Here is a 71,049-nt window from a genome sequence, read left to right on the forward strand (position 1 = left end):
ACTCTCTCTCTATCCCTGTAAAAATAAATAAATAAAATAAAAACAAAAAAAACAAAAAACGGACGTCGGTCCATGCATGCCCCCTTCCCACAAAGGTCCCAGCATCCAAACACGAAATGGATGGCTTGCCATGGGTTGCATACTGCATATGGTTGTAAGGCACATTACACAAATTACAACATGACATATCATACAATTTCAACAATTACAAAGGTATCATTTCACCAGTCTCTGAGCACTTTGCCAAAAGCACAAAATGTCCTCAGCCTTCTTTCTAGCCATGGGAAAAGCTTCCCTGGGCAGGGGAAGGGCTTCCAACAAAGCCGTTCCCCACCCCCATCAGGGTATTTCACATTGTCCAAAATCCGTTAGTCCATCAACAAAGGAGCCAGTGCCCACTCCAGTCGTAGTCCAGGAAATCACTCCACGCACATGGGGTGTCAGCCACCCCCCTCATCCCTGCCGTCCTGGCAAGTCTTACACTGTCCCAAAAAGGAGCACATGGCAGTGGCAGTCAGCATTTACATCTCTGCTCTGGAGAGCATGATGGCATCCACCCCTATATCCCAAAATGTCAGCAAACCCATCAGTGGCTTAGCAGGCACTCCCTGACGTTCTAGCAGCCACTCGGTGATGCAAGCCTGGCTTCCGCCGTTTACCTTCTGGAGTCTGCGAATCACAACTCCGGCCCAATTCTTCGCATCCTCCAAAGATGAACTTAAAACACCAGCTTGTGCCACCAGGCTTGAGCCCAGGGCTGCTGCCACCTGCGTCTGCGAGTCAGCGGTTACTATAGCACACACAGGCAAGAACAGAGCACCAGGGCCTGGGGGCTCATCAGGGGCAATTTTCTGGGCCCGCCCCACCAAAGTCTTCATATCCCCCCAGGTGATGGGGCGTGCATGCCAGCTGTGAGGTCTCTCCTGGAGCACTGAGGACCTCCTCCCCTCAGGCTAGTTGGTGTGGAGAAGGCCAGGGCTGTGGCTTTGGATGAGTGAAGACTGAACCACTTAGTGGGTGCCCAAGAAACCCTGTCAAGCAGGTTGGGGGGTTCTTGGGATCCAAATTGGCTGAAAAACACAAGCATAACCTCTCCCTTATGTTAGAAGAGGGTGCGATCCCCGCCACTGTACCGTGGCTGGGTCCTTCCAGCGTCATTTCAGAGAGACGGGCGGGAGAGAGAGCGAGAGATACAGAAAAATAGACAAGACAGACAGACAGAAAGAAAAAAGTCACATGGGGGCGTATAGGCTGGCCCATGGGTCTGCAGCAGGAACATGTGTTGGAGTTAAACTGGGGTAGGGCATTGAACCTCATCAGGGAATGCGGAAGTAGCGACTTCCGGGTTTTTGTTTTTTTTTCTGAAGCTGGAAATGGGGAGAGACAGTCAGACAGACTCCTGCATGCGCCCGACAGGGATCTACCCGGCACGCCCACCAGGGAGCGATGCTCTGCCCCTCCAGGGCATCGCTCTGTTGCGACCAGAGCCACTTCTAGCACCTGGGGCAGAGGCCAAGAAGCCATCCCCAGCACCTGGGCCATCTTTGCTCCAATGGAGCCTCGCTGAGGGAGGGGAAGAGAGAGACAGAGAGGAAGGAGAGGGGGAGGGGTGGAGAAGCAAATGGGCGCTTCTCCTGTGTGCCCTGGCCGGGAATCAACCTGGGACTTCTGCACGCCAGGTCGATGCTCTACCACTGAGCCAACCGGCCAGGGCCAACTTCCGCTTTTTCCAGCGGCAGAGCTGATGGCGTGGATAGCAATTCGGTTGGTTTCGTTTCTGTGTGCTCAGCCACGATTTTTTTTTTTTTTTTTTTACAGAGCCAGAGAGCCAGAGAGAGGGATAGACAGGGACAGACAGACAGGAACGGAGAGAGATGAGAAGCATCAATCATTACTTTTTCGTTGCGCGTTGCGACGCCTTAGTTGTTCATTGATTGCTTTCTCATATGTGCCTTGACCGCGGGCCTTCAGCAGACCGAGTAACCCCTTGCTCAAGCCAGCAACCTTGGGTCCAAGCTGGTGAGCTTTTGCTCAAACCAGATGAGCCCACTTTCAAGCTGGCGACCTCGGGGTATTGAACCTGGGTCCTCTGCATCCCAGTCTGATGCTCTATCCTCTGCGCCACCACCTGGTTAGGCTCAGCCACGATTTTGTCAAACTCGGAGGCTAAACTATTTTCCTCCTCAGTGGAGGGGGGCGAATAGGGAGTTAGGGGCTCCTCACAGAGAGGGGCAGCCTGCAATATTTTGGCACTGGCGGAGGGTCCCCAGCAGGAGCACTAGTCAGGAAGGCATGTATCGCTAACAGGGCAGGAATGAGGCCGAGAGGGAAGGTTTGTTCTTCATATACTTTGGCCGAACGGACGCTCCAGAAAGCTGGGGCCCAAATATCGGGGTCCCAAAGAGGCGCATCCCAGAGCCAGGTATTGAAACCTGAGAGGATTTCCCAGTAAGTACAAAGATTCTTTCCACAAACTTCAACTCGCCTACTCTGCAATAGGGTGTGCAGGGCTCAAGCCTGTGGGGCTCAAGAGTGGGGAAGAAGGTTTCCCCATTGCAGTGGGTCACTCACCCGTCCCTTTGATGCTGGTTAGGTCCCTGCCCAACGTTGGGCACCAGTTGTGGACAAGACCTGCCTGGGGTGAGGAAGACGGAGACACAAAGACCCGACTTCAGGGACCAGGTTCAGTGATGCAGATCCACTACATTCAAGAAGTAGGCTAGCTTATATACATGGGTTCAGCCTATAGGGTGTTACAGCGTGTTCCTCAAAACCAATGGCTGAAAAGATCAGGGAGCTGCGTGATTGGCGCTAAGCCACTTCCTTATAGTGGGCGAACTTACTTCCTGGGTATGTCTAGGAGGCTTCTGGGAGCTGGAGTATTCTCACAGCTTTGCATCAGCAGCAGCTGCTAGGAGTGTACTCTGTGCTCCACCCACAGGAGGGGAAGTGAGAGAGAGAAAGGAGAGGGGAAAGGGTGGAGAAGCAGATGGGCGCTTCTCCTGTGTGCCCTGACCGGGAATCGAGTTTAGGACTGGCCGACACTCTACCACTGTGCCAACTGGGCAGGGCCTGTACCTTATCTTTTATTCTCATCTGGCTCTGAAGAAATGGAACCAGCTGGAGTCCTTCATGTGGCATGGGCTGACCACTGTGTATTTCTCAAACAAAGGGCATGTCCTGGATCAACCTAGATTCCCTTACTGCCCTGTGGTCTTCTGTTGGGCAGATAAAATGTATTATGCTCACTTTGTTAAAGATTACGCTGCCCACGTGGAGGCCGTTGCCCAGGTGATATTAATGTGTGTTGGGGGGCAGGCAGGATCGTTGTAGCCTGGGGCTTGGTTTTGGGATTAAGCCTTTCCCACCCTTTTTTGATGTGGGGCGGTACAATCCAATCATGCCTCAGAAGAAGTGACTTTGTATTAGAGACTTCCCTATTTTGTAAATTGGATTAAAGGTTTGGATTTCTACACTATAAAATGGGGACAAAACGGGAGCTTGGGCTCTTGGTTCCTGAGATGATCAGCATGAGAGAGCAGAGGGAGCACGTGGAGGAGGCCAGGAGAAGCAGCCAAGATGGCGGAGTGTTGAGTGAGAAGCCAGTTTGTACAGAGTTTGTATCTGGGATAAGGAAGGAGATGGGGAACTGAGGAGAATAAGGCTGGTGAGCTAGAAACCTTTGATTCTAGGAAACTCGGATAAGTCAGTGGCGTTGTGAGCACTGAATGTGATTGGGTTTTGGAGCCCAGTGTGTGTTTTTACTTGACCGCTGGGTGCAAGCTAGAATTAAAGACTATGGCTCATCAGTTTTTGGCTCCATTGTTTCTTTACCGACTGTCCGAATCCAATGCGAACCTGCATGGGCCGGGCTGCTTTGATAGTGGCTCCGGCCCTGGCTTCTGGCTTTACATCTTCTCACTGAGAAATCTCAGTGGCAGCTCCGATACAGCTCAGACCCCTAATCGACGTATCCAAGATGGCAATGCAGCCCAGCCTTTGCCACCGCATAGCACAGAGAATGGTACCCTGCTCCACTGGGATAACTCAAAGGAGAGGGCTTGGGTCAGAGGGAAGATGTATCTGCACATACCTGTAACACATTTCCCGCCCAACAAGGACCTAGGTGAACAGCTCCAAGTTGAGAGGCCTCCATTGTGCCCTGCCTTGTTCTGGGTGCTACAGGCTGAACTGCAGCCTGTGATGCAAAACCGTGAACATTAATTACCTCTTGTCTCTACCTTTAGAGTACTAACATGTCTCCTATCTGACCACTAATCACCACCACGCTGATCCAGGCTGCTGTCTTCCTCTCTCATCACCGTACTGGTTTCTTGAGTCTTTAGTCCTTCCCTTTCCCTCTGTCTGTTCTCCCCACAGAGGCAAGATCAGTCCTTAGAGGAGGCCAGACCTCCTCACTGCTCTGCTCAGAACCATGCTCTGGCTTTCTGTTTCACTCAAAGTTAGAGCCATCACAAAGCCCCTGAGGCTCTCTGCTTTCTATCCTCACTGCCTCTCTGACTGCCAGGCTGTTGAAAAGAAAGGGCAAAGGAGTAGGCCAGGTGAATACGGAGCAAGAAGGGTCTGTGGACCAGGAATTTCTGCAAGAGCAGGGGTCCTCAATCTTTTTATACAGAGGGCCAGTTCACTGTCCCTCAGACCGTTGGAGGGCCAGACTATAAAAAAAAACTATTAACAAATCCCTATGCACAGTGCACATATCTTATTTTAAAGTAAAAAAAAAAAAACCACCAAAACGGGAACAAATACAATATTTAAAATAAAGAACAGCCTGACCTGTGGTGGCGCAGTGGATAAAGCGTCAACCTAGAAATGCTGAGGTTGCCGGTTCAAAACCCTGGGCTTGCCTGGTCAAGGCACATATGGGAGTTGATGCTTCCTGCTCCCCCCCTCCCCTCTCTGTAATGAATAAATAAAATCTTAAAAAAAAAAATGAAGAACAAGTAAATTTAAATCAACAAACTGACCAGTATTTCAATGGAAACTATGGGCCTGCTTTTGGCTGAGATGGTCAATGTACTCCTCTCACTGACCACCAGTGAAAGAGGTGCCCCTTCCGGAAGTGCGGCGGGGCCGAATAAATGGCTTCAGGGGGCCGCATGCGGCCCGCCGGGCTGTAGTTTGGGGACCCCTGTGCAAGAGGGTAACCTCCACCACAGGTGGGAAGGAGGCTGTCAGTGGGCTTTTCCACTGGGATCCCAGGGTCAGCTAGGGCTGGAGGCTAAGGGTCATCACCCAGGGGTCCTCCCTGCACTGGGTGAGGAGCCTTTTCTTCCTCCCTGCCAAGTGCTTTTGAATTGTGGCTTTGATTGGCAGCTACCAAGACAGGTTTTGTTGGCATTGTTCCCTGCTCTGTGCCTCCGCACCACTCAGTCAATGTTGACTCAAGGGGGAAAATGTCACAAAGTAAGTCAAGAATGATAACTTATGCTCCCTTAAAGATTTGCTATCTGGAGAGTGTTTTGGAAACAGTCCCTGATGTTTTTGGCAGTAGGGTTTCATATTTGAGGGAAAGCTCAAGATGGGGTTCCTCAGGTGAAAGAGGGTCATGTCATCAGAGCCTTTCTTCCTCACAATCTTCTGTCAGCGTCTGCCATCCAAAAACCTGGAAAGGATTTTTATAAGTTTACATGAGCCAAAACTGACGACATTGCTGGGAAGCAAGCTCTCAAGTGCTTCAGAGAAGGACTTTTGCGGTTCCTCTTGTGCATTTAAAATTAAGGAGGGAATGCAATGAAGATCACGTAAAGGTGGGAGAAAGTACCATAGGTGGGGAGTGAATTACAGGACAATGAAGGAGATTATCTGCTCTCTTAAGGATGGCCATGGCTTATTTCTTTTTTTGGGTTTTTTTTTGTTTGTTTTTCTCCAGTAGTTCTGGAGGTGAACTTACCAGAAAGTAGAAGGCAGAAAATTTGGTGGCCAAAGACACTAGTTGTTGTTTTTTTTACAGAGACAGAGAGGAGTCAGAGAGAGGGACAGACAGGAACAGAGAAAGATGAGAAGCATCAATCATTAGGTTTTAGTTGCGACACCTTAGTTGTTCACTGATTGCCTTCTCATATGTGCCTTGACCGCAGGCCTTCAGCAGACTGAGTAACCCGTTGCTGGAGCCAGTGACCTTGGGTCCAAGCTGGTGAGCTTTGCTCAAACCAGATGAGCCCGCCCTCAAGCTGGGGGCCTCGGGGGTCTCAAACCTGGGTCCTCCACATCCCAGTCCAACGCTCTATCCACTGCCCCACCACCTGGTCAGGTGGCCATGGCTTATTTCAAAATGTGTTCACCTAGATGCCCAAGAACAAGGGACAAGGTTTTCTTTTTCTTTTTTTAAGATTTTATTTATTTATTTTAGAGAGGAGAGAGAGAAAGAGAGAGAGAGAGAGAGAGAAGGAAGAGCAGGAAGCATCGACTCCCACATGTGCCTTGACCAGGGAAGCCAGGGTTTCAGACCAGTTACCTCAGCGTTCCAGGTCGGCACTTGATCCACTGCCCCACCGCAGGTCAGGCCCAAGGGGCAGGGTTTTCTTCAGGCTAAGCCTTTTACTAAAGAAGTTAACATGTCTGGGAGGGCATGACTACCCACCACACCTGCCCAGTTGGGAATTTATGATCAGATCGCCCCCATGAGGTTACTTTTCATAGAACCACTTTTTCACCCACACGTATCATGATTAAACTAAGGGATTCCCTGAAAGCGCTCATATTTCCAAGTTCCTCTTGCTCTATGTGGCTATCCTGAGCTGCCATTACACAGGCGGGCAAATTGAGGGGTCATGGGGTCCCAACTTAGAGAGAGGGGGGGGAGGCACCAACCCTCCCTCTGTCCCCCCTCCTCCCCCAACCACCACATTGGGCAGCACCGGTGGAGGGCGGGCTGGGGCGGGGGATGGTACCGCCCACTTGGGACCAGAGCAACCTACCCACGGGGTTAAATCCCCCACCTTGAGGAGGCGGGACCCCAGACGGAAGAGCCTTGGGCACCTGCCATAGCGGTGCTTCAGAAGGCGGGACTCCAGGCGGAAGAGCCCTGGGCACCTGCCATAGCGGCTCTTGAGGAAGCGGGACTCTAGGCGGAAGTGCCTTGAGCACCTACCATAGTGGCGCTTGAGGAGGCGGGACTCCAGGCAGAAGTGCCCTCGGCACCTGCCATAGCGGCGCTGCTGCCCAAGCCGGAAGACCTCCGGCTGGAACTCCAACTCCCAGCAGCCCGCGCGGTGCGTCCCGGTCGACGCCGGGGGAGCGGTCGCCATTGTCCGCGGCCGGCCGAGGTGAAGCGGTCGCCGGCTCGTTGGGGTCGGGTGGGTCGGCCGAACGGGAGTGGTGGTAGGAGACGAGGCAGCGCCGGGGCCGGTTCTACGCTTTCTCGCCCGCTCGGCCCGCCGACCCTCCGCCTCCGGCCTCCAGGCTGCGACCGCCGGGCAGGACGGGCTGCCTCCCTCTGGCTGCGGGTCGCGGCCCCGGTTCCGTCCCCCTGGTCGGCGCGTCTTTTGTCTCCCGGGCCACTCGCAGCCGGCCGGACCCGTAGCGGAACAAAAGGCGCGCGGGCGCCCCGCGAAGTCGTCTCAGGTGAGGGAGGACCGTTCGCCGGACAGGGTGGCCTCGCGTCCGGGTGGAATCTGAGGCGAGGGGGCGCCTCCGCGGCCGCTCGTGGAAAAACACCCCCTTTTCACCCCCACGCGAGCGCGCGGTGCGGCTCGACGGGGCGTTTCGCTTTAAAGCGCTGACGGACGTCAGACGTGGGCAGGGCGCCCCCCGCCCCCCGGGGGTCCCTTTCAAAGCCTTTGAGCAGCACGAACGTTCATGCCTGGGTAAGGCTACGTTTAAAAAAAAAAAAAGCAAATGTATGTATATTCTTCTTTCCATGCGTTGGTTATCCAACAAGCATGATTTTAAGTTCATAACACAGGAACTGGAACTAATTCCATTTTTTTAAAAAAGGATTTTATTTATTGACTTTAAAGAGAGAGAGGAGAGAGAGAGAACTGGTGGGGTGCGGAAGCATCAACTCATATAATAGTTGTTTCTCGTATGGGCCTCGACCCGGGCAAGCCCAGGGTTTCGAACCGGCGACCTCAGCGCTCCAGATCGAGGTCCTTCCTATCCACTGCGCCGCCATAGGTCAGGCCTAATTTCATTATTTTTCTTTTAAATCAGTCTTTTTAAGATTTTTATTCATTTTAGAAAGGAGAGAGGGAGAGAGAGGACAGAGAAGGGGGGAGGAGCAGAAAGCATCAACTCCCATATGTGCCTTGACCAGACAAGCCCAGGATTTTGAACCAGTGACCTCAGCGTTCCAGGTTGACACTCTATCCACTGCGCCACCACAGGCCAGGCTGATTTCATTTTTTGAAAAACAAAAAAAACTCACTCCCGCGGGGGAGGGGGGGAAGGTGTCAGCGAGCATGAAAAAATAAAAAAACTCCTGAAAGGGTTTTAAACGCGCACTGGCCGCGTACTTGGTCCAGGTTGCAGACAGCGGTGCCCCAGGCAGGCGGTTCGCCTTCCCTAGGTCCAGGTGTTTGATTCACAGACACTGGAGTGTGTGTGTGGGGGCGTTGGCACTGGTACCCTCAGAGGTCGCGGGAGGGGCACAAAGACCTGGAATCTGAGAAGAATAACTGGGGAGGGGGGAGAGGTCTGGGTCCCACAATAGGAGACAGGTTTGGGGCCTGGGTAAATCTTGCAGGTGGATTAAAACTTTTTTTTTTTTAAATCGATTGATTTTTATAGAGAGAGTCTTTGTATGTTCCCTGTCTGGGGATCGACACCGTGCGACCTTGAATGCGGATGATGCTCTATAACCAAACTGTGCTACCCGGCCAGGGTTGTTTTATTTTTAATTATTTTAAGAGAAAATTTTCATAAGTTAAATTAACCCATTTTCTCTATGGTTCAGTGCTTTAATTGTATATGCAGAAATTTGGGCAGTTATCACTACTGTTTCCAGAACTTTGTCATCAAGGCCCACCTCAAAAGAAACTTCTTCACAGTTACACACACAAATACACACCCCATTCTTCCCTCCCCTCAGCTCTAGGTTAACCACTTATGTGTGGGGTTGCATGTAGATTTTGCAATCATTTTTGTCAAATCCACTGGAAAAGTTACTTTGAAGTTTTGATTGGCTGTCTCCTGGGAACCATGGACAAATTTCCACCCTCATTCTGGATGGTGTTCTTTTTTTTTTTCCAGCTCATTCAAATCACAGTGTGTCTACAAAAATTCTCTTTCTGTGTTTGACATGTAAACTCTGTTTTCTTACTCTGCTTTCTAGGACTCTTATTGCTTTTCTGGCTGAGTTCTCTTCTTTGTTCCCATTTCATCTTTCTAGCTTGGTGTGGCAGTTTGCTCTTGGTCTGCCACCCGAATCCAGTGCGGGCACCTGGACAATTCATCTTGCAGGATGGCTGCCATCAACCCGTGGGCCTCCTGGGGTGAGTCCAAGCCCTGTTAATTCTGGGCCTTTCATGCAGTGACTTGCTGTAGTGGGTGCTTAGGGGTGGGGGTTGGGTGCTGAGGGCTTCTTGAGATGGAGGGAATCTGTTTTGGTACAGAATTAGAACTGAGTGGGATTTTTAAAACCTTGATTTTTGGTGAAAGGGGAAAACTTGGTGTAAAAGATGATGTAATTTATATATATTTTATCATCATTTCCTGAGATGTTTCATTAGTTTAAAGAGATTTTTCTGATTACTAGTGGGATTTAAAAATATTTTAGAAGACAGTCATACAATCAAAATTTCTTTACCACTTATATATTTTAATTTTGTTATTTTTCACTTCCATAGCGTTGGCCTGTAATAATAAGAGCAGTGTTAAATAGTAGTGTGTTGTTAGTGGTGTGTTTTACCTTTATCTGTCACTAAAGACATCAAGGAAATATCTTTTTATTGTATTATTATTATTTTTTTTTACCTGAAGCTGGAAATGGGGAGGCAGTTAGACTCCCGCATGTGCCCGACCGGGATCCACCCGGCACGCCCACCAGGGGGCAATGCTCTGCCCATTTGGGGCGTTGCTCTGTTGCAACCAGAGCCAGCCTAGCGCCTGAGGCAGAGGCCATGGAGCCATCCCCAGCGCCTGGGCCAGCTTTGCTCCAATGGAGCCTTGGCTGCGGGAGGGGAAGGGAGAGATAGAGAGGAAAGAGAGGGGGAGAGGTGGAGAAGCAGATGGGTGCTTCACCTGTGTGCCCTGGCCGGGAATCGAACCCAGGACTTCCACACGCCAGGCTGACGCTCTACCACTGAGCCAACTGGCCAGGGCCTGTATTTTTAATATATTTTTAAAAATTGTGTAATGTTAAACATTTTTATCAGGTAGCCTCTTCAGCCATTTAAGGGGTTTTGTTCTTAATTGTCCTGTGGCTATAAATTTCCTGACAGTGACCCACCTGTGCGTTCCTGGTATAAATCTAGTTTATTGTGGTAGAGCTTTTCACATGTGTCTAGCTCTGTCTATGGAATTTTGTTATGCCCATTAGTGAGATGGGTAACCTTTTTCATTCTGTGGCCCCTAGTCACTAAGATTGATGTCATAATGCCTCTCCTTCCCTTGTTCTCATCTGGTCTTCTGGTACAGGTGTCTTTACAGACCAGTCCTGGGGGATGGCAGCTGTTGACCCATGGGACTCCTGGGGTGAGTAAGAGCTTGTGTTCCCATCAACCATGTTGGCTGCCATGGTATGGCCTCTCCCAGCAGTGACCTGCCATGGCTGGGGCTCAGATGTGGGGAACTAGGTGGGGCTTTAGGGTCAGGTGGTGCTGTCCGCATATGTCTTTGTGCTGATCTGGAACAGGGTGGGCTCAGAATACTTTGCTGTGGGATAGAGTGGTGATGACATCTCCAGGACAGGGTGCATGGGAATGAATGGGTGGTGATTTAGGCCCAGACGGCTATAAATAGACACTGCTTCTGAGATAGCCCCTCAGTGAAGAGGGAGTCAGTGTGGGTTCATATGTACAGGCACATCCCTTATCTTCTGAAAGCCTCCTCTCCTTCATCTATAAAATAAGGAGATCCGTCTCTTCTCTTGCCCAGTGGCGAGATCTGGGGCTGGCTCTCCCTAGCCCACCCCTGGAGCATGGACACAAGTGGGCATGCTTCTGGCAGGTAGAGCTGCTTCTTTGACTTTGCTTCCCTCCTCCCCAGCTCTGTGTCCTCAGGCCTCTGCCTGGCGTGCGGAGGAGATGCCTCAGGAGGTCAGGAGTGCCGTGGGGCTCTCAGCAGCCTCGGTTCAGGTGAGATGGGGCTTCTGCTTTTTCCTGAAGGGCTGCCTTGTTTCCTAAGGTGTTGAGGTTGTCCCCAGCCATCCCAGCTAGTTTGGGTAGAGAAGGAATCAGTCAGAAGTTTATCACTTCTTTTTCTTTTTTTTTTTTCTCCTCATGGTGGAGAGGGACCGACAGACAGGAAGGGAGAGAGATGAGAAGCATAAATTCTTCGTTATAGCACCTTAGTTGTTCATGATTGCTTTCTCATGTGTGTCTTGACCAGGGGGCTACAGCAGAGCGAGTGACACCTTGCTCAAGCCAGCAACCTCTAGGCTTAAGCCAGTGACTACAGGGTCATATCTATGATCCTACACTTAAGCTAGCGGCCCTGTGCTCAAGCCAGCGACCTTAGGGTTTCCGAACCGGGGTCCTCAGCATTCTAGGCTGATGCTCTGTCCACTGTCCCACTTCCTGGCTAGAAGTTTATCACTTCCTAAGCACAGATAGCATTCACTATCAACCAGCTTGTTCACAGTCCTGAGCCCCTAGTATGCTATGGGTTCTTTTTAAGTTTTGTTTTGTTTTTCTTTTTTTTTTTTTTTTTTTAGTTTTTTTTTTTTTTTCATTTTTCTGAAGCTGGAAACAGGGAGAGACAGTCAGACAGACTCCTGCATGCGCCTGACCGGGATCCACCCGGCACGCCCACCAGGGGCGACGCTCTGCCCACCAGGGGGCGATGCTCTGCCCATCCTGGGCGTCGCCATGTTGCGACCAGAGCCACTCTAGCGCCTGAGGCAGAGGCCACAGAGCCATCCCCAGCGCCCGGGCCATCTTTGCTCCAATGGAGCCTTGGCTGCGGGAGGGGAAGAGAGAGACAGAGAGGAAAGCGCAGCAGAGGGGTGGAGAAGCAAATGGGCGCTTCTCCTGTGTGCCCTGGCCGGGAATCGAACCCGGGTCCTCCGCACGCTAGGCCGACGCTCTACCGCTGAGCCAACCAGCCAGGGCTGTTTTGTTTTTCTTTACAGAATCAGAGAGAGAGATAGACAGGGACAGAGAGACAGGAATGGAGAGATGAAGAAGTATCAGTCATTAGTTTTTCGTTGCGCGTTGCAACACCTTGGTTGTTCAATGATTGCTTTCTCATATGTGCCTTGACCATGGGCCTTCAGCAGACTGAGTAACCCCTTGCTTGAGCCAGTGACCTTGGGTCCAAGCTGGTGAGCTTTTGCTCAAACCAGATGAGCCCGCGCTCAAGCTGGCAACCTCGGGGTCTCGAACCTGAGTCCTTTGCATTCCAGTTCGACGCTCTATCCACTGCGCCACTGCCTGGTCAGGCCTGTGGGTTCTTTTGTTGGATGAGGAACAACCCTCTTGATTGGCAGGCCCCTCCACTTTCCTCTTCCCACCTTCCCTTGTATATTCAGTGCCAGATTCAGGCTGATGTTGTCTGGTGAGTATTGTGCTTGGCTGGGAGGAGAACAAGGACAGGTTTGAGCCTTTGTCCCAAAGAGCTCCCAGAGTGCTTCATTCAGCTAATGAGTCCTCGTGACCTGCCCTGTGCTCCACGTGTGGTTTAGGACAGAAACCTGAGACCCTTGGGAGGTGGGACAGAGTCTACACAGAGGTCATGGGACACAGAGCAGCTGAGGTCCTTTGCTGTGGTCAGGGAGGCTGCCCAGGACAGGGCATGCCTGAGCCAAGGAGATCAGCCGGGGGGGGGAGAGGGGAATGACCTCCTGTAGCACCACCACCTTTGTGGGTGAGGGTGGGGGACTGCATGGGCAGTGTCTGAGCAAAGACTGACCCCAGTTAGACTTTGGGCTGGAGAGGACAGGTCCTGCATGCCTGCGGCCGCACCAGGGGCCCCATCCTGAGGAATAGGAGCCTCAGAAGTGTTGGGAACAGGAGGTACCAGGTTTCACAGTGTGACTGGGAAGGTGTCCCTGGCAGGGGTGTGGGGAGGAGGCCGTCGGAAGCAGGCTGGCATTTCAGGCTTCAGTCTTACCCGGGCCTAGGAGCAATGTCTGAGAGGTGTTACGGAGTTGAAGCAGGGAGACTTTGTGACTCAAGGTCATGGTTGGTAGTTCCTGAGAGAAAAAGTATAGAGTTGATGATGTTGGAAAGGTGATGTCTTCCTCCCCTCCTGCCCAGCCTCCTCACTAGAAGCAGCCACTTAAGAAAAAAAAATTTTTTTATAACAGCTTTATTAAAATATTATTCATAAATCCTAAAGTTTAACCTTTTAAAATGCACAGATCAGTGGTTTTTAATATGTTCACAGAGTTGTAAAACCATTACCCGTAGAATCTAAGTCTAGAATATTTTCATCACCCCCCACCCCAAAGAAATTCTAATACCCGTTAGTAGTCGCTCCCCATTCTCCCCATCTCAGCCCCTGGGAACCAATAAACTTCTCTATTTGCCTATTCTGGGCATTTTATTTTATTTTATTTTATTTATTTTTAATTTTTTTACAGAGACAGAGTCGGAGAGAAGAATAGGTAGGGACAGACAGACAGGAACGGAGAGAAATGAGAAGCATCAATCATCAGTTTTTCGTTGCGAGACCTTAGTTGTTCATTGATTGCTTTCTCATATGTGCCTTGACCGCGGGCCTTCAGCAGACCGAGTAACCCCTTGCTCGAGCCAGCGACCTTAGGTCCAAGCTTGTGAGCTTTTGCTCAAACCAGATGAGCCCGCGGTCTCGAACCTGGGTCCTCCGCATCCCAGTCTGACTCTCTGTCCACTGTGCCACCACCTGGTTAAGCTCTGGGCATTTTATATAGAGGCAATCATCATACAATATATAGCTTTTTGTGTCTGGCTTCTGTTGCATAGCATGTTTCCAAGGGTCATCTATGTTACAGCACATATCAGTATTTTCTTTTCATGACTCAGACAGCCACTTTTAACTGACTGTTTTCAGTTTTTTTGGGTTTTCTCGATATTTGTAAATGAGTATTTTCATCCTAATACATCAAATTTATGTTTTATTCTATTGACTCCCTGCTATGAAAGATGAAGAAAAAGTTTCTTTACTATGTTTAGGTCTTTTCATTTCTAAATTAAAAATAAAGAATCAAGCAAATGTGTGAGATCCTGTGATGCAAAGATAATTAGAAGTATCTCAACTTCATGTCTTCCCAAAATTAAAAAAATAAAAAGTTAATGAAACCTCCCACAGTTTCCAAAGTGACTGGTGAAGTGCATTGTAGGTTGCTGTCCCACATACCTGGCATTGCTGTACTGGGAGGCAGGGGCTTGATACATGCAGAGCAGTGTGATGTTTGTCTGGCGACAGGACCTGGGTGGCTGTGTGAATGCCCAATCATTTTTAGACCCTATAACAATGAAGCCAGGCTAGGCTGAAAGATGGGCCCCGAGTTAGTTTCATGGAAACAAAAGTTAGTTTTTAATAAAATGCTGTGAGGAGCCCTAATAACCCTTGTGCCACACTCTTGTTAATTCAGGTGAGGGTTTCTGAGAATGATGAGTGTTAATGCTGAGAAAATGCGATGGAGAATTAAAATAACAACACCCTTCAGTGTCTGAAGAGTTGTAATTTCTGAGAACAGACTCCTGGCCACCTCCCTACACTCACTTTGGATTTTTCCTGTGGGAAACTGAAGACTCGAATCTTGGGAGTTTTGTATTAAGCAAGGTCTTCAGGAACACAAACGAGAGTCCCGCCTGACCTCTGGTGGCGCAATGGATAAAGCGTCGACCTGGGAACACTGAGGTCAGCGGTTCAAAACCCTGCACTTGTCTGGTCAAGGCATATATGGGAGTTGATGCTTCCTGCTCCTCCCTCCTCTCTCTCTCTCTCTCCTCTCTAAGAATGAATAAATAAAAAAATAAAAACCAAAAACCGAAAGTCCCATATCCCTCTATTGTTCCCTCCCAATTAAATATTTTCCTGAAATAAAGCATTCCTTTGGTAAAAACATCAAATGCTGTTCTCCCTTGTTATCTGAATAGTCTGTTCTGGAAACGTTGAATAGTGAGACTTCAACCAGTGGGAGTGTAGATCCTATAACTTTGCAGAATAGAGAAAGTAATCATCTTTGGCCTATGTAAAAACCCCAGCTATAGCCTCTCCAAATACGGAAACACTCACACCCCTCTGTACCAGTCCACCAACAATTTCTGCATGATTAATATGCACATATAAGGCCAATAATCTGAATCTCTACATTCAACCTCAGTTGTCTCAAGAACGTGCATGATCTAGTTACATTCTCCTATTCTGCAAAGGGCTTGTTCTGAAACATTAATACTGAAATTCTGAAGATTCCAAAGAGGCCGTCTGCATTTTCCCAGGTTCCATGAAGGGGCCACTGTCAGAAAATTCAGGTCATGCATTTGGAGCAGTCCCATGAGACCATTAGGAAAATGGCCGAGGCCCAACCCAGCTGCCTCTTTAGCCTCCCCCATACCCTCCTGTGGTTTAAACCTATAGCTGGAGTGTTAGCAGCTTCCATAAAGTTCTAGAATGCGTAGAAGATAAACACTTGTGTACAGAGAGCAACATGAACAGGAGGTGTGTGTGCAAGACGGGGTGAGATGTCTTTGCAGGTCATCCCAGCAGATGATGTTTGGAAGGTGCGAGGTGTCAGGTAAGGTTTGCCTGGGGACGGGAAGGGCCCAGAGTGTCAGGTAGCAGTGAAACCTGCAGTTTTCCTCCTAGACCAGGGGGTCACCGTAGTCCTTGGTGTCACACTACCTTCCTTGTCTTCTCCGGCCTCAGGTTTGCATTTTTTCCTTTCCATCCCAGAGGCCTCTGTGAACTGTGGACCCAGACAAGAGGGCATATTCAGCTGGGAGTCTGGTTTTTTCCTGCTCTTCCACGGCCCTTCCTGTTGTTTGTTGACATCTTCAATTATGGACATCTTTTAAAGTACTATTTTGACAAATTTCATAATTGGCATAAAATTTTTTTTTATTTCATAATTACAGAAAAATAAAAAGTAAAGCATCATCCTCATTGTTCCGAATTGATGGTTAATATTTTGTTATACTTGCTTTGTTTTCCTTTTTTTATATTATCCCCAATTTTCCCCTTCCCACCCTTCCTCAGAACAACTTGCGGTATGTGTGCGACTAGTTCGTTTTCGTACTCGTGCAGATAAACTAGACAAAACAGGCAGTAAGGCTGTTCTGGTTTTTTTTTTTTTTTTAATTTTTTGTTTAGATTTATTTATTCATTTTTATTGGAGAGAGAGAAGAGGGGAGGAGCAGGAAGCATCAACTCCCATATGTGCCTTGATCAGGCAAGCCCAGGGTTTCGAACTGGCGACCTCAGCATTCCACTTTGACACTTTATCCACTGCGCCACCACCCTTCAGGCCTGGGTTTTTTTTTTAATGCTTTTCATACATGTAACTTTTTTAATTTTAAAAGATTTTATTTAATTGTACAGGGGGTGGGGGAGAGAAGTTTCAACTCTTATTTACTTCACTTTAGTTGTTCCTTGATTGCTTGTCGTATGTGCCTTGACCAGGCAAGTGTCCTTGAACCAGTGACCTCAGCACTGCAGGTCAGTGCTCTACCCACTGTACCACCACAGGCTGGGCACATGTAATTTTTCTACAGCTTTCTTTGCACACTCAGAATCAACATTGAGGTCCATGCACGTGCTAGGTAGAGGTCAGGTTCATTCCTTTTGCCCCATTAGATGACTCTTAATTCATCCCTTCTGTGGATGGAGTCATACAAGCCTGCCTCCCCCTCATTTGCTATTCCACCCCAGCCCTGCGGATGTTCTATGTTTCATTTTTTGCACATATACTGATGTTTACCAAGGAATTCCCTGAATTTTTAGGCTGTGTTTTTCATATGACTAATGTTGCCACATGACTCTGAAGGACTGAAGCCAATTCTCACAGCTCTGCAAGTGAATTCTCACTTCCCTGTGATCTCACAGCCACTTGACAACACTTAATTTTTGCTTACCTCGCCACCAGGATGGTGTATGATTTTTGCGTTTCCTTGATCATCAGGTTGACTGTCCTTTCATGTCGTTATGGGCTATCGTATTCCCTCTTTTGATGTCTGTCCCATCCCTAGATTTCTGCAGGCTGTGACTTATAGAGATGTAGGCATTTTACATGCATTCTGGTCTTGATCCAAATATAAACTGTCCTCTCCCAATCTGTAGCTTGTCTTAAAGATTGTGGTGTCTTAACACTCAAATGCTTTTTAGTATATTTCTGTCAAACATACCTATGTGGCTAGTGCTTTGGTGTGTTCTTTAAAGAAATTCTATATTTAAAAAATCCTCTCTGTCCTTTATATTCTCTTTCTGGGGTTGTCTGTTGGAGGGGCATTTGGAATGAACTGCTTTGTCTCTGATCTCTTTATATTTGGTGTTCTTTCTTGGTGGGAGTGGGTGGGGATCCTGGCCATCATTCTTGGCACCGTGAAACTCGGGGGCCTCCGGAAGCAACTGCTGTGTCTTCTATCTCTTCTTCATATTCTATAGATTCTTTCCTGCTCTCAGAGCCCTCTCTTCTGTCATCCTGTCCTGTATTATACCAAAGTCTCTCCAGTAGAAGGCTCGGAGTTACAGCTTGTTGACAGCTGGATGCAGCTGCTGGCTGGGTTCTGTGTCCTGTCAGCCATGGAGTTCGATCATGTCTCTAGAGTTCGTCTGGTCAGTTTGTGTTTACCAGGGAAGAGCTGTGAGGCTGTGTTTCAGAGTCAGTTCTGGTCCCTGACCACCCTCCCTCCCTGTCTCTGTCTCCTGACAAATCTCATTCTAAGCTCGGTGGACCTGGGAGGGCCAGGATCACCGGGCTGTTTCTGCTTTTACTTTCTGGATGCAACCAGCTGTCAGGCCCTGGACCCCTTCTCTTCACCTTGTGTCAGGCTGAAGTCTCTTTTCTGGTGTCGCTGCCCACACTCCAGTCTGAGAAGCCAGGGCTACTGGTGGTGCTGCCCACAGATGGAGTGGTTGGGTGGGGTAGGGGCACAACTGGCAAGGCTGTCCTGAATGCACACCTTTACCTCATTGGTTTGCAGCCTGACCTTTAGGGTGTCCTTCAAGCTCAGAGCCCAGAACCACTTCCATCTGCTCTCAGTCTTCCAGGAGTGTGTGGACCACCAGGTGCCATGGCCTCTTCTCTTTACTGGCTGTGATGTTTCTTTTACTTTAAAAACAAAAACAAGCCCTGGCCGGTTGGCTCAGCGGTAGAGTGTCGGCCTAGCGTGCGGAGGACCCGGGTTCGATTCCCGGCCAGGGCACACAGGAGAAGCACCCATTTGCTTCTCCACCCCTCTGCCGCGCTTTCCTCTCTGTCTCTCTCTTCCCCTCCCGCAGCCAAGGCTCCATTGGAGCAGAGATGGCCCGGGCGCTGGGGATGGCTCTGTGGCCTCTGCCTCAGGCGCTAGAGTGGCTCTGGTCGCAATATGGCGACGCCCAGGATGGGCAGAGCATCGCCCCCTGGTGGGCAGAGCGTCGCCCCTGGTGGGCGTGCCGGGTGGATCCCGGTCGGGCGCATGCGGGAGTCTGTCTGACTGTCTCTCCCCGTTTCTAGCTTCAGAAAAATGAAAAAATGAAAAAACAAAAACAAAAACAAAAACAAAAAACATTTTGCCTTACTGGTGGTGGTGCAGTGGTGATATAGTGTCATCCTGGGATGCTCAGGTCCCAGGTTTGAAACCCCGAGGTCGCCAGCTTGAGCCAGGGCTCACCACCCTGAGCACAGGATCATCAGCACGATCCCACGGTCGCTGGCTTTAGTAAGGGATTGCTGGCTTGGCTGGAGCCCTCCCTTCGCCCCCATCAAGACACGTATGAAAAGCAAAGAACAACTAAAGAGATGCATCTAGGAGTTCATGCTTCTCACCTTCCTCTCTCTCAAACACACACAAAAACAAAACTCTTAAATTTAGGAAATTTTTTTTAAAACCCAGAGGCGGATCACAAAGTATGAGTTTCCTGTTGCCACTGTAACAGGTCACTCCAAACTTAACAGCTTGGAACAACATGAATTGACTCTTTCTCTGAAGATCAGAAGTCTTTCTGGGTTATCAGGCTGCATTCCTTCTGGGGCTTCTTCACTTTTACCACATTCAAGAGGGACTGCCTGCGTTTCCTGGCTCATGGCTCCTTCATGGTCAGAGTGCATTGCTCCAACCTCACATCTCTGCCTCTGACCCGCCTGTCTGCCTCTTTCACTTACAGGGTTCCTTGTAATATTGAGCCCACCTATTGATCTCCCCATTTCAGTCTCCTTAATCACATCTCTGCAAAGTCCCCTTTGTCATATTAAGGTAGCAGTTGCAGGTTCTGGGGATTAGGGCGTGGAGGACATTGAGGGGACCATTCTTCAGCTGACCACAAACACCCATGTTCAACAGCATCAGCTACTGGCAGCTTTCTGCTTTCTTCCTTTCCGTTGATTTTGACACACAACCTTTAAAAACAAACAAAATTATAGTCCTAACCGGTTAGCTCAGTTGGCTAGAGTTGTCCCAAAACACCAAGGTTGCTGGTTTGATCCCTGGTCAGGGCACATACGGGAAGCAACCAGTGAATGCATAACTAAGTGGAACAATGAATGCTTTCCTCTCTCTTTCACTCTCTCTCCCTCTCCCTCTATCTAAAAGCAATAAAAAAACTAGAGTATTTTTAAGAATATCTCATGTGTGTTGCTTTACTTGTAAATACTTCTGTATATTTTTCCTAAGAGGTCTATACCTATCTTTTATAACCATGGTACCCAACAAAATTAACAGTGATTTCTTAGTATTGCCTAATAATACCCAGTCCACATTCAGTTTTCCCTGTGTGTCCCAAAAGTGTCTTTTTACAGTTGGTTTGTTCAAACCCAGGTCTAAACAAGGGTCATGCATTACATGTGCCTCATCTGCTGAAGACAGTAGGTCATGTGGTATGCTGGGTTTTGTCCTCATGGGGTCATTGATGAGTTTGCTATAAGCTGGTGGCTGGGCTGGATGGAGGCTGGAGTAGATCCTTGTGTCGTATTTTGGCAAGAGTACTTACTTTGTAGGTGGTGCTGGGCCCTCCTGCTGGGAGGAGTTAGTGGGCACAGGGAACCTGGTGGTTCCATTTTCAGATGATGGATAGGTTAGTGGGTGCTGCTGTCAGCCTGACCCTTTCCCTGTCTGCCTTTTCCTGTGATGGAGCAGTCACTGATGGTCATTGTCAGTATCCACTTTTGGTTCAGGAAATAGTTTCCTTCCTCTATTAGAGGGGGTTCTTCTATTCCTTTGAAAGTGTGTGTGTGTGGAGATTCCATTGAGGTCTCAGGAGCAGGGGAGGTGGACTTGTGGTTCAATTACCAGCTTCCCAGCTGCCAGGGTGTGTGGCTTTGGGCCTTGTGTGTAGGTGGACTTTGAAGCCATCTAAAGAGATGAGGTAGCGTAAGAGGAGCACAGCTTCCCTCCCCATCGCGTCCCACAGGTGTGATCACTCTGTGAATGTGCACTGAGGTTGTGCTTTTTCTGCACTTCTCTGCCTGGTGTCATACCCAAGTAAAAAGTTGACATTAACCTGACCAGGTGGTGGCGCAGTGGATAGAGCATTGACCTGGGATACTGAGGTCCCAGGTTTGAAACCCTGAGGTCTCAGGCTTGAGTGCAGGCTCACAAGCTTGGGTGCAAGGTTACTGGCTTGAGCAAGGGGTCACTGGCTCAGCTGGAGCCTGTCAGCTCCTCATAAGGCACTTATGAGAAGCAATCAATGAACAACTAAAAGTGCTACAACTACAAGTTGATGCTTATCATCTCTCTCCTCTCCTGTCTCGCAAAAAAGAACAACAACAAAAAACTGACATTACTCAAAATGTAGAAACAGCAACTGTTAAGGAAACTGAGGCTGGGGCAGATCTGTAAGGTAAACCCGAGAAGCCGGCATTGATGGGTCCAGGGTTGGGGTGGGTTTCGCCAAGGGAGATTATGGTCAGCAGTTTTAACATGCTTTTGGGAGTAAGGGTATCCATAGGCGCAGAACAGTTCTGTGCTCTGAGCCAATTGTGAAGGTGAAGGGTGGTCAGTGCAGGACCAGGAAAGACCAGCATGGAGGGCGAGCCCTGATCAGAGATGACACTGTCAGTGTATAAACCATGACTCGCAGGGACAGAAAGGCTCGCTGATGGGTAAAGAGAAGTGACAACATTAAAGGGTGGGTGGAGGGGTCATGGCAGGAAGATCAGAAAGCCAGTTCACAGGTGGCGGGGAGGTCCTGTATATGAGTGGGGACTGCAGGGTGTGTGACACGCCCAACCGTACAGCTTATTCATTGCCATCGTCATAAGGGGAGGCTGCCTTGTCTCACCCGGAAACGCCCACACACTCAAGGCTCACACTGATTGCTTAAAAGAACTATAAGAGATGCTTCCACTGTAAAAATCAGACGTGGATTATAATTCCTCTTTCCTACTCATTTTCTAGTGAGTGTTCCTGGTTCTCTTTTTTTCTAAAACCATCAGTTTGTACTTTTTAATATTCAGAGAGCTTTTGACATTAAACGTGACTGATTTCCTCTTGGCTGAATCCTGTCCCACCCTACCTCTGATTCTTGGGACAGAGATGACGTGGGAAAGCAGACTTCCCTACCATGGCCAGGAGGACAGTTGGCAAGTGTTCAGATCACTCTTCCAGGTCCTTGTCTCAGGTCTCTGATCTGACCACTGCTCATAATCTCTGTCCACTGGTCCTGGCCTCATTCAGTATCTAAGAAGAGGACATTGCCCTAGTGGAATCCTGTACACACTAGCCAGGTAGGATTGAGAAGGAGTCTTAGGTAAGACCGGTATCTTTGTTCTGGTTACTGTGGCCCAGATGCCTAATTCCCTAGAGCCCTGGGTGGCTCACAGTGTGACCCCGACCCTCATTGGAATATTGATGATATCCAGATTATTTTTGTACATCCTGTCTTCTCCCAGAGCTGTCAGCCTCACTCCATTCTCAGAAAACACTGGAGGGATGGCCCCAGACTGAAGAAGAACATGTATATTCTTATAGGAACCAGTGACCTTCAAGGACGTGGCCGTGGACTTCACCCAGGAGGAGTGGGGGCAGCTAGACCCAGTTCAGAGGACCCTGTACCGTGATGTGATGCTGGAGACCTATGGGCACCTGCTCTCTGTGGGTAAGGCAGGGGCTGCCCACATAAATGAAGGGGTTTCCATTGCAATACCTTCTGTACTCTGTGGTTTAAGGCTCAGAGGGGTCTCAGAAGGGCTGAGATGATTTTGAGATCTGAGGTTCGAGGTATTTCAACCTCGAACCTCAGTGCTTAAAAACATGAAGCAGGGTCCTGGCAGGTTGGCTCAGTGGTAGAGCATCGCCCGGTGTGTGGAAGTCCTGGGTTCAATTCCCGGCCAGGGAACACAGGAGAAGTGCCCATCTGCTTCTCCACCCTTCTTTCGCTCCTTCTCTCCTTCTCTCTTTCTTTCTCGCTTTCTCTCCTCCTCTCTTGCAGCTGCCAAGGCTCCATGAGAGTAAAGTTGGCCCAGGTACTGAGGACGGCTCCATGGCCTCTGCCTCAGGTGCTAGAATGGCTCCAGTTGCAATGGAGCAATGGCACAGATGGGCAGAACATTGTCCCCTGGTGGGCATGCTGGGTGGATCCTGGTCGGGCACATGCGGGAGTCCGTCTGTCTGTCTCCTCACTTCTCACTGCAGAAAAATACAAAAAAAAAAAAAAAGCATAGAGCGGGAGGGACTGTGCTTATTCTGCCCAAGTGAAAGATCAGGGAGAAAGAGGCCAGGGGAATTTCACAGGCAACACATGTCTGTGTTTTTCTTCATGTGTAGGGAATCAGATCGCCAAGCCTGATGTTATCTCCCTGCTGGAGCAAGGAGGAGAGCCCTGGTGGGTGGAGCAAGCACTTCCTCAGAGCACCTGTCCAGGTGAGAGCCGGCCCTGTGTGGGAGAGCTGGCCCCATGCGTGCGGGAGCAAGGAATCTTCCCCCAGCCCGCCTCCCTTGTTTCAGAAGGAGGCTGAGCCCACAGGGAGTCACCTTCCTCCAGTACCCTCACAATTCCCTCCCAGGAGCTTTATCCCTTGTATTGACTTTTTGCTGTTCTTGAACCCGAGCAAATATGCCAACTTTTTTTGTGTGTGTGACATTGACAAAGAGAGGGACAGATAGGGACAGACAGACAGGAAGGGAGAGAGATGAGAAGCATCAATTCTTTGTGCAGTGACTTAGTTGTTCATTGATTGCTTTCTCATATGTGCCTTGACCAAGGGGCTACAGCAGACTGAGTAGCCCCTTGGCTAGTGACCCCTGACCTTGGCTTTAAGCTAGTGAGCCTTGTTCAAACCAGATGAGCCTGTGCTTAAGCTGGCAACCACCGGGTTTTGAACCTGGGTCCTCTGCGTCCCAGACCGATGCTCTATCCACTGTGCCACCCCTTGGTCAAGCTGTGTCAACCTTTTTAACAGGGTAAAATTCTTATAAACTGCCCTTTCCTCACCTTGTCGTCCACGCTCCTGATGTCTTCCATTTCTCCGCTGTGCATTTCTCTAAGACAACTTCTAATTCTCTAACCCACTGCTTAATTCTTTATTTACTGCCAGATTGCAGCCTGTAGCCACAGACTCTTTAAAAATTAAATAAGAAAATAGTTTTTTTTTCTGTAGGTAATATAGTCACATGGATAGAAAACTCAGAGCTATATAAAATATGTAAACTGAAAAAATCTTATTTATATGCCCTACTCTTCTATACGTTATTCTTACCCCCAAACACAGATACACAGGTAACCACTTTTTTTTAACTATAAAGTTTTGAGTTATTTTATTAGTGGTTGTCCTGAAGATTTTTTTTTTTTTTTTTTGGTAAGTACAGGCAGGGAAGGGAGAGAAGTGAGAAGCATCAACTTGTCGTTGCTTCACTTTAGTTGTTTATTGATCGCTTCTCATATGTGCCTTGACAAGAGGATGGGGGACATCTCCACCCAAGCTAGTGACTTTAGGTTCTGGTCGCTTGGCTCAGTGGTAGGATGTCGGCCTGGCATGTGGATGTCCTGGGTTCGATTTCTAGTCAGAGCACACAGTAGAAACAACCATCTGTTTCTCCACCCCTCCCCTGCGTCTTTCTCTCTCTCTGTCTCTGTGTCTCTTTTCCTATCTTTTCCTCTCTTCCTCTCCTGCAGCTGGCTTGATTGGTTTGAGCGCATTGGCCCCTGGTGCTAAGAACGGCTCCCTGGAGCCTCCATCTCAGGCCTTAAAAATAGCTCAGTTGCGAGCATGGCCCCAGATGGAGGTTGCTATTTGGATCCTAGTTGGTGTGCATGCAGGAGTCTCTCTCTCTATCTCCCCTCCTCTCACTTGGAAAAGAAGAAAAAAAAAAAGCCAGTGACTTTGGGCTTCTAACCAGTGAGCTTTGGGCTCAAGCCAACACTCATGGGATCGTGTCAGTGATCCCATGCTCAAGCTGGGGAGCCTGCACTCAAGCCAGCAATGTTGGGGTTTTCAAACTGGGCCGCAGTGTCCCAGTTAGACACTCAATCCACTGCACCACCACCTGGTCAGGCATAATTAACATCTTAATTTATAATAATCTGGTTTGGATTAACACCAATTTAACTTTGACATTATATGAAAACTTTGTTTTCGTATAGCTCTTTCGCTCTCTCTTTCCCCTTTTATATTGTTATTGTCACAGCTTACATCTATACACTGTGAGCCCCTCACCATAATTTATAATTACTGCTTTATGTAGTGTCTGTTAAATCAGGTAGATAAGAAGGAGGTACCAGAAATGCATTGTCAACCATGCTGTGTCAACCTATACAGTTACCTCTATTGATTTTTTTTTAAAGATTTTATTTATTCATTTTAGAGAGGAGAGAGAGAGAGAGAGAGAGATGGAGGGGGGGAGGCGGGGAACAGGAAGCATCAGCTCCCATATATGCCTTGACCAGGCAAACCCAGAGTTTTGAACCAGCGACCTTAGCGTTCCAGGTCAATGCTTTAGCCACTGTGCCACCACAGGTCAGGCAAGCTATGTATTGATGTTTATTTCAAGTTACAGTCTGGTGTCCTTTCATTTCAACCTGGAGAACTCCCTTTAGTGTTTCTTGTAGGGCAGGTTTGCTAACAGCAAACTCTCCCAGGTTTTTTTTTTGTATTTTTGTATTTTTCTGAAGCTGGAAACGGGGAGAGACAGTCAGACAGACTCCCGCATGCGCCCGACCGGGATCCACCCAGCACGCCCACCAGGGGGCGATGCTCTGCCCCTCCGGGGCGTCGCTCTGCCGCGACCAGAGCCACTCTAGCGCCTGGGGCAGAGGCCAAGGAGCCATCCCCAGCGCCTGGGCCATCTTTGCTCCAATGGAGCTTTGGCTGCGGGAGGGGAAGAGAGAGACAGAGAGGAAGGAGGGGGAGGGGGTAGAGAAGCAAATGGGCGCTTCTCCTATGTGCCCTGGCCGGGAATCGAACCCGGGTCCCCCGCACGCCAGGCTGACACTCTACCGCTGAGCCAAATGGCCAGGGCCAAACTCTCCCAGGTTTTGTTTATTTTTGGGTATGTCTTTTATTTTATACTAAGTATTTTATTTTTATGCTGCTGCCAGTGTATATAAAAATAATTACTCTTGTGAAACAAATTCATGAAAATTCAGAGAGGTAGGTATTAAGGACCAAGAAAAGGAGAAATTTATATAGTGTGGCACATGTTACAGGGATAAGCTTTTTTTTTTTTTTTAAGCTTTTATTTATTGAGCCTGGCCAGGAGGTGGTACAGTAGATGGAGTGTCTACCTGGATCCTGAGGACCCAGGTTCAAAACCCAAGGGTTGCCTGACCTGTAGTGGCGCAGTGGATAAGTCCTCAACCTGGAATGCTGTGGTTGCCGGTTTGAAACCCTGGGCTTGCCTGGTCAAGGCACATATGGGAGTTGATGCTTCCTGCTCCCCCCCCCCCCCCCCCCCGTCTCTCATCTCTGAAATGAATAAATAATAAAAAATAAAAAAAACCCCAAGGGTCACTAGCTTGAGCACAGGGTTCTGGCTTGAGCATGGGATCATAGACATGACCCCATGGTCGCTGGCTTGAGCAAGCGGTCAGTGGCTCAGCTGGAGCCCCCACAGTCAAGGCACATATGAGAAGGCAAAAAACGAACAACTAAAGTGCTACAATGCAAGTTGATACTTCTGTTTTCTCCCCTGCCTGCCTGTCTGTCCCTGTCTGTATGTATGTATGTCTCTTTCACTCTCACTGAAAAAAAACAAAAAAAAAGGATTTTATTTATTGATTTTAGAGAGAGAAATAGAGAGAGAGAAAGGGGGTGGTAGGATGGGGTGTATCAACTCAAAGTAGCTGCCTCTCGTATGTGCCTCAACCAGGCAAGCCCGGGGTTTTAAACTGGCAGCCTCAGCATTCCAGGTGGATGCTCCATCCACTGCGTCACCAAAGTCAGGCAGGATAAGCTTTTTGTATAGGTTTTCCATTCAGGTCTGTGAATATTCACCAGTTCAAGAAAAAGTGGCTTAGAACACCTTCAAAGATTCATTTCACTACAAAGAGGGGCAGACTTTCTGGGGTCTGAGAATATCGTACTTGAAGATACTCCAGTCAGCAGGGTGTTATGTTGCGCATTCTGTAGTCAGAATTGTTTCAGATCTGCAGCTGCCTGGGAAAGCCTTGCAATTAAGCCTAGTCTGCAGCCAGAGCTGGTGAACTGCTTTCTTCATAGCAGTGATGCTGGAGGTACATGAGGTAGCCGGGCAGATTTGTTGGTAGTGGGTCTGTCAGTCATGGGTCCACCTGGGAATCTCTTGATTTCTCCATTTTTGAAGGATGGTTATGCTAGATACATAATTTGTAATTGACAGTTTTTCTTTCTGGCCTTCTTGGTTTCTGATGAGAACTGAACTGTTCGTTTTAGGGGATTCCCTTGTCCCTTTTGAGCTGGTGTAACTCGTGATTGTGCAGGTCTCGAGTGGGAACGCTGGAGGGTTAGAAAATAAACACAGAGAGAAGGATGCTATCGAGAGGTCTTCTGGTGGCTGATGACCTACCAAAAGTGCCCACACTCCCAAAAGCTTTATTTTTATAGTGTGAAGCAAAGTCATTTGCAAAACAGAGAGCTCAGGCCCTGGCCAGTTGGCTCAGTGGTAGAGCGTCGGCCTGGCGTGTAGGAGTCCCGGGTTTGATTCCGGGCCAGGGCACACAGGAGAAGCGCCCATCTGCTTCTCCGCCCCTCCCCCTCTCTTTCCTGTCTGTCTCTCTCTTCCCCTCCTGCAGCCAAGGCTCTACTGGAGCAAAGTTTGCCCAGACGCTGAGGATGGCTCTATGGCCTCTGCCTCAGGCGCTAGAATGGCTCTGGTTGCAACAGAGCAACGCCCCAGATGGGCAGAGCATCGCCCCCTGGTGGATCCCGGTCGGGCGCATGTGGGAGTCTGTCTGACTGCCTCCCCGTTTCCAATTTAAAAAAACAAAAAAACCCAGAGAGCTCAGATACAAAGTCACATCTCTGAGGCAAACCAAGAATTTTCCCAAGTGCAGGAAACCCCCCACATGCATAACATCTTAACTTCACAAAACAAAGGGTAAGAAGAAAACTGCCTCCAGCCTCTTCGAGGGACATGGGGATGGGAGTAAAAGAAACCATCAGCATCACAGCTAGCACAGAGGTGTGGGGAAGGGCATGTAAATTGCCTTCACCAACTTAGTTGAACAATCAGAGGTTGTGGGGAAGAGCTTAGCCCTTTGGCTTAAGTCTTAAACTGTGAGGACTTTTGTCAGCTTGCAGTCTCCCACAACTTGTCTCTGATGAATTGCTTCTGTCTTGCTGCTTTAAGGATTCTCACTTTGGCTTTGGTTTTTGGCAGTTTAACTAATTATAATATGTATGCATGTGGTCTTGTAGACTCTTAGGAGTAAACTTTTGAAAGCCACTATGGACACCTCACTCCTTGGCTTTCCCTCTCATCTTTTTGCCCTGTGTATTGTCTGCCCCAACAATCTCAGACAGTTGCAACTTCCAAACATGGCTTGTCAAAGATTGACAGCTCGCTGCTTCCTGGGAACTTCAGCACTGTGTAAGTTACCAACAAGCCTTTCACGTCAGGTCTCCCATGGAGCCACCAAACAGGTCAGATAATGGCTGTTCTTTGGGAATGGGCTTTGAAAAAGCTCCAGCCTTATTCTGGTCCATCTACCGTTGTTTCCCCCAAAATAAGACAGTGTCTTATATTAATTTTTGCTCCTAAAGACGCATTAGTCCTTATTTTCAGGGGATGTCTTATTTTTCCATGAACAAGAATTCACATTTATTGTTGAACAAATAATCAACATTTATTTATATACTATAGTCATATCATCACAAACATCAGCATAACCGGCCAAACTCTGAATTCCATCAAGAATTTCTTGTGAGTCTATTTCCGTGTACAACAATCAACCCTGTTTCTCCGAAAATAAGACAGTGTCTTATATTAATTTTTGCTCAAGATACTCTAGGTCTTATTTTCAGGGGAGGCCTTATATTTCTAAGTTTGAAAAGAATTGCACTAGGTCTTATTTTGGGGGGATGTCTTATTTTCGGGGAAACAGGGTAGTACCAGAAATACAGGCTGTTTGTTTCCAAGGCTCCTGCTGAGTGAGGGAGCCAGAACTGGTGCAAAGGTAAAATTATAGTGTCCCAAAGCCCACTGTTATTATCAAAATACAGCCGTCTTTCCTGAATCAACTCTCCCTGGGTTGCTGCAAGGCTTTGTTGAATTTATAGAATCATGAAGAAATTGATTTAAATAGTTTCTGCCTGTTTATTTGGGTGCTTTAATGTAGGGGCAAGATTTCAGAGGTCCTCAGTTTGCCATTTTTCACTTATTTCTTGCCCTAGGCAATCTCTTTCAGGATTTGTTTTCAATTTCTTTATGCAACTACAAGCATGTAGGAATAGGTAGTTACTTTTTACCTTTCCAAAGGTAGGATATGACACATGCTGTTCTGTATGGTACTGTTTTTAATCTAACGATGTACCATGGCCTCTTCCTGAGTCCTGAAGGTAATGTGTTCCATCAAGTGGGGTTTTTTTTGTTTTGTTTTTTTGTATTTTTCTGAAGCTGGAAACAGGGAGGCAGTCAGACAGACTCCTGCATGCGCCCGACCTGGATCCACCTGGCATGCCCACCAGGGGTGATGCTCCGCCCATCTGGGGCCTTGCTCTGCTGCAACCAGAGCCATTCTAGCGCTGGAGGCAGAGGTCACAGAGCCATCCTCAGCGCCCAGGCCAACTTTGCTCCAATGGAGCCTTGGCTGCGGGAGAGGAAGAAAGAGACAGACAGAGAGGAAGAAGAGGGGGAGGGGTGGAGAAGCAGATGGGCGCTTCTCCTGTGTGCCCTGGCCAGGAATCGAACCCGGGACTCCTACACGCCAGGCTGACGCTCTACCACTGAGCCAACTGGCCAGGGTCAAGTGGGTTTTTATCCAATCTCACCATTTGCCCCCTATTCAGATTGGAAACCTTAGGCTGATGAATTCTGGTAGATTTAACTCTGTCACCCTCAGTGCTGACCATTCTGTTACCATCTCAACCGTCTCCTTAATCACGATAGGACCAAGAATCACATCGCTTCTGTTTCCTCATCTTCCTGATGTTTGTCCCTGGTACCAGCCTTGAGTGAGTCCCCTAAGCTGGAAATTGAGAAGTCGTCCTGACTTTCTGCTTTTCCCTCTCCGAGAAGTAGTCTTTCTTCTAACTCCTGAAATTCTCTTCCTTTGACATGTCTGTGGTGTCATTTCAGTTTCTACCACCATCACGTGTGGATCCCTTCTCATAATTACAGCTCAAGTTAGTGAGTAAATTCTTACTTGTTATTAATCACCTTGGTAGAAAATTAATGCAGAGCCCTACAGTTTTAGGAGGACCGATACCTTAGCACTGACAACAGTAGCCTCATATATTGAATTTTCCAGACATTTTGCTGGATTCACCATCTCATTTAATCATCAGAAAGTCCTCTAAGGATTGTGGCAGATCCGATATTTAAATACAGATTATCAGACTATATGTGTATCTGTCTTTTCATAATATGCTGCCTTTCAAGTCCATGTCTGTGTCATTGTTCCACAAATGATTCTGTAGTTATTAGAAGAGTTGTAACTAGGAGTATCCTTAAACCATATGATTTTTTCCCTTTGGGCTGATGAATTTTATGTTAATTGACTGAACTATATGGAGTAGGCAGTAATGTGATAGCATATTATCACAGATAACGTCCTGGCTTGAAGCCTCTGTTGATATTTTCTTTTAATGCAGGTGTCAAAATAGGGGAGTAGTAAGGACATTATAACACATAAATGAATTAGGACACCTTAATAATTTAAACGTTAATTGCTAAGGGCTTGGTTTCTCTTATATCTTATTTTTTCACATTAATGATATTCACTGTATCCTTATATCAGGGATTCCTGAGAGCACCCCCAGGTTCAGTGAATCACTTTGAAGGACTCAAAAGTCATTCTACTCAGGATACTGCTTTATGACATTAGCATCTGTAGAGGAAAAAGGTTTTGAGCTAAGTCTGAAGGAGGAAACCAAGTATAAGCTTTGGATAGTCATTTCCCAGTGGAGTTGCAGAGGACCCACTTAATTCCTTCAGCAACAAGTTGTGGCATGCGTGAAATGTCATCTGTTAGGGGAAGCTTGCCTGAGTCTAGGAGCCCAGGGTGTTAGTCAGGCACATGTGACTGGCTACAACCACAGAAGCTCCAGACCCCAGAAGGAAAGGGATGTTCACTGTAAATGACACTGTACAAACTATCTGGAGAAATTGGTATGTGTTCTTCAAGGCCTCAAGCATCTAAAACACTCTTCTCAGAACATTCCGAGACCTCAATTCCTGGGTGGTGGCCAAGGGCCAGTCATGAAACAGGCCTTCTTGGGAATGTGTGGTTTGAGCAATTCAAGTGTGTAGAGTTACCTATTTTCTGCACATCCTTAGCTGGTCCTTTTTTTTATGGGAAAATACTCCCGAATGGATTTTCTTAGTATTCAGTACATACTTTATATTGTGGTTAACTACTTTCGTTCATGTCACTGTTTTCTTTTCCTCTGTCATGATCTTCCCCTGAGTTTCAAGTCTATTTGAAAACAAGTTCACACTTGCCTTTTCAATACTATGGACCAAAAAATTGCATATTTTCCTATCTAAGAAGTTCTTTCCTTGTGTTCTCATGGTTATTTTCTGTTTATTTCAGAAATGGTGAGAAATCCTGAAAGCAAAGCATTGATTCCAACACATAGCCCTTGTGAAAAAGAAAGGTCTCACAGCATGAAGTTGGAACGATACATATGGGATGATCCCTGGTTCTCCAGGTTAGAAATTTTGGGATGTAAAGACCAATTACAAATGTACCACATGAACCAGAGTATAGCTATGAGGCAGATGGTCTTCATGCAGAAGCAAATATTGTCTCAAAGAGGCTCTGAGTTCTGTGAACTTGGGGCAGAGTGTAACCAGAGCTTAAACTGGATTCCATCTCAGAGAGTTTCTCAAATAGAACATTTCTATAAGCCTGATATAAACGCTGAAAGTTGGAGGTGTAACTCAGCCATAATGTATGCAGATAAGATGACCTGTGAAAATAATGAGTATGACACAGCTTTCTACCAGTCCATGCAACCTGTTTACCCTGCAAGGATGCAAACTGGAGATAATCTTTTCAAGTGTTCTGATGCTGTTAAATCTTTCAATCATGTACTACATTTTGGTGATCATAAGGGAATGCATGCAGGAGGAAAACTGTATGAATATAAGGAATGCCATCAATTCTTCAACCAGAGCCCATCATTTATTGACTATCCAAGACCTCACATTGGACAAAACCAGTATGGTTACAAAGAATACGAGAATATTTTTTACTTCTCTTCTTTTATGGAGCATCAAAAAATTGGCGCTATAGAGAAAGCATATAAATACAATGAATGGGAGAAAGTCTTTGGGTATGACTCATTCCTCACTCAACATACAAGCACTTACACTGCAGACAAACCCTACGAATACAATGAATGTGGGACATCTTTCATCTGGAGCTCTTACCTTATCCAACATAAGAAAACTCATACTGGAGAAAAGCCCTATGAATGTGAAAAATGTGGAAAGGCTTTTAGGAATCGTTCAGCCCTTACTAAACATGAACGGACTCACACTGGAATAAAACCCTACGAATGTAATAAATGTGGAAAAGCCTTCAGCTGGAATTCTCATCTTATAGTGCATGCGAGAATTCATACAGGAGAGAAACCATATGTATGTAATGAATGTGGGAAGTCTTTCAACTGGAACTCTCATCTTATTGGACATCAGAGAACTCATACTGGAGAGAAACCTTTTGAATGTACTGAGTGTGGGAAATCTTTCAGCTGGAGCTCCCATCTTATTGCCCACATGAGAATGCATACTGGAGAGAAACCCTTTAAATGTGATGAATGTGAAAAGGCTTTTAGGGATTACTCAGCTCTTAGTAAACATGAAAGAACTCACTCTGGAGCAAAACCATATAAATGTACTGAGTGTGGAAAATCCTTCAGCTGGAGCTCCCACCTTATTGCCCATCAGAGAACTCACACTGGAGAGAAACCCTATAACTGTCAGGAATGTGGCAAAGCATTCAGAGAACGCTCAGCCCTCACTAAGCATGAAATAATTCATTCTGGAATTAAGCCCTATGAATGTAATAAATGTGGAAAATCCTGTAGTCAGATGGCTCATCTCGTTAGACATCAAAGAACTCACACAGGAGAAAAGCCCTATGAGTGCAATAAATGTGGGAAATCCTTCAGCCAGAGTTGTCACCTTGTTGCTCATCGCAGGATTCACACAGGTGAGAAACCATATAAATGTAATCAATGTGAAAGATCCTTCAACTGTAGCTCTCACCTGATTGCACACCGGAGAACTCACACGGGAGAGAAACCATACAGATGTAATGAATGTGGGAAAGCATTTAATGAGAGTTCTTCCCTCATTGTACATCTGAGAAACCATACTGGAGAAAAACCCTACAAATGTAATCACTGTGAGAAGGCTTTCTGTAAGAATTCTTCTCTTATTATTCATCAGAGAATGCACAGTGGAGAGAAGCGCTTTATATGTAATGACTGTGGAAAAGCCTATAGTGGTCACTCAGCCTTGCTTCAACACCAGAGGAGTCATAGTGAAGAGAAAGTCTGTGAATTGAACTGAAGAGATTTTCTTTCATTGTGCATTTGATAACACATTGAAAAAAAACCTATAAGTATAATCAAGAGGTCATTTTTTAGTAGTTCAGTAAGACTCTTCCCCTTACTACTCACGAGGAAATATCTTCTTAGAAGAAACTTGTGAATGAAAAGAGTAGAGGAAACTTTAGCAGTTATGTAGCCCTTATTTAACTTCAGATAATTACAATGAGGAAAACTCCAAACTCCCACGGTCCACCAGGAATCCCATTTGAGGAATTTGAATGTAGGAAATGGACATCTTTTTAAAAAGAGATTTCAACTATTTGTGGATCAGATTACATCGTTAAGGGAGAAACCTTATGCAAGGAAAAGTGTTATAGCTGAAAGTACACTGTTTTGTATCGAGCTGGAATATAGAATGGGAATATCTACAATAATGTTTTGTGCGTTAGTATGGAAATACAAATTTTGCTATCCAAAGGGGGGGTGTCTGGATACCCTTTAAGAAATAGAATATGGAGTACTAAGTCTGAATTTAGGGAAAAAGTCTCCAATGGGATCTTTACTGTGGATAAAGATTAACCTTAGAAAAGATTAGTAAATGAGATTACTAAAATGATGGAAGGTTATTCCTTAGAAGTATGAAACTGATGTTTTTGGGACAAAGAGTGATAGTTAATAAGCCAGTATGTTGGTGTCCATGGTTTACTCATTACTGCACTGTTGTTGGACATGAATTAATTTGTAATTTGTTTTAGGCAATCACTATAAGTTAAAATTATGGAACACTGCATCAAAATACATAACCTGAAAGAATAAAAAGGTTACAGAGTTGTATATTCATATCTGTCGTAACATCTAAAAGATGTATATGAACAAGGACTGGAAAGACTCATGAAGAAATTAACACAGTTAATTAAATTTTTTTTTTAGTTTTACAATCACATTCAGCACTTACCTACCATGCTCTTAAACTTGGTTCTAAATGCTTTTCAATTATTAACTCATTCAATCCCCTTAGTTCTATGAGGTCGGTACGATTATTATCCCAGTTTTACAAATGGAGAAACTGAGGCAATGATGTTGAGAAACCTACCTTAGTACACAGCTAGTTAGAAGTGGCACAGATGGTTTGGCTCTAGAGTTCATATGCTGACTCTTTAGTGATTCTTTTCCCTCAATGGTTTTTTGTTGTTATTGTTATTGTTGTTCAGTGTTTCTATAGAAGATATTTGATAATAAAAATCAAGAAATTTATAAATGATGAGAAATAAAATTACTTGGCTCTCTGTTCTAAAGGATTTTTGCTAACATTAGTGCTAAGCTCCCTTCGGAATATGTCTGAATTGGACATTCAGAATTGCTCCATTTTATTTTTTTGTATTTTTCTGATGTTAGAAGCAGGGAGGCAGTCAGGCTCCCCACATGTGCCCATCCTAGATCCATTCAGCATGCCCACCAGGGGGTGATGCTCTGCTCATCTGGGGCATTGTTCTGTTGCAGCCAGAGCCATTCTTGAGCCTGAGGTAGGGGCCATGGAGCTGTCCTCAGTGCCCAGGCCAACTTTGCTCCAATGGAGCCTTGGCTGCGGGAGGGGAAGAGAGAGAAACAGAGGAAGGAGGGGGGAAGAGTGGAGAAGCAGATGGGCACTTATGTGTGCCCTGGCCGGGAATCGAACCCAGGACTTCCACAGGCTGGGCTGATGCTCTGCCACTGAGCCAACCAGCCAGCGCTCACTGCATTTTCTGGAACACTTATTTTGCTTATTTTACCACAAAAATAATTAAAATAATAATTATTTTAATTATTATAAAATATATAATATAAAATATATAAAAATACCTATATACTGCAAAATCCCTTGGTATAGCGAAAAACTCACAAAATTAGATGGATACAATTGAAAAATCTGTGATACAGTAAGACCATGAAAAGTGAACTGCAATATGGCGAGGGACGACTACTGCGCAGCTAATTCATCATCATCTTCATCGTTCAAGTTGTATTAATGTCACCGGTGAGTACCCATATAGAATTTTATATGTTAAAATTATGTAGGTTTAAGAGTGTGGAAAGGGTTTAAGAGCATGGGACATGTTTATAAGAGTATGGGAAAGGTTTATAAGAGTGTGGGTGTTTATAAAGTCTTAAAAATATATAAAAAATAAATATAAGATTGCTACTTTGCAGATTTTCACCTGTCACAGGGGGTTCTGGAACTAAATCCCATGATAGATGTGGGACCACTGTATTCCCAATGCACCAAACTCGGACTCTAAACACCCTCTCCTAGCGTTATGACCTTGGAAGGATTCTAATAAGATTTCAAGGAGGGCAACCCAGGCCAAACGGAAGAACTAGCATGTAGATGAAGCAAAGGTGAGGGTGATGCGGGGTTCGTTTTCAGTCATGTGCTGCTTAATGACAGGGATATGTTTTAAGACACATGGTTAGGTGATTTTGTTGTCATGCAGACATTACATAGTGTGCAGTTAGACACACACAGCTGGATAATACAGACTGCTACACACCTAGGTTGTATGGGACAGCCTGCTGCACAGCTGGGCTGTATGGTCCAGCCTATTGCTCCTGGGCTCTAAGACCTCTAAGACTGTACAGCATGTTACCGCACATAACACCAGATTAAATCAGACAAGAGAAAACGATGAGAGTAAGACATGGTAAACACAGGATGTATGAGGCTGCTGTTGGTGTAACATGGAATACTGTTCTACAGCAAACTCCCCCCCCCCATTGCTTATAGAGAGAGGAAAGGAGATAGGGAAGAAAGGAGAGAGAGAGAGAGAGAAAAGGCATTAATTTATTCTACTTAGTTCCATCTAGTGGGCACTCATTGATTGGTTCTTTTATGTTCCCTGACCGGGTATTGAACCTGCAACCTCAGTGTGCTGGGACAACACTTTATCTACTGAGCAACCTAGTCAGGGCTGACAGCAAACTTTTAAAAAGTGAGTACACGGCCTGATCTGTGGTGGCGTAGTGGATAAAGCGTCGACCTGGAAATGCTGAGGTCGCCGGTTCGAAACCCTGGGCTTGCCTGGTCAAGGCACATATGGGAGTTGATGCTTCCAGCTCCTCCCCCCTTCTCTCTCTCTGTCTCTCCCTCTCCTCTCTAAAATGAATAAATAAAAAATAAAAAATGAGTACACAAAAATAATGATTACAAAGTATAGTAAAGACCTTGGCAGGTTCACTCAGAGCATCATCGTTCTGAAACCCCACGGTTGCAAATTTGATCCCCAGTCAGGGCACATATGGGAAGTGACCACTGAATGCACAATTAAGTTGAATAGCAAATGAATGTTTCTCTTTCTTCCTTCCTGTCAAAAAAAAAAAAAAAAAAAAAAAGGAAAGAAAAAAGATAATAAATACATAAACCAGTAACAGATGTTTATTATTAGCCAGTATGACATACTGTCCATATTGTATGTGCTAAGCATCTATCAGTAGGAGTGCTTTCTCCAGCATCACCACAACCACATGAGTATCACGTTGCACCACAATGTTAGGAGAGCTATGACATTAGGTAATAGGACTGTTTCAGCTCCATTGTAATCCCATGGGGCCATGGTTGTACATATACGTAGTTTGTCATTAACTGAAATGTTGCTGTCTGCGCTTGACTCACTGGGAAAGCAAGCTTTCCTGCCTAAGAACTTCCTGGAGGTTCTGCTGGACCCAGTTTATTTCCTGGATGTTATTCTCGTCCAGTGAATAAACTGGCTGGGCTGGGAGGTGGCCAGTGAGCTCTTTTGGGAACTTCATATAAACTGGATGGGGGGCCTCAGCGGACCCTCCAGGGCCCCATCACTGCCAGGGGTGCAATACCCCAATGGAGGACAGAGAGGCAGCCTCCCACAATGAGAAGTACATGTAAACACACACAGCAAATCTTTGGCTCTCAATAGCTCATTTACACTCATTCTCAACTCCGGACATCTTAAGATCCAGTACACTCATGGGACTGATGCACTCGGACATGAGTATGTCGTAGCCATGGAGATCACACCTCACCAGTATCTGAAACAAGGAAGGAGATGTGTAGGGAGGGTGGTGATGGAAGTGAATTCCAGGCTCATTCAGAAATCGGGTTAGGGCCTGACCAGGCAGTTTGTGCAGTGGATAGAGCGTCAGACTGGGATGCGGTGGACCCAGGTTTGAGACCGTGAGGTTGCCAGCTTGAGCATGGGTTCATCTGGTTTAGGCAAAAGCTCACCAGCTTGGACCCAAGGTTGCTGGCTCAAGCAAGGAGTTACTTGGTCTGCTGAAGGCCCACGGTCAAGGCACATATGAGAAAGCATTCAATGAACAACTAAGGTTTTGCAATGAGAAACTGATGATTGATGCTTCTCATCCCTCTCCGTTCCTGTCTGTCCCTATCTCTCTCTCTCTCTCTCTAATTAAAAAAATAAAAGAGAAAAAAGAAATCGGGTTAGGATGGTAATGACTCATCAGTGATGCCACTGGGCAGTGACTTGGCCAGACGCAGAACAGGAACAGATGAATGCTGAAAGTGCAGAAAGCTAGGAGAGGAAATGAGTTCCCTGGAAAACGGCTCCTGTGTGTACATGAAACCTGGTGCCAATCTTTGGGCACCCGCAGGAGCTACAATCATGGGTGAGACGCTGGGGACATCAGCGAGGACAGGTCAGGGTATTGGTGCCACTACGGGCAGGAACAAGTGTGGTGGAAGCTCCAGTGGAGGCACCACAGTTAGACGAGGGAGGCCTTCCTGGGAGGTGATGCCTCTGCTTATTTATTTATTTTTTGTATTTTTCTGAAATGAGAAGTAGGGAGGCAGAGAGACAGACTCCCACATGTGCCTGACCAGGATCCACCTGGGATGCCCACCAGGAGGCGGTGCCCTGCCCATCTGTGGCATTGCTCTGCTGCAACTGGAGCCATTCAAATGCCTGAGGTGGAGGCCATGGAGCCATCCTCACCTCCCGGGCCAACTTTGCTCCAATGGAGCCTTGGTTGCGGGAAGGGAAGAGAGAGACAGAGAGGAAATTGAGGGGGAAGGGTGGAGAAGCAGATGGGCGCTGCTTCTGTGTATCCTGGCCAGGAATCAAACCTGTGACTCCTGCACACCAGGCCGAAGCTCTACCACTGAGCAAACCAGCCAGGGCCGCCTCTGCTTATTTTTCTGTCCACAGCCAGAAGCAAGCAACAAAACCACCAGCTGTTGCTGTTGCCTTGAGGGTTTTTTAGAGAGAGAGGAAACACTCACTTGCCTTCTACACTGTAGACACTCAACTGTGGAGGCAGCAAAGGGCAGGCTGGGCCCAGGAAGGTGAACCTGGGAAAAGTTAGGGAGACCAACAATGGACCAGACCTGGGACCAAAAACAGGAAGAAAAAACACATGGAACAGGGACAGGGAGCATGCTGCCTACTGCCTCCTTACTGACTGTCCAATACCTGAAGGCAGGGACCTGGCCTTTGTCCTATCTGCCCCTGCCAGCTTGACCTGTCTCTGCATGGCCCTTCATCTTGTTGGTGTCCCCATTGGCTGACGTGGTTCCGTGAAGGAGCCCCATGTGGCAACGGGAGCCGACCTCACACTGGTGGTTCCAAGGCAGAACCCAGACATTCTACAGGGAGCAAAGCTCCTTAGTTCCTGGGATATATATGGAGCACATGCTGGGCTCTAGCTGAACAGTTGCTTTCATCTGTAGGATAAAGACTAACATTTTTGGAGGGATGGACAAGATGGGAAGTTCTTTCACCTTTTTCTTTTTGTTTTTAATGGAATGGCCACTTCTTGTGTGTTTGCCTTATGCAGGTGAGTTCAGACCTATTTGGACAAATGACGGGCTTTAATGGGTGGCACCAACCATTGTTTTTACTGGTTTCAGATAAGTAAGGAGGATAATTACATTTCGTTGCTATCAGTTTTCTTTTCAATACTATCAGTAGTTTTGAGAACCTGTAAAAGTCATCTGATGGCCCAAAGAGTCCCCTAAGAAAAATAAGTCGCCCCATGAACTGAGGAAAGGAATAGAGGCAGAGGCGGGGTCACAGAGAGCAGAGGGACAGCTGTCAGAGGGAAGGGGGATGAGGGGATGGGATCAGAGAAGGTGAAGGGATTAGTGAAATTATATATACATAACACAGAGATACAGATAACAGGATAGGAAATCCCAGAGGAAAGGGGTAGGGAGTTAGGGGAGGGGGAGGGGGACAAAAGAGATGTAATGGGGGGCACGTGATTGGAGGTGTGAGAGTTAGATTGAGTGGGACACTTGAATCCATGTTAACAATAAATTAATAAAAAAGAAAAATCACCTCAGATTCAACAGATTCCCCTAACAACCAGCCATAAGTCCTTCTGTTGCTCATTCAGTGAAATAAAAACTAGTTTGGGGTCCTCTCACGTACTGTATAAATGTCCTCTTGTGTATCTTTTATTATTGTGGCCTATAAGATAATATAGCTAGCCTGATCAGCTGGTGATGCAGTGGATAGAGCATTGGATTGGTACACAGAAGACCCAGGTTTAAAACTCCGAGGTAGCTGGCTTGTGTGCAGGGTCATCTGGCTTGAGCGACAAGGTTGCTAGCTTGAGTGTGGGATCGATCAAAGACATGACTCCATGTTCACTGTCTTGAGCCCAAGGTTGCTGTCTTGAGCCCAAGGTCTCTGGCTTGAGCCCAAGGTCGCTGGCTTGAGCAAGGGATCACTCGCTCTGCTGTAGCCCCTAGATCAAGACACATAACGAGAAAGCAATCACTGAACAACTAAGCAGCTGCAATGAATTGATGCTTCTTATCTCCCTCCCTTCCTGTCTGTCTGTCCCTATGTGTCCTTCTCACTGTCTCTATCAAGTAGTAGTAGTAGTAATAATAATAATAATAATAAAACTAGGTAAGCATTGCCTGGAAATTAAATCCTCTGTTCTTAACTCTGTAGCTTGTGCTTTGTCGTTAGCCATTGCCATTTCCCATTTTTCACTTTTTGCACAGAAAAGCCTCAGCCCTCTCGAATATGTGGATGCAGCTCTATTGGCTTTGTCATTTTGTCCCCTTGTGTTGGTGGTAGAGTCCAATCACAGGTGCTCTGCATGTGTAAAGCATTCTTTACAATTAGTTGTCTAGGACACTTTACATTTTGAGTCTGAGAGCCAACTGTGTTTATCTCAAAACAGAGGAACTGACCCTGATAACCCATCAAGTTAGGTAGCAAGTCTTTGTGCCAGTATGTGGTACTTATAAACAATCTCGATTCTGTACAAGGGAAATGCTATCTGCTCGATATCATAGCATCTAATTTGTGTTGGAGGAAAGGCTATTGCTGTTGGACCCTCCCTGGCACTGGTTCTCTGACTTTCTGATGAAAGCATAGCCTCTTCAACTCCATGCTGAGTCACTCCAGGTCCTCATGTGACTGCAAAAACAGATGAGAAACCAAATGTGTTATGTTCTTTCATTATTATTATTTAAGTGAGAGGAGAGGAGATAGACTACAGCATATACCTTGGCTAGGATCCACCCAGTGATCCCCGTCTGGGGTAGATGCTCTGTCCATCTGGGGTCCATGCTCGCAACTGAGCTATTTTTAGCTCCTAAGGCGGAGGCTCCAGGCAGCTATCCTCAGCGCCCAGGGCTAACGTGCTTGAATCAATGGAGCCATGGCTGAGGGACGAGGAGAGAGAGAGAGGAAAAAAAAGGAGGAGGAAGAAGCAGGTGATTGCTTCACCTGTGTGTCCTGACTGGGAATCAAACCTGGAACTTCCACACGCCAGATCAATACTGTACCACTGAGCCAACCAACCAGGGCTCGTTTAATGGTCCATATTCACAAAAGGAAACACTTAGACGCAAACTAGTCACTCTGCTTTTGCAGACTGAGCCATATAATTCTACTAGGCATTGGGATACATTATTAAGAAATTTACTGTCTTCCCTGTTTAGAAACTAGGTGTTAGGCTTCCTCATCTAATACCAAGTTATTTCTTATTTTTCTATATCTGTCTTAAACCTGTCTACTTTCTCTAATTTCCCCTTCAAAGGCTTCTTAGCTGTGAAAAATCCTACACTCATGCACATCCCTGGGAATAATGGTAAGTCAAAGGATCAAGAAATATAGGTGAACATTCCCAAAATTGTTGTGTATGGCTCTAGGGGGCCCAGAGTAGTCATCACTAACCTATACGGCCCCTTAGGACAAATTAGAAAAAGGCACCCCTCCTGGCTCTTTGGATAAGTAATGATGATCAGGAAATATAGAAAATAAGAAAACATAATTAATATGTATATCCATCCCAAACTCATTATTATTATTATTATTTGTTATTTTCTTAAGTGAGAAGCAGGGTGGCAGAGAGACAGATTCCTGCCTGCACCCAACCAGGATCCACCTGGCAAGCTCACTAGGGGGCGATGCTCTGCCCATCTGGGATGTTGCTCCATAGCAACCGGAGCCATTCTAGTGCCTAAGGTGGAGGCCATGGAGCCATCCACAGCACCCGGGCCAACTTTGCTCCAATGGAGCCTTGGCTGCAAGAGGGGAAGTGAGAGACAGAGAGAAGGGAGAGCAAGAAGGGTAGAGAAGTAGATGGGCACTTCTGTGTACCCTGACCTGGAATCGAACCCAGGACTTCCACATACAGGGCTGACGTTCTACCACTGAACCAACTGGCCAGGGCTCAAACTCATTATTAATCTTCATTTTTTTTTTTTCTGAAGCTGGAAATGGGGAGAGACAGTCAGACAGATTCCCGCATGCGCCTGACCGGGATCCACCCAGCACGCCCACCAGGGGCGATGCTCTGCCCCTCTGGGGCGTCGCTCTGCTTCGACCAGAGCCACTCCAGCGCCTGGGGCAGAGGCCAAGGAGCCATCCCCAGCGCCCGGGCCATCTTTGCTCCAATGGAGCCTCGGCTGCGGGAGGGGAAGAGAGAGACAGAAAGGAAGGAGGGGAGGGGGTGGAGAAGCAAATGGGCGCTTCTCCCGTGTGCCCTGGCCGGGAATCGAACCCGGGTCCCCCGCATGCCAGGCCAACGCTCTACCGCTGAGCCAACCGGCCAGGGCCTATTAATCTTCTTAAAGCTCAACTATGAAGAGTTTACTTGCCTGTTCACCCCACTACCATCAAAGCCCAGAGACTGGGCCAGGGTGTCAGAAGGCCTGCATTCTAGTCCTTAATTTGACACCAACTGGTTTTGTGAGCTTGCAATAAAGGTTTGCTGAAATCTCTGCCTCACCAGAGCTTTGGGTCCAAACTGTTGGTTCTGATACGGTGACAGGGCATGGAATTGTCTGTCTGGTCAGATCACGGGAAGAACCCAGTTTTCTACTGTAACTCTTCGCTTTTGGTTATATGAAAAAGTACCTAACTCATAATAAGGGGAGTAAGGAACTCAACTGGCAAAGAAGTAGGGAAACAGAATCTGTTGTGCTTTTAGGTTTAGAAAGAGTGCAACTTCTGTACAGGACAGTTGGCAATTCTCATAAATATCAAAAGGATGCATTTACTTTTGACCCAGAGAGTTGAAACATACCTGGGATTTGCTTTACTCAGCAGGACACACAGGTGTGGAAATGATTGTTATGAAGGAAGAAGTTTACACGGATTTCTAGAAACAAGGCATTGCACACCTTGAAAGCCATGAGGGGAAGGATGAGAATTGGTCAAGAAGCAGGAGGAGCCTGACCTGTGGTGGCGCAATGGATAAACCGTCGACCTGGAAATGCTGAGGTCGCCGGTTCGAAACCCTGGGCTTGCCTAGTCAAGGCACATATGGGAGTTGATGCTTCTAGCTCCTCCCCCCTTCTCTCTCTCTGTCTCTCTCTCCTCTCTCTCTCTCCTCCCTAAAATGAATAAATAAAATAAAATAATTAAAAAAAAAAAAAAGAGCCTGACCTGTGGTAGCGCAGTGGATAAAGCGTCAACCTGGAGCTTGAGACTTGTTTGGAGGTTCTAGCAGGGGAGCGCAGCTACTCGTATACCCTTGACCGAAGAACGGTCCTCTCCTCTAGCGGGGAAGGTCGTCCTCTTCGACCGAGCGCGCAGCTTCGGGAGGGACGCACATGGAGCGGTGAGGGAGGAAGGGGACACCCGCCTAGCCAGCCAGATCAGCCGAATCAACCCTGGCGATCAATGGGGTGACAGATGTCGCAGCCAGATCGCCCTCACATCCAAGCGTCAACCTGGAAACGCTGAGGTTGCCGGTTCAAAACCCTGGGCTTGCCTGGTCAAGGCACATATGGGAGTTGATACTTCCTGCTCCTCCCCCCATTCTCTCTCTCTCTCTCTCTCTCTCTCTCTCTCTCTCTCCTCTCTATAATGAATAAATAAAATCTTTAAAAGAAAAAAAAAAAAAAAAAGAAGAAGCAGGAGGAAGAAAGGGGAGGGTGTGGCCCAGAGCCTTTACTGGAGTTTTCCAGGGAAGGAATGGCTGAAGAGAGGTGGGTACCAGGAGTCAGTTTAGGATTGGACAGCTTGAATAATTTATTATTATTATTATTATTATCATCTTTTTTTTTTTTTTTTTTTTTTTTTTACAGAGACAGAGAGTCAGAGAGAGGGACAGACAGGAACACAGAGAGATGAGAAGCATCAATCATCAGTTTTTCATTGCGACACCTTAGTTCATTGACTGCTTTCTCATATGTGCCTTGACTGTGGCTCACAGCAGACCGAGTAACCCCTTGCTCAAGCCAGCGACCTTGGGTCCAAGCTGGTGAGCTTTGCTCAAACCAGATGAGCTCACACTCAAGCTGGTGACCTCGGGGTCTTGAACCTGGGTCCTCCACATCCTAGTCCGAAGCTCTATCCACTGCGCCACCGCCTGGTCATGTGAATAATTTTTTATTATTATTATTCAGTGAGTGAAGGAGAGGCAGAGACAGACTCCCGAATGCACCCGACTGGGATCCACCTGGCATGCCCAACATGGGGTGATGCTCTGCCCTTCTGGGTCATTGCTCCGTTGCAACCAGAGCCATTCTAGTACCTAAGGCAGAGGCAATGGAGCCATCCTCAGCACTTGGAGCCAGCTCACTCCAATCAAGTGATGGCTGCAGGAGGGGAAGATAGAGATAGATAGATAGATAGATGATAGATAGATAGATAGATAGATAGATAGATAGATAGAAGCAAGAGAGGGAGGGGTGGAGAAACAGATGGGCGCTTCTCTTGTGTCCCCTGATCAGGAGTTGAACCCAGGATATCCACACACTGGGCCAAGGCGCTACCACTGACCCAAATGGCCAAGGCCAGTTTGAATAATTTTGACAGGCTCTGGGGTATTGGAGTGGTTCTGAGTTGTCCAGTACCTTGTCGTAGGGTGATCAGGGCAGGGGGAATATTGGCTTGTAGTGTTAAAAGTTTGATCAAGAAAACGGTTGGGGTGTGGGCTCTGGATTGCTTGATTTGTATATCAAAGTCATACTAGGAGGGTGTCTTTTGCTCTTTCTAGGAAATACTAGCCCCCGGAGGGGGTGTTTCTCTAGGAAAAATGCCTAGCAGGGGTCCCCAAACTTTTTACACAGGGGGCCAGTTCACTGTCCCTCAGACCATTGGAGGGCTGCCACATACAGTACTCCATTACACTGACCACCAATGAAAGAGGTGCCCCTTCCGGAAGTGCGGTGGGGGCCGCATAAATGGCCTCAGGGGGCCGCATGTGGCCCGTGGGCCATAGTTTGGGGATGCCTGGGAGACACCAAATACCATAGCATTAAGAAAGAGTACAGAAAATAAGAAAAATGAAGTCAATATAACAAGCAATTACATTTCTAGGAAACATTATAAAAATAACCTTACTCTCCCATTCTGCTTCGTGACTTTTCCTGTTTGTATTGCAATTTAAAATATTAATAACAGTCTCATCCTGTTTCATCCCCACCACGTCGGCACTAAGAATGACTTTGTCCAGATTTCCCATGATCTTCCCCTTGCCAAAGCCAAGGGCCAATTTTCAGTCCCTGTATTGAAATGCACTGTGACCCATATTCTTTTTTCTCTCCTATTGTTTCATTATGAAAACCTGAAACAAATGGAAAAGTTGAGCGCACATCCATATACCCCACACCGACAAGGCGACAATGAAAAATTTTGCACCATTGGCATTTCTTCTGTTCTGGTTCTTTTTGTCATGCCAAGCTGACTTTCACTGAGGGCTGAGCCTCAAGACCTTTTCCGGAGCAGCTGCCTAACTGCACAGCCTGAACTAGTGAAGGGACAGACAGTGAGGAACTTGGAGTGGCCACTTCAGCTTGTCCGATTTTGCAAGTGGCTGAATAATACCCTTTATTGCCTATTGCATTTTTGTTCAATTTGTACAAACAACGACTCTTTTTTTTTCTTTTCCTTTCGGGAGTTATGGAGGATGTGACATCTGAGCCGACAAATAACAACGTGACAGCACACTGGATGGCCCTGAACACTGACACCTCGGATGCGGGTTGGTGGAATTGCACCCCAGGCTGCCCTATAATGTCCTTTCATCACAGTATTTATTACACAACCAGAGCCCATCAGGGCAGCACTCAGGTTGTAAAAATTAAGGCTACTGTCATGAGTTAGGGATCCCACATCTCTACAGAGCTAAAGAGAGGGTTTCGACCCAGGACAGGAGCCAGACAAAAAAGGGGGAGTCCATGATGACCTGGGAACTCAAATTATATTTATTCAAATAGGCTGGGCAATGGGCCTCCCTCTCTCTATATATTTTTGTTGTTGTTGTTTTTTGTATTTTTCCGAAGCTGGAAACGGGGAGAGACAGTCAGACAGACTCCCGCATGCGCCCGACCGGGATCCACCCGGCACGCCCACCAGGGGGTGATGCTCTGCCCACCAGGGGGCGATGCTCTGCCCCTCCGGGGCGTCGCTCTGTTGCGACCAGAGCCACTCTAGTGCCTGGGGCAGAGGCCGAGGAGCCATCCCCAGCGCCCGGGGCCATCTTTGCTCCAATGGAGCCTCGCTGCGGGAGGGGAAGAGAGAGACAGAGAGGAAGGAGAGGGGGAGGGGTGGAGAAGCAGATGGGTGCTTCTCCTGTGTGCCCTGGCCGGGAATTGAACCCGGGACCCCTTGCACGCCAGGCCGACGCTCTACCACTGAGTCAACCAGCCAGGGCCTCCCTCTGTATTTTTAAAAACTAATAATGCTGCCTGACCTGTGGTGGCGCAGTGGATAAAGCGTCGACCTGGAATTCTGAGGTCGCCGGTTCAAAACCCTGGGCTTGCCTGGTCAAGGCACTTATGGGAGTTGATGCTTCCTGCTCCTCCCTTCTCTCTCTCTCTCTCTCTCTCTCTCTCTCTCTCTCTCTCCTGTCTAAAATGAATAAATAAAGTCTTTTAAAAAATTAAAAAAACAAAAGAAAACTAATAATGCTATTTTCACTGTTGCCAGTTGGCTCAGTGATAGAGTGTTGGCCCAGCATGTGGATAGCCCAGGTTTGATTCCCAATCAGAGCACACAGGAGAAGCGCCCATCTGCTTCTCCACCCTTCCCCCTCTCCTTTCTCTCTGTCTCTCTCTTCCCCTCCTACAGCCATGGCTCTATTTGAGCGCTTTGGCCCTGGGCACTGAGGATGGCTCCATGGAGCCTCTGCCTTGGGCACTAAAAATAACTTGGTTGCAAGCATGGTCCCAGATGGGCAGAGTATCCACCCCAGATGGGAGTTTACAAGTGGATCCTGGTTGGGGCCCATGCAGGAGTCTGTTTCTCTGTCTTCCCTCCTCTCACTTGGAAAATAAGAAAAAAGAAGGAGTGCTAATTTTGGCCCTGGTCAGGTAGTTCAGTGGATAGATATGTTGTCCCTACATACCAGGGCTCAGGTTTGACCCCTGGCAGGGCACAGATGAGCAGCAGCCAATGAGTATACAACTAAATCAAATGACTAAGTGGAAAAATGAGTTGATACTTCTCTCTTTCCTTCTCTCCCCTTCTCCCTCTTTCCCTCCCTTCCCCTACTTCCTTTCTCTTTCTCTGTCTCTCAAATCAATGGCAAATCTTTTTTAAAAATACAATTTTTTAATGGTATTTCTGATTTTATCTCCCATTTCCCTCTGGAATAACAATATAATTAACTTATATACGAACTGACAGGCAGAACTAAAATGAAATTTGGTGAGAACTTCTTTTCTTTCCTTTTCAGTGCTTATTCCACATAGACCTGCTCTTATGGAAGTGATTAAAATTGCATGTGTAGCCTTAAGCATCGCACTGGTATGTGGCACTGCTGTTTTCTATATGATATAGTAAGTATATGCTAAGTAACATTACCATTCTTTTTTTTTTTTTTTTCATTTTTCCAAAGCTGGAAACGGGGAGGCAGTCAGACAGACTCCCGCATGTGCCCGACCAGGATCCACCCGGCATGCCCACCAGGTGGTGATGTTCTGCCCCTCTGGGGCATCTCTCTGTTGCATCCCGAGCCATTCTAGTGCCTGAGGCAGAGGCCACAGAGCCATCCCCAGCGCCCGGGCCATCTTTGCTCCAATGGAGCCTCGGCTGTGGGAGGGGAAGAGAGAGACAGAGAGGAAGGAGAGGGGGAGGGGTGGAGAAGCAGATGGGCGCTTCTCCTGTGTGCCCTGGCCGGGAATCGAACCCGGTACTCCTGCACGCCAGGCCGACGCTCTACCGCTGAGCCAACCGGCCAGAGCCAACATTACCATTCTTAAGTAAGACATGAACTAACTGGGTTATTAGTGATGATGATAATAATAATTGTGGTCCTGGCTGGTTTGCTCAGCAGTAGATCATCGGCCTGACATGTGGAAGTCCCAGGTTCAATTCCCAGTCAGGGCACACAGGAGAAGCACCCATCTGATTCTCTACCCTTCCCCCTCTCCTTTCTCTCTGTCTCTCTCTTCCCCTCCTGCAGCCAAGGTTCCATTGGAGCAAAGTTGGTCCGGGCACTGAGGACGGCTCCATGGTCTCCGCCTCAGGTGCTAGAATGGCTCCAGTTGCAACAGAGCAATGCCCCAGATGGGCAGAGCATTGCCCCCTGGTGGGCATGCCAGGTTGATCCTGGTCGGGTACATGCAGGAGTCTGTCTGACTGCCTCCCCACTTCTATCTTTGGAAAAATACAAAAACCCCCACACAATTTCAGTATAAACAGAAGGAATATATCAGCGTGTAGGGGATTTTGTTAATATAGCCATTTTAGGACTACCTTGAAGTAAATCAGAAGAAGGCAAAATTAGATTGAAGGTAAAAATGAAGAATTTTGGTAATGAGAGAGTAGCATGTTTAGTTATGGGTTTTCTAATGTGGCTATCAAGCTCCTATAACTCAATTTGTGGAACTGCAGCTTCAGTGTCTTTCATTAGTATAGACAAAGATGTTAACAGATAAAATGTTTTCTTTTTCTTTTCTTTTTTTTTTTAGCAAGAGAGACAGGAAGGGAGAGAGATGAGAAGCATAAACTTGTAGTTGCGGCACCTTAGTTGTTCTTTGATTACTTCTCATATGTGCCTTTACCGGGGGGCTCCAGCCAAACCAGTGAGCCTTTGCTCAAACTGGCAACCTTGGGATCAAGTCAGTGAACTTTGGGCTCAAGCCAGTGACCATGGGGTCATGTCTATGATCCCATGCTCACACCCTGCGCTCAATCTGGTGAACCCACACAAGCTGGCAACCTCGGGGTTTTGAACCTGGGACCTCTGTGTCTCAGGTCGATACTCTATCCACTGTTCCACCACTGGTCATGCAGTTACTGCTTTTTGATTAGCACAAATTTTAGATCTGTGATTACTTTGTTTCGCAGTATATTTCTGCCTCTGTTCCCCGCCTACCACCACCTACTAGTGACTCCTTTTCAGTCAAAAAGTCAGATGAGCCTGACCAGGCGGTGGCGCAGTGGATAGAGCGTCAGACTGGGATGCAGAGGACCCAGGTTCGAGACCCCGAGCTTGCCAGCTTGAGCGCGGGCTCATCTGGTTTGAGCAAAAAGCCCACTAGCTTGAACCCAAGGTCACTGGTTCCAGCAAGGGGTTACTCAGTCTGCTGAAGGCCCGCGGTCAAGGCACATATGAGAAAACAATCAATGAACAACTAAGGTGTTGCAACGCGCAATGAAAAACTAATGATTGATGCTTCTCATCTCTCTCTGTTCCTGTCTTTCTGTCCCTGTCTATCCCTCTCTCTGACTCACTGTCTCTGTAAAAAAAAATAAAATAAATAAAATTATTAAAAAAAAAAGTCAGATGATTAAGACATGATGATGCTGTAGTGTGAACACTGTGCACCTAAACTCATCTGTATTATTCTCTAGTCGACGGGCACAGGCTGAGCAAAAGCAACAACTTGCATCACTGTATCGAAATATCAAGATACCTTTATTAGGAGAGGAAGAGGACGGCTTCCAGGACGAGTACAAAGATGAGTCCAGTGATCTACGTTCAGAGAATGGGGAGCAACTGGCCCAGTTTATTAATTCAGGTAGAAGGTCAACCAGTTATTCTTGTCAGATCCAAAGTCCCATGAACGCTGGCAATGATGGTTTTGTTTTCAGAGGCAAAGCTAAGTGGGAGTTCATGGAGTTTGAGGAAAGGAAGATGAATATTTACAGCCACACCTACAGAAATGACCTGTTCCCACCAGATTGCACAGAGTGGTAAACCATGTGTGTGATTTGCTTTGTTCCTTTTTGCAGTGAAGTTCCAAGGATTGAAAACAGTTCGGGACACAAGCTTTTTCCCAGACAAGACATCCCTTAAACATACTTGTTAAAGTAACATTATTCCCAAGTTTAGAACACAGACAAACAGATGTCCCACCTGTACCATGGGCCTCAATCAGATGTGAAAACAGACTCCAGGCCCACAAAACAGAGGTCTTTACCCCAGGTTCAAGGACCCTTGTCTGAGTGATGCCACCATGCCTGCAAATACTTGTGAGGTGAGAGCCACATAGGTGCTCATATAAGCCTGATTTTATAGAAGTTCTGAGGTTCTTGGATACTTGCTTAAAAAAAAGATCCTCGAGCCTGACCTGCGGTGGCGTAGTAGATAAAGTGTCAGCCTGGAATGCTGAGTCTGCGGAGTTGAGGCCCTGGGCTGGCCTGGTCAAGGCCCATGCAAGAAGTAACTACAAGTTGATTCCCGCTCCTCTCTCCCACCTTTCTCTCTCTCTCTCTCTCTCCTCTCTCTAAAACTCAATAAAATCTTTTTAAAAAAATCCAACTGACCAGGTGGTGGTGCAGTGGATAGACTGTTAGACTGGGATTCAGAGGACCCAGGTTCAAGAACCCGAGGTCGCCAGCTTGAGCACAGGCTCACCAGCTTGAGCGCAGGGTCGCCAGCTTGAGCATGGGATCATAGACATGACCTCATTGTCACTGGTTTGAGCCCAAAGGTGGCTGGCTTGAACTCAGGGTTGCTGGCTGGAGCAAGGGGTCACTCAGTCTGCTGCAGTCCCCCAGTCAAGGCACATATGAAAAACCGATCTATGAAAAATTAAAGTGGCTAAGGAGCTGCAACAAAGGGTTGATGCTTCTCATCTCTCTCCCTTCCTGTCTGCCTGTCCCTATCTGTCCCTCTCTCTGTCTCTCTCTCTCTCTGTCTCTGTCACACTCACAAAAAAATCCTAGAGTAGCTGGTCCAAATGAAATGGTGTCTACAAGTAATTGATCACAACCAGTTATAGATTTCCTTGTTCCTTCTCCACTCTCACTGCTTCACTTGACTAGCTTAAAAAAAAAAAATCCTAGAGACCTGACCTGCTGTGGCGCAGTGGATAAAGCATCGACCTAGAATGCTGAGGTCGCCAGTTCAAAACTATGCACTTGTCTGGTCAAGGCACATGTGGGAGTTGATGCTTCCAGCTCCTCCCCCTTTATCTCTCTCTCCCTCTGTCTCTGTCTCCTCTCTAAAATGAATAAATTTAAAAAATAAAAAATAAAATCCTAGAGAAAAAGTGGGTAGAGAGACAGTGTCTAATTCAATCTTACAACCATAGCCTGTATGAATCTCCTCTCTAACAACCCCAGATATGGACAGTCAGAAAGAGGTGGAAGGCCAAAGAGAGAGATCATTGATGCTAACGAAGGCTGATGGCTCTTGTTAACCCTTAGAAGAGATTTTTTTCAATGTCTTCCACTACATTGAATTATAACATTTTTACATTGTTTTTTGTTTTGTTTTGTTTTGTTTTTTGTATTTTTTTTTGTATTTTTCTGAAGCTTGAAATGGGGAGAGACAGACAGACTCCCGCATGCGCCCAACCGGGATCCACCCAGCACGCCCACCAGGGGGCGACGCTCTGCCCACCAGGGGGCGATGCTCTGCCCCTCCGGGGCGTCGCTCTGTTGTGACCAGAGCCACTCCAGCACCTGAGGCAGAGGCCACAGAGCCATCCCCAGCACCCGGGCCATCTTTGCTCCAATGGAGCCTTGGCTGCGGGAGGGGAAGAGAGCGACAGAGAGGAAGGAGAGGGGGAGGGGTGGAGAAGCAGATGGGCGCTTCTCCTGTGCACGCCAGGCCGACACTCTACCACTGAGCCAACCAGCCAGGGCCTACATTGTTTTTTAAGTTGGAATTTAATAAGCTTGAATACAAACTCATAGACACAGACAACAGTATAGTGATTACCAGAGGGAAAGGGTGGGGGAAGGAGACTTGACTTGGGGTGGTCAACATACAATACAATATTCAGAAGATGTATTATAAAATTGTACATCTGAAACGTATATAATTTTACTAAGCAATATCACTCAATAAATTCAATAAAATAAAGCTTGAATACAAAAAATGGGACAATACCTTAAGAATTAAAATTTTCATTATCCTTATTAAACAAATGACATCCATTGTGAGTTGAAAATTCTACTATTTGTACCTTTATTTTTCAATAATTTTTTTTTTGGTTTTTCTCCATTTCTTTTTCTTTTTCTCTTTAGTGTGAGAGAGGAACGAGAGAGAGAGACAGAGACAGAGTGGGAGAGAGCGATGAGAAGCATCAACTCATAGTTGTGGCACCTTAGTTGTTCATTGATTGTTTTCTCATATGTGCTTTGACTAGGGGACTCCAGCTGAGCCAGTGACCCCTTGCTCAAGTCAGAAACCTTGGGCTTCAAGCCAGTGACCTTTGGGCTCAAGCTGGCAACCATGGGGTCATGTCTATGATTCTATGCTCAAGCCAGTGACCCCACACTCAAGCTGGATGAGCCTACGCTCAAGCCGAGGACCTCAAGGTTTCAAACCTGGGTCCTCAGCATCACAGGTCAGTGCTCTATCCACTACGCCACCATCTGGTCAGGCATTTTCCTCCATTTCTATTCTCCATTTATTTGTGTCTTGAAAATATGTCTACATTTTAGTTATTAGATCGAAAAGAAGGCAACATAGTGAAAGGACAAGATTGGTGAGCAAGCAAAAGTTAGAAGAGGACATGAATACTGAATGCTGTGCACCTTGAAAAAGTGGGAAATCTGTGAAAACAAACGAAGTTCTCCCTGCGGGACATGCTACCCGGTATCAAGAAAACAAGAGCAGGGAAGTTGGACTGAGGATGTGCAAACCCTATGGAAAGAAAGTAGAAGTATATAACAAAATAAATTAATATGATACAGCAATCCTTGCATCTTAGCTCTCATAGTTTAAGAATAATTGTAATGTAATCAGAAAGAGAAAAATCTAGCTTTAAAAGTGTGAAAGAGAAATTGTTGGCATTTTCTTTTCTTGCTACTTACCAGAAATACAAGTAATTTCTCTGGGAAATCTCCCAGGCCATGCTGCACAAGCCACTTGCCTTTCTTGCTGGGTAGTTGGTAGTTCTAATATGCTAAGGCTAGGGGTTTGATTTCCACTCAGAGCACACAAAGGAGTCAAGTGAATGCATGGATGGGTGTAAGAACAAATCGATGTTTGTTTCTCTCTTCCTCTCTCTCTATAGTCAATTTTTAAAGAAGGAAGAAAGAAAAGAATGAAGAATGTGTGGCCTAGCCTGACCAGGCGGTGGCACAGTGGATAGAGCATTGGCCTGGGATGCTGAGGACCCGGGTTTGAAACTGCAAGGGAGGGGAGAGAGAAACACAGATTTGTTGCTTTACTCATTTATGCATTTATTGGTTTGCTGGAAATGCACTACACACCATGTACAGATGCCAGCACATAGAGGCTGGATGGCTTTTTAATCAAGTATTACGTTATAAAGGAAGGGAAGAACATGAATCTAGTCAACCAATGCTTGTTGGTGCCAGTTCAACGCCAACAGCAATTCTCAATCTTGGAGTGCGTTGAAGAAGTAAATTATGCAGCACAAAACAGCTCAATTGTGATTAAGTACAGCTGTGAAAACAGCATGCACAGCTCTGAGGTGGAGCTCTGGAGCTTGTTCTGTTCTGTTCCTCACTTTTTGGTAGTTCAGCTCAGCCAAGGATTCACATTCTCTCTCTTTCTTTCTCTCTTTCTCCTTTTCTCCCTTCCTCCCTTCCTTCCTTCTTTTGCAAGAGAGATATATTGGGAGAGACAGACAGGAAGGGAGAGAGATGAAAAGCATCAACTCATAGTTGCGGCAGCTTAGTTGTTCATTGATTACTTTCTCATATGTGCTTTGACCGGGGGGCTACAGCAGAGCAGTTGACCCCTTGTTTAAGCCAGCGACCTCGGGCTCAAGCCAGCGACCATAGGGTCACATCTATGATCCCATGTTCAAGCTGGTAACCCTACACTCAAGCTGGATGAGTCTGTGCTCAAGCTGGTGACCTTGGGGTTTCAAACCTGGAACTCCTGCATCCCAGGCCAATGCTTTATCCATTGCACCACCGCCTGGTCAGGCCAGGAGAAACATTCTTCATTCTTTTTTAAAAATTGATCATAGAGAGAGAGGAAGGGAGAAACAAACATCGATTTGTTGTTGCACCCATCCATGCATTCACTGGTTGATTCTTTTGTGTGCCCTGAGTGGAGATTGAGGCCCCAAACTTGGTATATTGGGACCACCAACTACCCAGCCAGGGCCACTCCTCATTCCCTGCTGGGAAGGGAAAGTGGGCTCTCCCAGCCAGGGAAGAGGTGGCTTATATGGATAAGAGTTCCTGCCCCTGAACACTGATTGTTCTGTCATGCAAATGACGAATCCAAATCCTCACAGTTTGGTTGGTCCAAAATGCCTTGGTCAGAACAGAGCCACTCTGATTGGCTGGAGCTGCATAGCTTGGATTGGATGGAAAAAGCCTCAGTCCAATTAGTTGAAATAGGATTCCAGGAACAACTTTATAAGGGATATTTCACTTGGCAGAAACACAGTGCAAGCAGGCAGGTAAGTGCAAAGGCAAGCAGTTCAGCACAGCTTTCTCCATAAAGTGCAGTTAGTGGGAGAGGACCCTGAGCAGAAATGGCTAATAGGATCTTTTTTTAAAAAAAATCTGGGCCTAGCCTGACCTGTGGTGGTGCAGTGGATAAAGCACTGAGCTGGAATTCTGAAGTTGCCTGTCTGAAACCCTGGGCTTGCCAGGTTAAGGCACGTACAACAAACAAGCAGTCAATGAACAACTAAAGTGAGGCAACTATGAATTGATACTTCTCACTCTCCCATTTACTCTTTCTGTAAAATCATTAAATAGAATCTTAAAAAAAAAATTCTGGGCCTAGTTAGCCTGACCAGTGGTGGTACAATGGAAAGAGTGTCAGCCTGGGCTGCTGATGGCCCAGGTTTGAAACCACAAGGTTTCCATCTTGAGCGTGGGGTCATCAGGCATGGTCCCATGGGTGCTGGCTTGAGCAAGGGGGAGTCACTGGCTCAGCTGGAGCCCCCCAGTCAAGGCATGTATAAGAAGCAACCAATGAACAACTAAAGAGACACAACTATGAGTTTATGCTTCTCATCTCTCTCCCTTCCACTATCTCTCTCTAAAAAAAAAAGCCCTGGTTGGTTAGCTCAGTAGATAGAGTGTCAGCCTGGTCTTTGGATGTCCTAGGTTCCATCCTCGGTCAGGGTACACAGGAGAAGCAACCATCTGCTTCTCTTCCCCTCCCTCTCCACTTCTCTTCTTCCTCTCTCACCGCCAGTGGCTCGATTGGTTCGAGTGTCAGCCTCAGGCTCTGAGGATGGCTCAGGTAATTTGAGGATTGGCCCCAGACAGGGGCTGCCAGGTGGATCCTGATCAGGGCACATGCGGGAGTCTATCTCCCCTCCTCTCACATAAATAAGAAAGAAGGAAGGAAGGAGGAAGGGAGGTAGGGAGGGAGAGAGAGAGGGAGGAAAACTGAGCCCAATTAGCCACCAGGAGCCCTTTATTTTTCCTTTTCCAAGTTAGAGGCTTTGGTGTGCATTGTCCTTGGCTGTGTGTGTGTGTGTGTGTATGTGTGAGTGTGTGTGAGTGTGTGTGTGTGTGTGTTTACCCCAATTCTGCAGTATACACAAACTGCTAAACAGCTTGATTTTACTGAGAGGTTACAAAACAATAGTCATAGTATAAAAATGGCAAAACAAAGTAGTGACTTAAAATTTTTTTTTTTCACAATTGGCTTTAGAGAAAGAGAGGAAGGAAGAAAGGAACATAGATCTCTTCTGGTTTTGTGCCCAGACAAAGGGATTGAACTGGCAACCTCTGTGCTTCAGGATGATGCTCTAAGCCAGGGGTCCCCAAACTACGGCCCTCGGACTGCATGCGGCCCCCTAAGGCCATTTATCCGGCCTCCGCAGCACTTCCAGAAGGGGCACCTCTTTCATTGGTGGCCAGTGAGAGGTGCAGATGCATCCTGTGCTCCTGGAGTACTGTATATGGCGGCGCCGCAAAGCGCTGAGTCGCTCACGTACAGTACTACTTCTGGTGACACGGGATGCATGTGTCATGGCTCCGGAAGCGTGTCATATCACTTGTTACGTATGGCTAGCAGTGACAAATATGGAACCGGACATTGACCATCCCATTAGCCAAAAGCAGGCCCATAGTTCCCATTGAAATACTGGTCAGTTTGTTGATTTAAATTTACTTTTTCTTTATTTTAAATATTGTATTTGTTCCCATTTTGTTTTTTTACTTTAAAATAAGATATGTGCAGTGTGCATAGGGATTTGTTCATAGTTTTTTTTAAATTTTTTTACAGAGGCAGAGATAGACAGGGACAGACAGGAACGGAGAGAGATGAGAAGCATCAATTATCAGTTTCTCGTTGCGCGTTGCGACTTCTTAGTTGTTCATTGATTGCTTTCTCACATGTGCCTTGATCGCGGGCCTTCAGCAGACCGAGTAACCCCCTGCTGGAGCCAGTGACCTTGGGTCCAAGCTGGTGAGCTCTTTGCTCAAGCCAGATGAGCCCGCGCTCAAGCTGGCGACTTCGGGGTCTCGAACCTGGGTCCTTCCGCATCCCAGTCCAACGCTCTATCCACTGCGCCACCACCTGGTCAGGCCATAGTTTTTTTTATAGTCCGGCCCTCCAATGGTCTGAGGGACAGTGAACTGGCCCCCTGTATAAAAAGTTTGGGGACCCCTGCTCTAAGCAAACAAACTATCTGGCCAGGGCAAAAGTGATTACTTTTTTTTTTCAAAAATTCATTGAGAGGAGGAGAGGCAGAGAGACAGAGTCCCACATGCTGGAGCAAGCCCACTAGGGGGTGAGGCTTTGCCCATCTGGGGCATTGCTCCATTGCTCAGCAACCGAGCTCTTCTTAGCACCTGAGGTGGAGGCCATGGACATCCTCAGTGCCCAGGGCCAACTCGCTCCAATTGAGCCATGGTTGCAGGAGCAGAAAGAGAAGTGAGAGGAGGAGGGGTGGAGAAGCAGATGGGTGCCTCTCCTGTGTGCCCTGACAGGGATTCGAACCCGCAACATCCATACGACAGTCCAACACTGTACCACTGAACCAACAGGCCAGGGTCCACATTTTCTGGCTGAATAATTATGGCATATGTGCATTAGTACCTGTGTGTGAAAGGCTACGTTTAAGTCTCATAACTTTATGGATTCTGAAATAATGTCTACAAACACTTGAGTGATTAACTGCAGCGAGTGCTTCCCACAAATTTGAGCTAAGCCCCTCCTCTGTTCTGGGACCCAAACTGGCCATCTCCCAGTGCCCCTCATGGTGGAACCTGGTCTTTTCCCCTGGAGCAGGGGTCGGGAACCTATGGCTCACGAGCCAAATGTGGATCTTTTGATGGCTGCATCTGGCTCGCAGACAAATCTTTAATAAGAAAAATAATAACATTAAAAATATAAAACAGCCTGACCAGGCGGTGGCGCAGTGGACGGAGTGTCGGACTGGGGTGCAGAGGACCCAGGTTCAAGACCCTGAGGTCGCCAACTTGAGCGTGGGCTCATCTGGTTTGAGCAAAAGCCCACCAGCTTGAATCCAGGGTCGCTGGCTCTAGCAAGGGGTTACTCGGTCTGCTGAAGGCCCGCGGTCAAGGCACATATGAGAAAGCAATTGATGAACAACTAAGGTGTTGCAACGCGAAATGAAAAACTAATGATCGATGCTTTTCGTTTCTCTTCGTTCCTGTCTGTCTGTCCCTGTCTATCCTTCTCTCTGACTCACTCTCTGCCTCTGTAAAAAAAAAAAAAAAAAAAAAAAAATATATATATATATATATATATATAAAGACATTCTCATGTATTACAATCCATTCATTTTCTACCGCTCATGTTCATGGTTGCGGGTGGCTGGAGCCAATCACAGCTGTCCTCCGGGACAGCACCAAATTTTTATGGCTAATGCGTAACAAACACAGGTCATTGTATGGCTCTCACAGAATTACATTTTAAAATATGTGGTGTTCATGGCTCTCTCTAAATCAAAACCAACCTTTTGGTTTAGCCAAAAAGATTACCTACCCCTACCCTGGAGGTTTGCTGGTATGTCTCTGAGTGGCCTGTGGATCTGGAAACTACATTACCCAGAATGCTCCTAGCCGCCGACAGCAAAGCTGACCAATGAAAGTTCAGGAAAAGTTTGCGTGCGTCACTGTGGGCGGGACTTCCGGCACTTCGCGGTAAACGTTCTGTCTCCCTGGAAAGTCTGGTGCGCCTGAGCGCTGGACCCGGTGCGATGACGGGGCTGAGAAGGCGCAGGAGTCGACCTGTCTGCCGCACAGACGCGGATGTGAATTTTTACGACGACGCCCGGGTTACCTGTGCCAGGGTCCGGACTGGGACCGCGGTCCCCCGGGCTGCCTCCTCTCCCGCCGCTCTCGCCCCGCCACGCCCCACCCACAGAGTTCGATGGCGGCGGCCGCACTGAGGCGACCGGCTGAGATGAGCGCGTCCCCCGGGCCCTCACTGTCTCACCCCTCCGAACCCGGAGCTCCGGTGCGGGGGCCGGTCACGTCCTGCAGCCCAGGCCCCGGCGTCCTGGACCATGAGGCGCTCGTGGGTGACACCCGGGGTGACGCGGTGACAGAGGTGACAGGCGGAGAAGCCGCCGTGTGAGGATCAACGTGGTGTCCTGTGTCCGTGAGGGTCGGAGGGTGTGAGGCGGAGCCGCACCTGGAATAGCATACCGGGGGTGCGTAGAACAGAAAGAGACACGATCGCCCTGGTCGGTTGCCTCAGCAGTAGAGCTCAAACTCAAGTGGATGTCTTGAGTTTGATTCCTGATCAGGGCACACAGGAGAAGCGTCCATCTGCTTCTCCACCCTTCCCCATCTCCTTCCTCTCAGTCTCTCTCTTCCCCTCCCGCAGCCGAGGCTCCATTGGAGCAAAGTTGGCCAGGCGCTGAGGATGGCTCCATGGCCTCTGCCTCAGGCGCTAAGAAGAGCTGGGTTGCTGAGCAATGGAGCAATGCCTCAGATGGGCAGAGCATCGCCCCTTTAGTGGGCATGGTGGGTGGATCTCGGTCGGGCTCATGTGGGAGTCTGTCTGTCTGCCTGCCTCCCCACTTCTCACTTACGGAAAATACAAAAAAAAAAAAAGACATGGTCTTTGTTAGGGTTTTAAAAGTTTTTAAGAATTTAACAGCTGTTCAAAGGAAGAATAGATTGGAGAGGTTGATGAGTTCATGGAGTCACTGGAAGATTCTCAGTTCACGGTCACACTGCTGGGAAGAGTGGATACTGAGCACTTACACAAAAGTTAGACAGCCAGCCTGACTGAGCCAGGGAAGAAGAGTACAGGGAGTAATGAGCACATGGAACCCCACCAGAAATCCCTTTATCCCTCTTAAGGCCTACCTGCTTGTGTAGGTTGCCATGACTGACAGTGTTCTTATGGAATCCAAACAGGTAAGTAGAGGGTGTCCCAAACCGTCATTCACACAGCCCCCCTCCAGTGTTCCCTAGAATACTTCCCCCCCCCAAATTGATTATAGAGAGTGAGACCCCATGTGAGACCCATGTGTTGTTTCACTAGTATACATTGGTTGATTCTTGTATGTGACCTGATCGGGAATTGAACCTGCAACCTTGGCACATGGGGAGGACATTCTAACCAACTGAACTACCTCACGAAGCCAGGGTATTATCTCAACAGGTTTCTTCTGGGTGCAGAGTGGAGAACACAGCATGGGCTTGAGGGAGAAAGAAGGAAGATCAGGGTGGAGGCTACTACTACCATAGGCCAACTTTAGTTAATGGACCAGAGATGTGGCTTAGGAAATATACTGCTCACAAATATTAGGGGATATTTTATCCTTTCATATTCATTGTGAAATATCCCCTAATTTTTTTTAAACTTTTTTAAAAATTTTATTCATTTTTAGAGAGGAAAGAGAGAGGGAGAGAGAGAAACAGAGAGAGAGAAGGGGGGAGGAGCTGGAAGCATCAACTCCCATATGTTCCTTGACCAGGCAAGCCCAGGGTTTTGAACCGGCAACCTCAGCATTTCCAGGTCAACGCTTTATCCACTGCGCCACCACAGGTCAGGCCTATCCCCTAATTTTTTGTGGGCAGTATAGATTGAATTATGGCTGTGTGTTTTTGTTTTTGTTTGTGTTGAGAGATAGGAAGGGAGAGATGAAAAACATTAACTTGCAGTTGTGTCACTTTGGTCATTCATTGATTCTTTCTCATATGTGCCTTTATTTGGGGGCTCTAGCCAAGCCAGCGACCCCTTTGTCAAGCCAGTGATCATGGGATCCCATGATCAAGCTGGTGACCTTGGGGTTTCAAACCTGTGTCCTCAGCATCTTAAGTCAAGGTTGTATCCACTACACTGCCTGGCTGTGGGTTTTTTTTTTTTTGTTTTTTGTTTTGTATTTTTCCAAAATGAGAAGTGGGAAGGCAGTCAGACAGACTCCTGCATGCGGCCAACCAGGATCCACCTGGCATGCCCACCAGGGGTGATGCTCCCCTACAGTTGGAGCCATTCTAGCACCTGAGGTAGAGGCCTTGGAGCCATCCTCAGCACCCAGGCTAACTTGGCTCCAATGGAGCCTTGACTGTGGGAGGGGAAGAGAGAGAGAGGAAGGAGAGGGGGAAGTGTGGAGAAGCAGATGGGCACTTCTCCTGTATGTCCTGACCGGGAATTGAACCCGGGACTTCCACACACTGGGCTAACACTCTGTGGCTGAGCCAACTGGCCAGGTCCCTGGCTGTGTTTTTTAAAGAAGGGCAACTATTAGGAAGGATGTTGGTGTTGAGAATATAACTACTGTGCCCTCCAGTGCTTTGACAAGACCTCAGAAGGCTGTCTGCAATTTCATATTGTTTAGAGCTTTATGATGTTTCTATAAGATGGCTGTGGCTGAACCAAGAAAAAATGCTTATGCAGATTTCTACAAAAATCACGAATCCATGAAAGATTTTGAGGAGATGAGAAAGGCTAATATCTTTTAGGGTGCAAAGTGATTTTGGAATGTAAAGAATTTCTTTGGAGCCTGACCAGGCAGTGGTGCAGTGGATAGAGTGTCGGACTGGGATGCAGAGGACCCAGGTTCGAGACCCCGAGGTTGTGCGGGCTCATCTGGCTTGAGCAAAAAGCTCACCAGCTTGGACCCAAGGTCGCTGACTCGAGCAAGGGGTTGCGCGGTCTGCTGAAGGCCTGCAGTCAAGAAACATATGAGAAAGCAATCAATGAACAACTAAGGTCTGGCAACGAAAAAAACTGATGATTGATGCTTTTCTTCTCTCTTCGTTCCTGTCTGTTTGTCCCTATCTATCCCTCTCTTTGACTCTCTCTCTATCTCTGTAAAAAAAAAAAAAAAAAAAGAATTTCTTTGGATTCTGTTCCATAGAAGTTTTTCACTGACCTATGTTCCTGAACTATGAAACATGAATATTTGGGAAAAGGAATAGTTTTTCTTAATAAATAAACAACTACTAAATTTTATTTTGTTAGTTTTTTTTTAATTTTTAATTTTTTTATTGAGCTTATTGGCATAACATTGGTTAATAAAATTATATAAGTTTCAAGTGTGCAATATTACTAAATTTTAAGGGCAACTAGATTTTTTTTTTAATTGAAAGGAGGGGAGATAGAGATACAGACTCCTGCATGCGCCCAACTGGGGTCCACCTGGCAACCCCTGTCTGGGGCTGACATTTGGACCAACTGAGCTATCCTCAGAGCTTGAGGTTGATGCTTGAACTACTTGAGCCACTGGCTGTGAGAGAGGAAGAGAGAGAGGGGGGAGAAAGCAGATGGTCGCTTCTCACGTGTGCCCTGATGGGGGGATTGAACCCCACGATAGACACATCAGACCAGTGCTCTATCCACTGAGCAAACTGGCCAAGGGCTAGATTTTCTAATGTGGATTGTGAGGGAGTGAGATAGAAATCATGGATAACCATAGGGCTTTGGGTTAGCAGCTGTAGTGCTGGAAGCCGCACCAGCTGAGGTGAGTAAGTTGGTAGTAGATGTGATATTTACTGGGGATAATAGGAGCTTTGTTTTGACCATTTCAAGAGTTTGAGATGTTTCGGAGACCACTGAGTGGTTGCCTCAAATGGCAGGACACAAATTGAGAAACCTGGGAAGGATTCAGATCGGATACATCTAAAATGTAGTTGGTACTGTGAAGACCAAGGTGAGGGAGCTGTGGGTCATATTTAGGAGAGGCAAACTTTGGGTTACAGTTGTAAAGATGTTAGCAGGTATTGACTCTAAGCAAATAGCCATATATTTCTCCAGCCAAATTGGTTTGTTTGGGAACAATAAAGAATGGCAATTCAGGACATGCAGACTGTGGCAGAACCATAGGCAAGACCAATGAAGAAAGGAGAAGAATATTCTTTTATATAGGAAGGGGGAGTCCAGAGGTGCTTAGCGAACAATGTGTATTGGAGGAAACTTGGGAGTTTGGTGTTTAGTGGCTTTTCATGGAACGAGTGGTTGCCCAGCAAGGAGCTGGTGTTCCTTTTTCCTGCTGGTGTAGTAGAGTACAGAATATCTTCCTGCTGGAGGTTCTTAATGAGTGGCAGGGCATGGAGTTCCTCCTACCTGCCCTCCCAACTCTACTTTAAGTAAGGTTTTTGTTTATTAAGTTTCAGAGTAGCAAGAGGATGGGGTGGGCTGGGGGCCCAAGGACTGAGTTTTTTGCTTGGATACCTGGGTGATGGCATTGGCCTTCATAGCCACAGATCAGGGAGATAAGTGGCCCTGCAGGTAATCTGGTATGTGGCCAAGGCTTACAAGGGAATAGTAGAACCTGATCAGGCAGTGGCACAGTGGATAGAGCATTGGCCTGAGAAGCTGAAGACCCACGTTCGAAACCCCTAGGTTGCCGGCGTGAGTGCAGACTCATCTGGCTTGAGTGCAGGCTCACCAGCTTGAGCCCAAAGGTTACTGGCTTGAGCAAGGGGTCACTGGCTTGACTGTAGACACCCCCCCCCCCCCAGTCAAGGCATATATGAGAAAGCAATCAGTGAGCAACTAAGGTGCTGCAATGAAGAACTGATGCTTCTCATCTCTCTCCCTTTCTGTCTTGTCTGTCCCTGTCTGTCTGTCTCTCTCTCTCTTTCTCGCTCGCTAAAAAAAAAAAAAGGAAGGGGGAGAGTGAATATATGATGGATGCAGAAACATTGTAATTAAGATATGATGCACTCAGGCTGAAATTAGTACGTATTCACCACTTTGTGGACTCACTGGGATTTTGTGAGTACTTTTGAAGTCTGGGGTGTTTTCTTGCTGCCAAATGGCTAGGGTTGGGGGCAAATTCAGTCACCTGGGGAGGGTGACCAATGGGGCTTGGCTTTGAATGAGGGTTGGGTGGACAGAAGAAAGTTGTAATTGCTGAGGGCACAGCAAATGCTGTGGAAGTGTAAAGGACTTTGGGCATCTGAGATCCACATGTGGGGAAAAGGAAGAATTCTCCTTACATCCTTTTGGTTATTTTGGCTGGCCAAGGAATCAAATCAAGGAGAGACAGACTGACAAAAGAAAATATAATTTAATTTCATGCTCATGGGAACCACACATACATGAGAGTTTCAGAGACAGGGAAAGTGGGTATGTAAGATCTGAGCTAGCAATGAGATAAGGCACTGTAGGGCTTCAGAGGTCATTGCAGTAAGAGCACATGTTCAGTATTAGTAGTTTGCTCTGCCATATCAGGTCAAAAAAGGTTCTGTCTGATCATTTCTTAGGAGCACGGCTCCTTGTTCATATTCCTCTAGATAGCCCTTGCCGGATAGCTTGGTTGTTTAGAGCTTCATCCTGAAGCACAGGGGTTGCCATTTCGATCCCTCGTCAGGGCCCATACAGGAACAGATCGATGTTCCTGTTTCTCTCTGTCTCCTTTCCTCTCTCTCTCAAGTCAATAAGTAAAAAATTTTAAAAATAGAGTACCGATCATATTCTTCTGATGCTTACGGGCATATGGACAGAAGTTTCTCTTGAGCTCACAGGGTCTCAGTTACCTTTAACTCAAAATAATTTGCATACAACTGACGCAAATTTGGGGTGACTCATGCTGAATCACACATACGTGTGTCTCTGTGTGGCTAAGCCTAATGCAAGCCAAGTAGCAAGACAATCAGAATGATGTGGGGCTGCCATCGCTAATGGGAACCATGGGAAGTCCGTGGTAATATCGGATCCTGTTTGAATTTGTTAAGTATACGCTGGATGTGCTCTGCCAGTTGTGTGGTTAAGTCCTAAAATTAAGGCCAACAGATATGCTGCCTTTCACACCTGTGAAACCATGATGCCCTCAAAGAGCCCTAGTGCAAGTTTCCCTCCACACTCTGCTCTTACAGATGCAGTCTTCTAGCCTCATACCTCTTTTTATCAAGGGGAGCAGGTGAAGCTCCCCCTTATGCCTTTGTAGTGGGTTTTAGTTCCCTACCAACCTGCAGTTATTTGAACAAGTCAATCACATCCTGATGCAGGAATTGTGACATCCTACCCTCTCAATCCTACAAGGACAGCCACTGGTGGTTCACTCCTTTCTGGAGTGCACCTTTCATGTGGTCTTATGTGTTGTGTGGTGTCCTCTCCCAGGCTACAAGTATATAAGATTAGTAAATGTCTGTTGATGGCATCTATCCAGTGTTGGGTGTTGTGAGTGTAGCTGTAGCCACACACCTTATATGGGAATCACCTTTATCAGTGTGAGGAGCTAATTGAAACACAAGTATGTAGGGAATTGATTGTAGTGGCCATGGGCACGTGGCTTTGGGATCTGGAGATGTCAGGGGTATGCATTATAAAGAGCAATGTGTAGTTAGTTGCACAGGGAGCATGTCTGGTGGTACAAGGCACTGCATTGAGAATGAAGATGCCCTGACTGGTTAGCTTAGTCATTTAGAGCATCATCCTCAAACAACAAAGTTGCGGGTTCTATCCCCAGTCAGGGCACATGTGGGAAGCAACCAGCGAATGCATAGTTAAGTAGAACAACAAATGGATGCCTCTTTCCCTCCCCCCTCTTTTCTTCCTTTCACCCTCTCCTCTCTTCTTTGTTTCTCTTCAAAATCATTCAATAAAAATTGGACAGGTACATCCTTCTGTGCTAGACCCAAAGCTTAGATATCTATCTGTCCAGCTGCCTCTTGCTGCTGATGGCTTTACCTAGTTATTAATGGAGACATGAGGAGACAGAAGCACCAGTAAGTCCACAGCCTGTTTTCTGCTCAGAGTTGGAGAGTTTAAGAGAAGGATAGGTGTACAGGAGGTGTTGGGATGAGAGGAATATATTGTGGCTCCTCGTCAGAGGGGCTATTTATGGTTTCATTTGTCACCATCATAACAGGGTAATATGACCTTTGAAGATGTGGCCATATACTTCTCTGGGGAGGAATGGAGTCTCCTTGATGAGGCTCAGAGACATCTGTACCACAATGTGATGCTGGAGAACTTGGTACTTACAACCTTCCTGGATAAGATTCTCGGACCTTTTCTCCTCTCCTCTGCTGCTCTCTGCCCTTTCCTTTACCCCAGAAACAAGTCTTTTTTTCTTCCCAGTGTCCTGGGTCAGTGCTGTGGTTGGTGGGGTTAAAGTTTGTGTACTGCCCTGTCCTTGAGCAGCCCCAACACTGTCCCTCAGTCTTCATAGAGAAGGTGTCAGGGATGGAGGTTTTACAATCACCCTAATGGAGCCCTCACTCAAACTGGGTGACTTTGTCCAGATCCAGTGCACCCAAGTACCCCAGGTTCTGCTCTCTGTCTCTGGCTGACATCTCATGCTGCTCATGGGGACCATAGGCTGTTCTTACAAGACTTTCTGAACTTCTCTTTGTAGTATTTCATTTTTTTTTCCCGTGGGCTATCGTGTTCTGAGTTGTTCTTGGCTAGTGCTGTCTTTTTTTTTTTTTCTGAAGTGATAAGCAGGGAGGCAGTCAGACAGACTCCCGCATGCCTCTAAACGGGATCCACCTGGCATGCCCTCTAGGGGGTGATGCTCTGCCCATCTGGGGTGTTGCTCCATTGCAGCCAGAGCCATTCTAGTGCCTGAGGCAGAGGCCATGGAGTCATCCTCACCACCTGGCCAACTTTGCTCCCATGGAGCCTTGGCTATGGGAGGGGAAGAGAGAAAGAGATAAAGAGAAAGGAGAGGGGGAAGGGTGGAGAAGCAGATGGGTACTTCTCCTGTGTGCCCTGGCTTGAAATTGATCCCGGGACTTCCACACGCCTGGCCGATGCTCTACTGTTGGGCCAACTGGCCAGGGCCTGTCTTAACTATTGCATCCTCCAAGTCCCATGCACTTGGTCATCTCTGGGGCTGTGGTGGAGAGCCCTCAGTGATCCACTGGCTGGTTATGAGTCCAGGCTCAGCAAAATGGGCTCAGAGGGAGCCTGGCCCTGAGGAGTGGCACCTGGTGAAGGGCATGATGTTCAAATTGTACAATATACGTATTCGATTTGACTCGTGTTTTGGTGCCATTGTCTGTGTGAACACACACTCTTTCTGCATTTTCTTTGCCATTTCTTGACCTGTCGATGCTTATGTACTTTGTCACTTCTGCAGGTATATCCAGCCCACGCCTAATCCTTACCTCTCTGGACTCTATTTCACCCATTTTTTTCAGTGTTCCAACTGCATCTGCCTTGATGTTGGCTTACATGATTTGTATTTTGAAGTATATACTCATTCTTAAATAGTATTTGACCAGCAGGCACTCTGTTACAATTCTGTTTGGGGAACCTGGATACAACCTTTTATTTTTTTTTTAAGATTTTATTTATTCATTATAGAGAGAGAGAGAGAGAGAGAGAGAGAGAGAAGGGGGGGAGGAGCAGGAAGCATCAACTCCCATATATGCCTTGACCAGGTAATCCCAGGGTTTTGAACCGGCAACCTCAGCATTTCCAGGTTGACGCTTTATCCACTGCGCCACCATAGGTCAGACCTGGATACAACCTTTTGCATAATACTCATGTGTTGTGGACCATTAATGGCAGGAAGCCATTATAGATTCAAGGCTTAGCAAAAGGCTAAGTTCTCCCCCCTCCATCTCCATATTTGGCTTTGATGCTGAGTATTTGCACCCACTCCACTTGCTTCCTTGGGTTGCAGGAAGCAATATACATGCCCTTCCTCTGACTCTTTGTTTGTTTCAGATGTTTGTAAATTTCACTAACATATCCTGCTTTTGCCTTGGGAGAGTTCCTGTCTTAGCCTTTGATGTGCAACTTTGTATCAGGGTCCTTGATTTGCATATGGCTATATAATAAAGCAAACTGGGGCTATGAGGCACTCAGATACTGCCAGGCAGTTTGAGGAGTCCTCCCTGTCCCATCAGTTTTGTTCTGACAAAGTGTGTTTCCTTAATTCTGCACCGTTATTTGGAGCTGCGCTGGTCCACGGCAAGTGGCGCCTGAACAAACGACTTGAGTACGAGGAAACTAAAACTGAAGGAAGGTGACAGAACTCCCCAAAGTGAAGTGCGCACAGTGAGTAAAGAAAGTTTTTGGGGAGCCTGACCAGGAGGTGGCGCAGTGGATAGAGCGTCGGACTGGGATGCGGAAGGACCCAGGTTCGAGACCCCGAGCTCACCAGCTTGAGCGCGGGCTCATCTGGCTTGAGCAAAGAGCTCACCAGCTTGGACCCAAGGTCGCTGGCCCCAGCAGGGGGTTACTCGGTCTGCTGAAGGCCCACGGTCAAGGCACATGTGAGAAAGCAATCAATGAACAACTAAGAAGTCGCAACGCGCAACGAGAAACTGATGATTGATGTTTCTCATCTCTCTCCGTTCTTGTCTGTCTGTCCCTGTCTATCTCTGCCTCTGTAAAAAAAAAAAAAGAATAAATAAAGAAAGTTTTTGGGGAAAGTGTAGTTGGGAGTAAAAGAATATGGGACAGATAGGGTAAAAAATAAGGGACCTTTTTGTAAAAATGTTTCTGTATGAAGACAAATCATTGTCTAAAGAGTATCAAGGTAAGCCAGAAACAGAGGGATGTGAATATGAGGATAACTTGAAGTCTAAGGATGACAGGGGGGATGAAAAATCCGTGGCTATGGCTGCCTTAGCTGCGGGGCCTCCGCTGCCCTCAGCTCCTTCCTACATTCAACCCTCTGCTCCTCCGTTCCCTTATCGGGCTGATTCCATAGTCTATAGCTCAAAATCTGGGAAATCCCCTCTCCAACAATCTATAGACCAGGCTCGAAATATAGGGGAAACAATAGATGGCTTTGCCTGTTTTCCTATTGTGGAAAGACAGGAAGATATGGGGAGACTAGTGCAAGAACATGAACCTGTACATTTTAAAACTCTGAAAGAGCTTAAACTTGCTTGTGCTCAGTATGGGCCTATTGCCCCTTTTACACTTGGTTTATTAGATACCATTAGTGCAAAGGCTCTTCCCCCAAATGACTGCAAGGTGAGTGCTCGTGCTTGTCTCTCCGGGAGTGATTATTTGTGGAAGTCAGACTTTCATGAAAAGGCTATAGAGCTGGATGAGAAAAATCAGCAAGAGGAGGTTGCTGTTACTGTAGATATGTTAACTGGAGAAGGACATTATGCCCATACAGCAACTCAATTAGAGTATCGACCAGCTATTTATGATATAATTAATCAGATAGCCACACAGGCATGGAAATGCCTGCCTATTCCAGGGACCAAACCAGAAGAATTTGGTAAAATTAGGCAGGGTGCAGACGAGCGATTTCAAGACTTTGTCTCACGGCTAATTCAAACAATTGAAAGAATAGTAGGGGATAAAAATGTGGGAAAGGTTTTAATAAAACAACTAGCCTATGAAAATGCTAATTCTGCTTGTCAGGCTGCACTTCGGCCTCACCGTAAGAAGGGAGATATAGAGGGCTATATTAGAATATGCGCCGATGTTGGGCCTTCATACATGCAAGGTCTTGCCTTTACCACAGTTAATAAAGCAAGATTTCCAGGACAAAACTTTGATAAAGGACAGAACAAGTGAAGGAAGGAAGGTCAGGGAAGTACTTTTGCCCGTGGAAACTGTTTTCAATGCGGGGGTTCGGGGCATTTTGCTAGAAACTACCCTGCTTTCCCTGGATATTGGTCTCGGCCTCTCCCTCAAAGACAACCAGCCCTTAAGGCTCGGGACCTCTGCCCACTTTGTAGACAAGGGAAACATTGGAAGAATAAGGGGAGGCCTAAATGTACTACTGGAGGGCAGGGAAACGGACAATGGGGCCCTCCCCGGCCCCATCAAACAATAGGGGCAATGCCAGTGTTTCCTCAGCAAATTCAGATTCCAGCAGGCCAAACATTGCCCAACTATCCCAGGCAACCACAGGCAGTGCAGGACTGGACCTCAGTCCCACCTCCCAATTCGTATTGACTCCAGATATGGGACCTGAAGCCATACCCACTGGAATTTTTGGGCCACTTCCCAGTAACACAGTAGGAATTTTGTTAGGCAAAAGTAGTTTAACTATGAGGGAATTCTTTGTTCTTCCTGGGGTGATAGACTGATTATACAGGGGAAATTAAAGTAATGGCTCACACTTTGAGGAATATAGTCACTATCTCCCCTGATATGAAAATTGCTCAATTAATCCTTTTACCTCTTTTAAGACAAGGCCAAACCCTGCTAAAGGGACCCCGAGAGAATCAAAAGATTTGGCTCCACTGATACTGCCTATTGGATTCAAAAAATAGGTCAGGAACGCCCTGAAATGGAACTAACAATACAAGGGCGTAAATTTAAAGGGCTTTTAGATACTGGGGCTGATGTATCTGTTACTGCTAAGCTACATTGGCCTCCTTCCTGGCCCACTCATGCAGCAGCCACAGAATTACAAGGTATAGGGCAGAGTAAATCCCCTCAACAAAGTTATGGTTTTTTACAATGGGAAGATAAAGAAGGTCATTCTGGATTTTTTCAGCCTTATGTGCTCCCTGGGTTGCCAGTTAATTTGTGAGGTAGAGATGTTTTGAAAAATATGGGGGCATTGCTTGTCAGTCCTAATAGTTTAGTTAGCACTCAAATGCTTGATCAGGGATTTTTGCCCACTAAGGGTCTAGGGTAAGAACAGTGAGGAATTCTGTTCCATAGAAGTGGCACCCAATACCAGAAGGCATGGATTAGGATATCAAAATTTAGCATAGGGGCCTTGGTAGCTCCTGCTACCCCAATAATGCACTGTGCAGACCCAATTACTTGGAAATCATATAATCCTGTATGGGTAGACCAATGGCCCCTTTCTCAGGAGAAACTTAAGGCAGCTGCTCAATTGGTATAGGAACAGCTACAGCTTGGGCACATTGAACCATCTAATAGTCCATGGAATACGCCTATATTTGTCATTAAAAAAATCAGGAAACTGGAGGCTATTACAAGATTTGAGAGCAATAAATAAGACTATGGAAATTATGGGTCCTCTCCAGCTAGGACTTCCTTCTCCTACTGCCATTCCATGGAACTATCACCTTGTAGTTATTGATTTGAAGGATTGCTTTTTTACTATTCCTTTAAGCCCTCATGATTGCAAGCATTTTGCATTCAGTGTTCCTTCACTTAATTTTCAGGCTCCCATGGAGCGATACCAGTGGAGAGTTTTGCCTCAAGGTATGGCTAATAGTCCTACCTTGTGCCAAAAATATGTTGCTCAAGCTGTCTCTCCAGTATGAAGGCAGCACCCTAAGGCATACATAATTCATTATATGGATGATATTCTTATTGCTCATCCAGATAAAGACAATGTGTTGACTATTTTGTAACAACTAGAATATTCTCTGAAAAAATCAGGACTTTATATAGCTCCTGAAAAGGTACAGCAATCTTTACCTTTTTCCTATTTAGGACAAATTATTGAGGGACAACAAATTCGCCCACAGAAAATAGAAATCAGGACAGATCATTTGCAAACTTTAAACGATTTCCAGAAACTGTTAGGAGACATTAATTGGCTTAGACCTTCCTTGAAATTAACTACTGGAGAACTGAAGCCACTT

General features: G+C 46.8%; 2 protein-coding genes across 2 annotated transcripts; both read left to right on the forward strand.

Moving 5' to 3' along the window:
- Positions 1-7,148: 7,148 nt before the first annotated feature.
- ZNF606 (zinc finger protein 606) lies at positions 7,149-33,845 on the forward strand. The gene is made up of 7 exons (XM_066270779.1): positions 7,149-7,587; positions 9,353-9,455; positions 10,600-10,656; positions 11,170-11,258; positions 22,218-22,344; positions 23,013-23,108; positions 31,414-33,845. Exons 2-7 carry the CDS (start codon positions 9,425-9,427, stop codon positions 33,399-33,401), a joined length of 2,388 nt encoding a protein of 795 aa, XP_066126876.1. The 5' UTR covers positions 7,149-7,587; positions 9,353-9,424; the 3' UTR covers positions 33,402-33,845.
- Positions 33,846-39,102: 5,257 nt separating this feature from the next.
- C3H19orf18 (chromosome 3 C19orf18 homolog) lies at positions 39,103-58,726 on the forward strand. The gene is made up of 5 exons (XM_066266623.1): positions 39,103-39,184; positions 45,725-45,808; positions 47,504-47,606; positions 49,627-49,793; positions 58,602-58,726. Exons 1-5 carry the CDS (start codon positions 39,103-39,105, stop codon positions 58,724-58,726), a joined length of 561 nt encoding a protein of 186 aa, XP_066122720.1.
- The last annotated feature ends 12,323 nt before the right edge of the window (positions 58,727-71,049 follow it).

Source organism: Saccopteryx bilineata, chromosome 3, assembly GCF_036850765.1.
Source record: "Saccopteryx bilineata isolate mSacBil1 chromosome 3, mSacBil1_pri_phased_curated, whole genome shotgun sequence".
Lineage (NCBI taxonomy): Eukaryota > Metazoa > Chordata > Mammalia > Chiroptera > Emballonuridae > Saccopteryx > Saccopteryx bilineata.

Coding starts and splice junctions, on each gene's coding strand:
- ZNF606 (XM_066270779.1), top strand. CDS start 9,425: ATGGCTGCCATCAACCCGTGGGCCTCCTGGG. Junction 22,345..23,012: donor TGGGCACCTGCTCTCTGTGG/GTAAGGCAGGGG, acceptor CTTCATGTGTAG/GGAATCAGATCGCCAAGCCT. Junction 23,109..31,413: donor TCCTCAGAGCACCTGTCCAG/GTGAGAGCCGGC, acceptor TGTTTATTTCAG/AAATGGTGAGAAATCCTGAA.
- C3H19orf18 (XM_066266623.1), top strand. CDS start 39,103: ATGGACAAGATGGGAAGTTCTTTCACCTTTTTCTTTTTGTTTTTAATG. Junction 39,185..45,724: donor TGTGTGTTTGCCTTATGCAG/GTGAGTTCAGAC, acceptor TCCTTTCGGGAG/TTATGGAGGATGTGACATCT. Junction 47,607..49,626: donor GCTGTTTTCTATATGATATA/GTAAGTATATGC, acceptor ATTATTCTCTAG/TCGACGGGCACAGGCTGAGC.